This window comes from Strongylocentrotus purpuratus, unplaced genomic scaffold, assembly GCF_000002235.5.
Source record: "Strongylocentrotus purpuratus isolate Spur 01 unplaced genomic scaffold, Spur_5.0 spur5_contig_36, whole genome shotgun sequence".
NCBI classification, from domain to species: Eukaryota; Metazoa; Echinodermata; class Echinoidea; order Camarodonta; family Strongylocentrotidae; genus Strongylocentrotus; species Strongylocentrotus purpuratus.
The window spans coordinates 325,616-387,561 of NW_022145018.1; the positions used below are offsets into that span (position 1 = coordinate 325,616).

At 36.3% G+C, this 61,946-nt stretch overlaps 1 protein-coding gene and 1 long non-coding RNA gene across 2 annotated transcripts; one reads left to right on the forward strand and one right to left on the reverse strand.

Annotated features, from left to right (window-relative positions):
* Positions 1 to 28,029: 28,029 nt before the first annotated feature.
* Positions 28,030 to 29,612, forward strand: LOC115924070. The gene is made up of 2 exons (XR_004064167.1): positions 28,030 to 28,382; positions 28,843 to 29,612. It is a non-coding gene; the product is annotated as an uncharacterized LOC115924070 (long non-coding RNA).
* A 4,644-nt stretch (positions 29,613 to 34,256) lies between these two features.
* LOC115924081 (vesicle-associated membrane protein-associated protein A-like) lies at positions 34,257 to 60,475 on the reverse strand (the record flags this gene model as incomplete). The annotated part of the gene is made up of 7 exons (XM_030985832.1): positions 34,257 to 34,371; positions 35,950 to 36,101; positions 36,761 to 36,864; positions 37,254 to 37,406; positions 40,598 to 40,736; positions 59,837 to 59,940; positions 60,323 to 60,475. Coding segments are annotated over 7 exons (920 nt in total), but the record flags the coding sequence as incomplete, so codon positions are not given.
* Between the last annotated feature and the right edge of the window lie 1,471 nt (positions 60,476 to 61,946).

Sequence of the window (61,946 nt, forward strand, 5' to 3'; positions counted from 1 at the left end):
GAAACGCATTTGAAAGCACAGAATATCTGCTATATTGTGGAGTAGAAATCATTTCTGGGGAACTTGTAAAGCCCCAGTCCCATATGAAGCCGGACCAGCACGGACGAGCACGGACCACTCCGGACCATCCCGGACCATGGTCTGGGGTGATCCGGGATGGTCCGGGATGTTTTGTTCAAAAAAGTGTGATGCTTTAAAAGCTACCGTCCCATATACGTCCCGAACCGTCCCGGACCATCCCGGACCCCATCCGGGGTGATCCGGGATTCGGTCCGTGTTGACACCGTGTTGGCACCGGGGTGGTCCTGGATGGTCCTGGATGGTCCTGGATGGTCCTGGATGGTCCTGGATGGTCCTGGGCGGTCAATAACTCACTCCCGGACTGCCACGGATCAACACGGACCGCCCCGGCGCCACTACGGATAACCCCGGACCCAGCACGGTGGCTACACGGATCACCCCGGATCAAACTATTGTCCCGGACCGTCCCGGACCACCCCGGCAGTTTTTGACCGTCAAAAACATCCGGGGTCGACTCCCGGACCGCCCAGGACCATCCAGGACCATCCAGGACCACCCCGGTGCCAACACGGTGCTTTAAGCTACAGTCCCATATACGTCCCGGACCGTCCCGGACCATCCCGGACCCCATCCGGGGTGATCCGGGATTCGGTCCGTGTTGACACCGTGTTGGCACCGGGGTGGTCCTGGATGGTCCTGGATGGTCCTGGATGGTCCTGGGCGGTTCCGGAGTCGAATGTTGTTCTTGAATGTTGTTACGCATTCACTTTCTGAGAGAAAAGTCTATGGCAGATGCCATAATTTTGTGTTGATACATGTGCAGATAAACTAGAGAAAAGCCAAGGTGGTGTCATATTATGTTGACTCTTTTTTCAGTACATAAAAGTAATAATGACTGCTTTAATTTTTGAGACATAGTTGTTTGTATACGCTCTCAAGCCTCGGGCAATAGCTCGATTGTAATCTCCCCTTGAGCGTATAAAAACAACTATGTCTTTCAAAGCAGTCATTATTACTATATTAATGCCCAACAAAAGGGCATTAATTTAGCACATCGACACGGTTTTGATCCTGTGGCCTCAAAATGTCCTATGTGCCCATGCCTTGAGCCATAATGCATGGCCGTACAGAGGATTTGTTTATGTTGGGGACCGGGATAAAATGCAATGATTTATTAAAAATGTATTGCTTTTCTTTTCTTGTCTTTTTTTGGAACTGCCTCCTACCCTTGCCCTCGCTGCGTACAGCCATGGTTCAGTTGCAAAGCAATGAACTCGTAACTGTGAGGCCCCATGATCAAAACCGTGTCGATGTGCTATATTAGTGCCCTTTTGTGGGGCATTAATCCTCATTACTGTCATTTATGACTTAAAGATAAATGTGAGTTCTGGTAATGCGATTGCATTGTGACAGTTGGTCATTAAGCATGTAAGTATTGGTGTGCACTGCAAGGTTCTGTAGTCATCAAAACCATAATAAATTTGGTCGAGTCTTTGTAAAGTAACAAGCACTGTACAAAGAAAGATATATATGGGACAACACACATAGTGTCGGGGCAAGTACTACCTTCATTTCCTTGTCTTTCTATGGTCATTACTCAGCCAGTATACAATTTCTTCCAAAATTGTTTGGCTCATGTGATTTATTTGTAATCTTGAACATTCAGTGTAAGTTTCGTTTGATTCTGTCGGAGAATTAATTTCCTTATTTTTTACCAGAACTGGAGTTTATCTTTAAGGGCTTAGGTCCCCTAGATAATAAGTATAGTAGCATACACATGCTTTAGCAGTCATGCAAAACAAACACTGGCAAATTATTATTCAATACAATCTGAGAATGTATACTATTTTCTAGATCTATTAGGAATAAATCATTGTCAAAATAATTCCGTAAATTGGGGTAAACAAAAATATGTCAACGTTTTTAAGCGACAGTGTAAGAGGATCCAGAACTAACATTATTTTTTCAAGGTAATCGTCAATTTATTATGTTGATGGAGAAGAAAAAAAAGATTCTAAGAATCAGACCAAATTTGCGCTGAACTTTTATGACCACTAATGAATGAAATTTGATTTACAGATTTGTCAGAAAACAAAATAGTAAATTTGTTTCTTTTACATGTTATATGTCAATGAAACTTTGAAACTTTTTTAAATACATGTTTTTTAATAAACAAGAAACCGGCACACACTTTGCAAGTAAACATTACTTATTATGTACAACAAATCAGGAATCACTTATAAAGAGTCGTAATAACATTTGTTATAACCTCAATAAAAATGATTACATTTTAGGATCATGAATCAGAATGATTACATTTGCAAAAAAAACATCATAAAGAATGTATAAGCGAAAGCTATATGCATTTTTAACTTCAGAAGAACAAAAATCTTCTAACAAAAACTAGCATATATTTTCAGTTCTAGCTAAATTATTTGAGCTTCGCTTACTGTTACACTTCAACATTTCAATATATTTTTCACGTAATATCAATGAGGATGAGTAAGTACTTCTAAAATATATTTAAATCTTACTTCTTTGTTTTGTAGCCACCTCGTATGCACAAGTGTGCAATCAAGTATAGTATTAAAGATTCTTTGTGAGATAATGAAGCTTGCTTTTATGTAGGTCATATTTCTTTTTGTTAAATCATTAATCCATATAGACCACTTATCTTTGTTATTTATTATATATTATTGAAAAAACTATTTGTACTTTATTTAAAATGTATATGTTACATGATGAATATGAAAATAAATGAAGTGAAATGAAATATTTTCAGATTTCACATTGAAAGCAATAAACGTACAAAACCGACGTTCCCTATGGGAACTGTTTGTTCCTGCAATAACATATATATAATGCGTTTTCCCATATGTTTAATAGTAACTTAATTTAGTCTATAATGATGTGCTTGTGTTGGTATGTTTATTTTAAAGATACAATACTAGCTAGCTTAGATTGTCATACACAAAAAAGGAACGTGCAAAAAAAATACATTGTGAGAAGTATTGATTATGCATAAACTAAATAACGATTCTAAAACTAAGATTTGTAACGAAACATGGGAAAATCAATTAATTTCAACCTATTTACCCCCCAACAAATCGTTACAGTTGCTTTATCCATGTGCTACAATCTCTCCTCAGAGACTAAATCAAATTAAAACCTCACACATTTAACGATAAAGCGTATACATAACATTTTCATATCACAATGTGACAAATTTCTGCTGGAGGGCACCAGGCCCCATCGGGCAGAGCTGAGGATTCAAATGGGTTATAACAAAATATTGCAAAAAATATTGCAAAATTATTTACTTTACTTGTATCAAAGAGAACTGTTGCTGAGCTAGCGCCATGAGCGTCCCTGGACGGTGAGTGCGCTCTATTATTTTACACTATTATTATTATTACTAACAAAATATATTAAAACGGAAACAGTGAGACCGATATAAAATGAGAACTTTTTATGTATTATACATTCCTTTCAGGCACTTTTTTTAGCCTACAGATATCATTTGATATTCAATGCATTCATTCATAACATACTCGTATTACAATGTTAGATACAAGAAATATATACAATGGGAAACAGCAAGAATGATATAAAATGAGAACTTTTCATGTATTATGAGTTCATTTCAGGCAATATTTGTTAGTGTACATAGATTATTTGATATCCAATGCATTCATTCATAACATACGCGTATCACAATGTTATATACAATAAATATATACAATGAGAAACAGTATGACTAATCTAAAATGAGAACTTTTCATGTATTATGAGGTCCTTTCAGGCATTATTTTTAGCGAACAGAGATTATTTGATATTCAAAATATTCAAACTTATTTTTGAACAAAACTATAGTAGTTAACTTTGTACATGAATATACACATAGTGCATGACATATATTTTGAAAGAAAGCTCGTATTAGATATTGTTGCAAAATATGATAACCGATTTGTTATTCCACGTCTATAGTGTTACTCCAATGCGTCTATATTAATAGTATACATTCAATTGCACTTCTCTGTGTCCCTTAAGTTTCCATTGCTTTTCTTATGCTCGTGCCATGTGTGCTAATACTAGACAATGGACACAATGCCGCTACACAGTAATTATTCCAGGCATTCATATTCGCAGGTCTAACGCTGAATTAACATATACAAAATCAAGCCAGACAACATTAGGTAATGTAAAGAAAAGTACCATTAATTATGTGTTTTGTTTTTTTGTACGATCCTTTGATGAAATCCTTTGCATAACTTTATATCTAACACTTCGAACTACAGAGACGCTGTGATTGCGAGGGCTCAAGCGTATGAGCATGGATAACATGTCGACTTTATGTTCTATGTATTTCACAGATATAGCGTATTCCATTTTCTTATATTAAACAAAAACATGGCACCACGTTACTGATGTGTAAATTTAAATCTGATTAATCGGTCAAACTATATTACACTTTTCTTGAGACTATATAGAAAGCATAATGGTTCCATAGTCATGATTATGCAAGATCCAGAATATATATCGATATGATCAGAGTAATTGACCTGCCAATATACTTTCAAGTTTTCTCAAGGTTTACTTAAAGTAAATGTATTATCAAGTGTCATAGACGTAAAGTAATGTAGAAAAAATGAACACAGTCACAACAAAGGTTGTCTGATCGGGTTTATCAACCAAACGAACCAAACCAAACATCAACGAATACCTTCATGAAGAAAAGCATCAATAGTTTATCCGAAGATGTCTCGGTCAAGGCGAGATAAGAAAGGAAATCGCTAAAGTTAGTGGTGATATATTGTACACCCTTTGCATCTGATGTGTCAGGTCCCTCGTCAAACGGCTCCCTAGAAGACACACCTGCGAGTGTTTCTTGTTCATCATCTGAGAGATTGTTCACTGATGAATTTTTAGAATGTTGTTCCATGCATTCACTCGTCTCATCCTCGCGGTTCTTGGAGGACTGGTCGTGTAGACGAAGTTGGTCAGTGGCTGCCGTAGTATCAGGTGTCTTGGTTTGTCCTTCCGAGGATCCTGGCGCTGCTGGTGTGCTATCTATCCCGCTCGGCATTTGAGAATCTCCCATTTTCTGAAGGAGTTCTAATAATGTTCCTACTTCTGTTTCGAGGATATGGTAAATATAAAGACTGTATTAGTTCTCGTCAACACGATATGGTACATAATAAATGATAAATCTTATCATCCCAGTCCCCACCCCGTCTACTTTCAGCTGAAATTATTAAACAAATAAAAAATAGGCAAACAACATATAAACGAATTACAGACAAAGAAGTAAAATAATAAGAGTAACAAAACTACACCCTTAATCATGTGACATGTAAATATTTGACAACGAAATATCATTAATATCCCATTCTTTTTTTGAAATAACAAGGGGAAATAGAACATGTTATAAAATAGAAATACAAAAGCCTAATTGTGTCAAGAAATCTGCTTACATTGTATAATAGCAGTTTTAATTTTTGAAAAATTAATACAAATGTTACAATCCTAAAACCTGCAATTTGACACTTTTCCGATTACCTTCTGCACACAAAAATAAAAAGTGAATTTGTTCAAGTACAGTTCTTTATGATGTTATATGTCAGATTAGTGCGCACACATGCCCATTCGAGTAATTTTGATTAATATTTCAGGAAATTGTGCTCCATTTTTTCTCTCGCTTGCCTCCCGTATTAAGTCAAGCACTATGTGCTGCTCGTATTATCAGACGAGGGGTATCGAAAATTAATTAACATTACAAAAGCATATTTCGCTTTGAAAGTGGCCCGCTAGTCTATATTTCTATCAATTTTATCCTTGCGGCATCGAATATGGTACAAAGGGAATGAGCTAGATATGACTCCAGCTCTTAAAACTCCTTGATAAGACTTATGGTTAAATGTGTTCTTACTATATAGACTTTGTCAGAGGCAATATTTCCTTACTATTTCTCTCTCTCTCGTTATCTCTCTCTCTCTTTGACCCTCTCTCTATTTACCCCTCTCTAGCTCTCCCACTCCCTCTCTCAATCAATCTCTCTCTCCAGGCGCGCCGGAAGCAGTTTAGGATGGGGGGGGGGAATCATTCCCGGGGGCTCACCTTCCAGGGACAGTGACATAATGAGAAAAAAACGTTCGGAAGGGGGGGGGGGCAGACGAAAAATCTGCATCACCACCAGTCTTACACGTTACATGCAGGTCCCGCGGAACGTTTTTCAAAGTGGAATATTAACTATCAGGTAGAGCGTAAATTGGCGTGGGGTCTAGGGCATGAGCCTCGGCAGGGTCCAGGGGGCAGAGCCCCTGGAAGCTCGGGGGGTTTAGGTATTTAATTACGGTCAGATGAGCATCGAGGGGCCCGCCTTAGGGCCTTTGGTGGGGTCCAGGGGCATAACCCCCGGAAGCTCGGTTTTTTTTAGGTATTAAATTCCGATCAGATGAGCATCCAGGGGGCAGAGCCCCCGGAAGCTCTGGGGTTTTAGGCATTTAATAACAGTCAGATGAGCATTTGTTATACTTTATTTGTGACTTTGGCAGGTTAACTTATTTTTGTCTCCGTCTTTCTTTCTTTTTCTCTTTAACATACTTTTTCAAAAAATGAGGGGGGGGGGGGGGTCGAGCCCAGCCACTTTGCAGACAATGACATAAAGGCTTCTAAATAAACGTATTTTTCGCCAGACTGTAATTTGGGAATTTCTTTTTATCCAACAAACGCATAAAAAGGTATGACTGACAAAAAACGGAGAAAAAATACCGGAAAATCACTGGTATTTGATTTGATTTGATTTGATAAGGTTTTATTCGAATATTCAACAATACAGCTGGAGGCTGATACAAGTGAATTCACAAGGTAAAAATAATTCCATATACATAAAAATATAATTATATGCTTTAACACTTTTAAATGAATCCAGATATAAACAGTACATAGTAAATAAATCATAAATAATGAAAACAATAATAATATTGAGTTCGGTTTGCATACTTGGATATGAAATAAATAGAAAATCAAAGGGTGTAAGATCAGATATACAGTTTGAGAGTCGGTGCAGGACATTTTTATAATGTATTAAGAGAAAAATTATTATTGATCATTAAAAAATTGAAACTAAATGATTAAACTGTAACATTTACATGAAGTATATATACAAAATAAATCGATAAAATACAATTATTAAATATTGTTATGTATGATTTTTATGAATACGTGATGTAAAACCCGGCTTAAAAACATAAAATTACATTTATTAAATTACATTTATTGAAATAACATTAATAATTATTGCATTGATCAACTTGCATTTATCAAAGTTAAATTTAAAAAGTCAGATAATATACATTGTTCTTCTGAGTTGCATAGATTGGCAATGAGAATATCTTTTATAATAATTTATCGGATCAAAATTGCATTTAACTTAATTATATCTCTAAAAATTACATTTCTTTTCTCAAAATAAAATTCTTAAAAACTGCATTTTATCAAAGTTCTATTTATTAAAATCATATTTATCAAAACTATATTCATAAAACTACATACAAATTCAGATAGAGGTTTAGGATTAAATAGCTAGACCTATATGAGGAGGCCGGGATTCTTATTAAGTATACGAACAATTGATGGGATACTAGAATTGTAATATCTTGTGGTCCTGCACTTTGGTTCATGGAGAAGACGTGAGTTCCGTAACTGCCTTCCAGACAGTGATCGTCGGGACTTTGGAAGAAAGACACGATGGCGAGCTGACGTGAGAAGGTCACGTGCAAAAGAGAGGAGAAGACCTTCTCGTCGTGAGTGGAGAGAATCAAGACGGAGGTGATCCAAAGCACCGCGGTAGGAGTCATACCCACCAAGGATGACTCGACAGACCCTTTTCTGCACACGTTCAATGTCATTGGATTGAGCAGCGGTCAGTGACGAGGACCAGACAGGTGATGCGTATTCAATAAGAAATACAACCCCCCCCCCCCCCCCCCCCATCAGTACGCCAGTGTCCAGGGGCTCATGTCTTCTCACCCCCATAACAACAAAACGGACACGCTTTCCCATTCTTGCACAATATGTCCACGATATGCGCGTATCGCTATTATAAAGACCTCCATTGATAAATACCGTATACGTGGCATGCGCAATGTTTATGAAATTCTGTGATTTTTTTTTTTGAATGGAATTGTATATGTGATTTAATTCAGGTTTTTATTATTGTTATGTTCTTTTAGGTTAAAAATACAAACCATGTTTACTCCTTTACTGCTTTATTTATTTTTTATTTTTTTTTATTTTTTTTTGGGGGGGGGGGGGGGGAGGGGGGGGAAGGAGGGGGTCTTTTTGGGGGGGGGGGGGGGGGGGCAGAAATACGTTTTGACCCCCCCTGCCCCCCCCCCCCCCCCCCCCCCCCCCCCCCCCCCATTTCCGGCGCCTATGTCTCTCTCTATATCGTCCCTATTTTTACGAAGTGACGGTAGTGAATGAAAATCACATACACTTTGCGTGCAGATTTTCCTCACTTCGTGAAGACAGGAACGATATAACACATATAATGTATACATTTGCAATAGCTCTCTAGTACTTTTATAGACTATGTTGATAACAAGTCCATCTGAGGTGGCCTCTGCTTCAGGATGTGGAAAGAAAGATCACGAGAGTTCAAAATAACAGGAAATAACACCCACCCGCATTCGGCCTAGGCCTTCTTTGTGAAAATATTGGCAAAGTCCACAAATATGATAAGCAGATGTCCTGATAGCTTGCAGACACAAATCCTTGCCAGTCGATGTGCGTAACAGTGTCTGCACAGTGAGACAAGGACGGCATATAGTGTGGAACGGTATGTCACTGAAACAGCCCCCGTAGGTTTTTTGTGCCAAAATTGATTTTCTTTTTTGCATTTTGGGATTCATTGGAGTCCAAGCTATCATAAATTGATGGGGTTCAAACTTTCCTGAAGACTTCAAATTTCCCTATTGCGCGTTATACAGTGCGTCCCAGAAAAAAACGAAACCGAGAACTATCGATGTTTTATCATAACTTAATCACAATTGTAATTAATAAATGACACATATTTGGAAAGCTTAGATCCTCTTCTTTCATTTGATGCAACTCATATTATTCATATCTCACGCATGAGTAATAAAAAGCAATTTGAAGAGATGAAACCAAAAAGTCATTTGGCGGGCGGTATCTGAATTTCAAAGTGAAAGTCACATTTCTAGAAAGTTGAGTTTCTGCCCTTTCATATGACACCTCAATCAGTAAAAATAAGCTAGGAATAACAAAGTTCTGTTATATAAAGAAATGCTTGCATTTCCATAATTTGATCAAACGAGTTAGTTTTCACTGCCTGCCGACGTAGCAACAAACATAGTTGACAAAAGACTTAACTCCGTTTCGGTGACAATCAGCCATTGACAAAGAAGACAAAAAACCTGACTAATTAGACTAATATCTATCATCATTACAAGTTTCATGATAATACCTTTATTCATTCTTGAGATATCTTGCGAACAACTTCGAGGAAGAATAATAAAAATAAATAATAATAAAGAACAATCTTGACGAAATCAAAAGGTAATACGTATATTTCATACGTATCACCTAATAATGATTATTATGATACTGCTGCTATTACTACTACAACAACTACAACTACTATGAAGAGGTAAATGAAGAAGAAGGGGTAGGAGAAGAATCATTTCAGCGATATTAGTGAGTATATTCTCAATGATTGAGGCATACACGTGCATACACATTACATATTCCGTGGTAAAAATAAAGTAAGCGAGGAGAAATGAAGGCAATGACAAACGAGAGCGGGAGAGAGAGACATAATTATGGCCGGGTTCAAATTAAGTTTTCTTTGAATTATTAGACTCAGTACTGAGGATCTTTTTATCTGCCATGTTTTTGTTATTTGATGGCTTTTGACGCTACATAGAAATGCCGTCTTTTGTCACCAAATATTGTTCAAATAGCATTGTACAGACGATGAACAACTATTAACGCAAATTCGTAAGCCATGGGAATGTCAATTTCTATCTCATTCTGCTAAATAATCCGAACAATAGAATCAACCAAGTGGAATCAACTGTTAAACTAATTTATCATGAGTTCTGAAATTTAAATTAGTTACTGCACGTCATAATAGTATTAAAGAGCAGCAATGGCGTACGATTGTCGCTAAAATTCAGAAATTGTTGCTTAGATTGATTAAATTACCATGAGACATCAAGCTACATAGAACTATGATCGACAAACATGATATTCATACAGTAGGTTTGCGGTTGCACCATGTGTGTGAGAGAGAGAGAGGTTTGAGGAGTCCTGAAAAGGACTCTGACTCGGTAATCTTTCTTGGAGGAGTGTAGTCCTGAAAAGGACTGTTTGTTATCTTTCTTAGCATATAGTTCTCAGGAGAACTATAGCGCTTGAAGAGGATGAGTGGCTCGACGTTTCGAACAGGTTGACTATCCGTCGTCAGGAGTGGGGAATAGCTGGCGTGCGTGAGCTTAAGTCACCGGTGTGCGGACGTCAGGGAAAAAAAGGTGACCGTGTCGGCTTGAGTCATCGGGGCCCGGGCATGGATGGTCGGCTGGTAATTCGTCTGACTATCCGTCTAGGCTGGAGTCTCCGGGTTGCGGACTAAGGAGAGTTTCGAGTCGATGAGTGGGGTGTGTTGTCGGCGAGACGCTGTGTGTGTCCCCGACGTAGGCGGCGTTGTAGTCTGTTGTCGTCTGCTGTGCAATAGGGACTTTTAGATTTGCGTGGACTGATACGTGGTACTTCCATTCACGGCAGTGCTTTAACAGGACGTCGATCGTAGCATAGACCTATTGTCTTCGTGCGAATCTAAAAGTCCCTATTGTAGCTGTGAGCACTATGAACACGACTTGAAAATATCTTAAATTATGCTTGTCTTTTCCTTACCGCTGGAGACTTGTATATGCCTTGTTTATAACTTATTTTGATTCTCTTTAACGCTTCAAATTGTCAGATAAAAATAAGATATAATGACCTTTCAAAGGTATTTAACGACCATCAATACTCCAGACCTACAGGCAAACGATCTAGATGACATATTTTATGATCCCACGGGGAGTGGAAACCACTTGCACTTTTGGTCAGCTAAACGTGTATTCTTCGCTCAAGGCCCTAATTCAATTCCAAATTTCCAACGTTAAATTGCACAAGGGTTCGTATATATCTAATTTCTGCAAAATTCAGAATAAACAATAATATTATTTGCGGAAAATAACCTCGTGTCAAGTTTAGCTGAATGTATTATGTGATGCTCAAAAAGTTGTAAAACGACTTTGAATTAAAGAGAATGTTTTTTTCTTCTTCTCAAAGTATGTGTGTTGATATGCAGAGAACATTTTGCCCAGGCCTTTATGATTAATCGTACAACGGCATAATAATTATATGCACAATTTATCATTATGAATTATGAAAGCTGCTTCTAGCCATTTGACACCTTCTTCCCTATGTATTTCTGATACTCTCTATATTTGATTGTTTCGTAACATGCAAATAGTTGAAGGGATTATACGAAAATCATTTGCATTTTTCTTCCTCATACTTACCTTAGAAATATGGGTTTCCAAACGTTTGAGTAGTCACTAGTGGGTGATTCCCTTAGCAAATGATTGAGTTTATTAGTTTTTTCATGTTGTTGGCATATCAGACCCCCCCCCCCCCGTGCACCCCTTCAATAGAATGCTGCCATACGCCCGTGCTTCCCTATTGACTTTACACCCATGCCTATATTATTATTAATGCGTTTAGTGTGAATGATCGTTAAATGGCATTTTGTCGGTGTTTGCTTTTATGCAGAATTCTACCTATCTCAAGTCCTGGCCATTGGATGAATTCGCCTCAATATGCATGATAATAATTGTAGAAATAATATTAATGACAATGTTAAATTAGTAATAATAGTAATGATAATGATAATAATAACTACAATAATAACTAGACTTTAATTCGTCACTTAGACGAATTAGGTGATACGTATGATAATGGTTTACATAACGAATAATGCATTACACGATATATTGTTTTGTAAAATGCTTCTCCCATTCATATGCTTCTCCCATTATGATCTATTCATATGTCAAGATTAAATTGTGTCTCCTTGATCATCATGGATCTAGGGAAGATAGATTGAAACAATATATGACCTTTGACCCTGTGCAGTAACCAGTTACACATTTGACTCTAATTTACATCATGAAGAACACCTTTTGACGATTTTATCTTATTCAAAGAAATGAAAATGTAATTGATAAATGATTATCATCATTATGATAATGATGATCATGATGATCATGATCATGATCATGAGCGCGATCATGACATCTTATTGAAAAAATGAGGGTTGATTTAGATAGCATATAGTCTCAGCTACAACATACTCAAAAATCAACAAAATCCAAGCCGAAATAACGGCGATATTGCTCGCAAAAGACAGGAATGTAGACTCCAGATTTGAGAAAAAGTCATCTCCCATAGGGATTACACGCAAAAAGTAATGGATTAAGTGAAAATAGGGTAATAATAAAGTAAAAAGGGTTATTCATGACATTATTTGCGATTCTACGTGTTTAAATAATCAAAGGAGATGGTACAGTGAAGGTCAAAAGGAAAAAAAAAAGGAAAAAAAAGTGTTGGAGACACCCGGACTCGAACCAGGGATCTCGAGGTTGGAAGTCAAGTGCGTTAGCGATATACCAAAACATCTCCCATAGCGATTACACGTAAACGGGAAATGGAATTCAGAAATCCTACTTTGCAAGTGAAATATGAGCATGATCCCGGCATCTAATCGAAAAATAAAAGGCACACTTTTGATAGCTCATTATCTCAGGTACAACATATCCAAAGCTCAGCGAAAACGAAGCTAAAACAACCGAGATTTTGCTCACGAAAGACAGGAGTGTAGAATCCAGTTTTGAGAAAAAGTCATGTCCCATAGAGAATACACGCAAAATGCGAAAAATTGACATGCCTCCTTTAATCGCAAAAATGCACCATGATACTTTTGTCAAAAATAAAAATTGTGAATACTACATTTGTAGAAAATTATCTCAGCTAGAACATATCAAAATTTTAAACAAAATCAATCAATATATACAGAGATACAATCAATTTTCCGAAAATATGCGAACGTCAAAATATGCAAATTGAAATTTTGAGTTTGGAGGCCATTATGATGACGTCATTAGTTAATTGAGGGTCAAATGAGACATAAAATCATATCTCCAACTCATAATCTATCTCAATATGACAAAATATTGGGAGTTCATACCTATTCTGAAGAGTTACAAAGATTTGTGTATAGGCATGTTTTTGCTCATGTATTGTGGATAAAGATAACGCAGGTCCGTGCGCGCTGTCAACTTTGACGGACGCTCATTGCGTTATTAAAGGGTTAACAAGTTATCAAAATGCTTGGAAAAATGTGCCAAATATGATGATAGAGAAATTTCGGCGATTCTATGTTGAAAAACGATAGTACGCGCAAAAAACAGGCGCGCATGCGCGTGAGCATAATTTTTTCTCAATTGCTCCATATGGCCTGAAACGTATGCAAAAAAAATTTGGGATGATTTAGAGCATTGTAAATTATTGCGCGCGCGTAAACGCGCGGACGAACGCGCACGCGCACATTTGCGCACGTTTATTGACCTGAAATTGACCTGACGGATATTGATCTTACTTGTGATAATTATGAATGAGAAATACTTTTCCGTTATGAAGATATGATCATAAGTTGATTTTCACAAAATGGCGCCTGGATGACGTCACGATGAGTTTGAGTTTTTGAAAAGTCACGCAGTTCTAAGTTAGGCTAAGATCTATCATCATGGCAAGTTTCATGATAATGGCTTTAGCCATTCTTGAGATATCCTTCGAACAAAATTGAGGAAGAATAATAATAATTTCTTCTATACAGACACAAAATAAATACTAGACTTTAATTCGTCACTTAGACGAATTAGGTGATACGTATGATAATGGTTTACATAACGAATAATGCATTACACGATATATTATTTTGTAAAATGCTTCTCCCATTTATGTGCTTCTCCCATTATGATCTATTCATATGTCAAGATTAAATTGTGTCTCCTTGATCATCATGGATCTAGGGAAGATAGATTGAAACAATATATGACCTTTGACCCTGTGCAGTAACCAGTTACACATTTGACTCTAATTTACATCATGAAGAACACCTTTTGACGATTTTATCTTATTCAAAGAAATGAAAATGTAATTGATAAATGATTATCATCATTATGATAATGATGATCATGATGATAATGATCATGATTATGAGCGCGATCATGACATCTTATTGAAAAAATGAGGGTTGATTTAGATAGCATATAGTCTCAGCTACAACTTACTCAAAAGTCAACAAAATCCAAGCAGAAATAACGGCGATATTGCTCGCAAAAGACAGGAATGTAGACTCCAGATTTGAGAAAAAGTCATCTCCCATAGAGATTACACGCAAAAAGTAATGGATTAAGTGAAAATAGGGTAATAATAAAGTAAAAAGGGTTGTTTGTGACATTATTTGCGATTCTACGTGTTTTAATAATCAAAGGAGATGGTACAGTGAAGGTCAAAAGGAAAAAAAAGTGAAGAAAAAAATTGTTGGAGACACCCGGACTCGAACCAGGGATCTCGAGATTGGAAGTCAAGTGCGTTACCGATATACCAAAACATTTCCCATAGCGATTACACGTAAACGGGAAATGGAATTCTGAAATCCTACTTTGCAAGTGAAATATGAGCATGATCCCGGCATCTAATCGAAAAATAAAGGGCGCACTTGTGATAGCTCATTGTCTCAGCTACAACATATCCGAAGTTCAGCGAAAACGAAGCTAAAACAACAGAGATTTTGCTCGCGAAAGACAGGAGTGTAGAATCCAGTTTTGAGAAAAAGTCATGTCCCATAGAGAATACACGTAAAATGTGAAAAATTGACATGCCTTCTTTAATTGCAAAAATACGCCATGATGCCTTTGTCAAAATGGAAAATTGTGGATTATTTATTTGTAGAAAATTGTCTCAGGTAGAACATATCAAAATTTAAAAGAAAATCAATCAATATTTACAGAGATACAATCAATTTTCCAAAATTATGCTGACGTCATAATATGCAAATTGAAATTTTGAGTTTGGAGGCCATTATGATGACGTTATGAGTTAATTGAGGGTCAAATGAGACATGAAATCATATCTCCAACTTATAACCTATCTAAATATAAAAAAATATTGGGAGTTTCTATCTATTCTGAAGAGTTACAAAGAATTTTGTATAGACATGTTTTTGCTCATGTATTGTGGATAAAGATAACGCAGGTCCGCGCGCGCTGTCAACTTTGACGGACGCTCATTGCGTTATTAAAAGGTGAACAAGTTATCAAAATGCTTGGAAAGATGTACCAAATATGATGATAGAGAACATTCGGCGATTCTATGTTGCAAAATGCTAGTACGCGCAAAAAACGCGCGCGCATGCGCGTTTGCGTGATTTTTTGTCAAATGCTCCATATGGCCTGAAACGTATGCAAAAAAAATTTGGGATGATTTGGAGCATTTTAATTTTTTTCGCGCGCGTAAACGCGCGTACGAACGCGCACGCGCGCATTTGCGCACGTTTATTGATCTGAAATTGACCGGATGGATATTGATCTTCTTCCTGATAAATATGAATGAAAAATTCCTTTCCGTTATGAAGATATGATCATAAGTTTATTTTCACAAAATGGCGCCTGGATGACGTCACGATAATTTTGAGTCTTTGAAAAGTCACGCAGTTCTAAGTTAGACTAAGATCTATCATCATGGCAAGTTTCATGATAATGGCTTTATTCAGTCTTGAGATATCCTGCGAACAAATTCGAGGAAGAATAATAATAAATAAATAAATAAATAAATAAATAATAAAAATCTTGACGAAATCAAAAGGTGATACGTCTACGTACGTATCACCTAATGATGATGGTTAAATAATAATAATAATGATAATAATAATTATAATAATAAGAATGATAATATCATTACTAATGAAGGAAAAGTGTATACAACGCAAACACTTATAGTACGCCATCTATCTAGGAAACTATTCCGGGGCGCATTATGAGACAAGAAGCATAAGAATTCAAAAGGAGAATTACAGTAGGCTAGAGAGAATATTGCACAATTGTGTTGAACTAAATTTATGTACTGCATGCTTTTGAAAAGAGGCACGATGCAGGAAATGTGTCCTAGTAGGGTGGCGCCCTCTCGAGGATATTTGCGACTAGACAACCATCAAGTCATATTTTAGCAGCGGGTACCGCGTAATGAATCCGAAAGCAATCGAAATTACTGAAAAGCATCAGTCACAGTTGAAAAGCAAATTGATTTTCGGGGAAATGTTGATTAAGAACCACTTTAATATTTAAAAAAAAAGTTTACTCTGAAGAACAAAAAATAACCACACTAAAGCGATTTGTGTGTGTTTTATTTTGGGTCTACTTCCTTAAATTTCAAAAGCTAGTAATCAAGATCAAATTGAAAAATACTTTGCAATGACATTGCAACACAAAGTAAACAAATGCATTAATAGTTGTAAGTCACTTAAGGAGAAGGTTGAGTTCTGGGAAGAGGTGAAAATAATTTCTGAGCGTTATCATTGTATTATGCAAGTGGGGAAGAACATCAGATAAACAATGTTCAACTTTATCTTTAAGTCTACACATGAATAACACTTTTCAGGGAAACTGTAGGCAAAAGTGAGCGTTACAGATTTTGTTAAGGTTTGCCTTCATCGTGATATATCAACACCCACCAATAAGTGGATGGGGGGGGGGGATGTTTCAAATTGGAGAGAATATTACCACTCATTTTTGTATTCGTTATCAAGGGAAAAATTGTAGTTACAGTATTAATAAAGTTCAAAGCCATTTTCATATCTCATTTCGAAACGCGTTCCCTCAAAATATTCTTGGGGCAAGAAACCAGGAGGCATATCGTGCAGGACCTGGGGCTAAATACATCAATTTGCAAATCCCTTCGCAAAAGGACTGACTTTAATGCCACTTTGCTTAATTAAAATATGTAGAGTCTTATCAATTGCAATAATTATTATTAACTTTAAAGAAGCTTGATAAGTTTGCCAATTTTTTTAGTAGTTTATTTATAGAATTGAATATATTTCGTTCATTCCGACAAGCATTATGGGGCACGAAAAGACAAATTACAGCGAGCCCATCGCGTCGCCCGAATCATGAGGTGATGTGGTTGCCCCCCCCCCCAAAAAAAAAAAGATGTATTAAGGAGTTCTCAACCCCGAACTACCCCCTTCCTGTATTTTACCCCTACGGCTAGAATAGAGGGCGGTGTCCCATGTCCCATTCTGATAAGTTTTTCCATCAGTCATGACAAAAAAGTTATATGAGATAAACAAACAATATTTTAGATAACGGGTTTTGAGTTTAGTCCTGAAAATTGGGAAATGACAATTATTAAAACTCTTTCGCTGTAAATGATAATGATTACATCATCTGAAAATATCATTTTTATGTAGAGAAATACACGATAAATGAAAAGAACTTTCCCCCAACTCTCTAGATTACCAACCCCATGTACACTGTACATTCTTCATGCAACTTACAATTCATGCGTCCATTAATTGGACTCATATAATACCATTTTTTACCAATGATGTTGTGCTCAGCATTTTTCTTTCGACACGTTATATATTACTATACTTGTATAGACCAAAAAAAATTGTACATATCTCTTGAATGCGAGAAACATAGTTTCCATGTTTGAGAAGGTACTTGTGACAAATGACCCGAGGCATAATTATCGCAAGACATGACCACTCGATGGCAGCTCAAACGATTCCGTCTTCAAGAATATGAAATTGCTTTCATGATATAAAGTGACTCGGTAACATTGTTGAAGGTTGATAAAAAAAAATGGCATAAATGTTGTATGAAATGTTACTCATTATATTTCTTCTACTGCATGTACTAACCCTCTAAACATGCACAAAAATCCTGATTTTGTTTTCAAACCACAAATATACTTATAGTTTTCTTTAAAGGCATCACTGTGCATCACCCTCTAACAGTAAATTCTCCCAACCTCATACAGTATACAGTGATGTGCCGCTCTAATGGGTTACTTTTTTGCAAAAAAATCCCTAAACATGGAACATAACTTTGTGCTGCAAAATCCCTAAAAGTGCCCCAACTTTTCAGATCTTGGCCTTAAACATGGGGAAGTATTTTCTTCAGGAAAATATATCATTCATAATATCGCTAAAGTGAAAATTGCAGATGCAGAATCCCACAAAAATAATTGAAATAAATTCACTTGTTCATGCAAAGTCCTCGCCGATGGTCGCACAGATTTATCAATATCATTAATTTGGGCTTCATGCATTGACATGTACATCACAAAAAAACAATGAACATATTTTTGTAATTTTTCTCCAAAAAAGCAGCCCTGCGACTTGGCCTATTTTCGTTCCTAGAGATGTGAGATAATCAATATAATTAAAAGTGACAAAACAAGTAGACCTAGCAAGTTGGAAGAGAACCGCCTTGGAAAATATCCACCACTTTCAATAAAATCGTCACACCCGATCGTCCCAGTTTTATTATAGTAAATTCAAGAGTAAGTGAGCTCTTTCCAGATGTGCTGCTACTCGCCATGGGTGCTGCTCAATCAGGGACCGCTCGCTATTCATAAGGACCACATTCCTATAAGGACCGCTATTCATAATTTGAGAAAAGGGTTATTATTCCTAAAGACAGCTATACATAATATGAGAAGAGGGTCGATATTCATGATACAAAATGGGGTCGTTTATATTCATAGGGGTCTCTGTTCATAATACTAGAAGAGGGTCGCTATTTATTATATACGTATTATGAATAGCAAACCTAATTTCGTATTATGAATAGCGGTCTTTATGATGAGTACAGTAGTTACCCCCTCTAAAAATTATGAATAGTGCCCCTTCTTCATGTTTATGACTAGCGACCTCGATTTTGTATCATGAATAGCGTTCCTTATGAGAAATGACCCTCAATGTGCATTATGAAAAACGACCCTTATCTCACATTATGAATAGCGGTTCTCATGCCTTCGTGAATAGTGACCCCCTTTTCCTCGTTATAAATAGCGGTCCTTATGAATAGCCGTCCTTAAAATGACTAGCAAAGTTACCCTGTCCTCCCCCCCCCCCCCCTCACCCAGCGGGGAGGAACCCTGAGCCAGGTGCGGATCAAGCCGGCGGCGAGGGAGGGGCAAAATATTCAGCCGATTGGCCAAATGAGCGTGGGGGGGGGGGGGGGGGGGTAGCGAGCACAAATTTTGTTTCAGTGGCTCAACAGGGGGGGGGGAGGGGGTTTGAGCTCTACTTTTTTTTAAAACTTAACATCCCCCCCTCCCTTTGGGCAAACAAAAATTGCCTATTTTTTGGGCCAAGGGAAGGGCCCCCTCCCCTGGATCCTTCACTGTCCTGAGCTGCCCCGTGAGTTTCATGGACAACGCAACCTAGTCTATTTCTATCTGTACAATGTTCAAGCATATATACCTACATTCAATTTCACTGAAACATTTCAAAGTCATTCTGAAATGTTTTCGGCCCTCTTGTTGGCCCTATAAACTTGATTTCTAGAAGAACCCCGGAGTGGTCCTCCTGGAGTTTGGGAAAGAATGCAACCCAGGTTTCTGCTCGATTTTTGGTACTTTTAATGAAAGTCGAATTCGCTTTTTTTGCTCTCACTAATATTGTACAGTCCATTTATATAGAAAGCATATACATTAAATTTCACTCACAAATATCAAAGTCATTCTAAAAACATGTCTCAGGCCTTGTGTAGGCCCTAAGCTGGATTTCTAGGGGAATCTCTGAGTGCATGGAGTGGTCCCATGGAGTTTGGGGGAGAATGCAACCCAGTTTTCGTATCAAAATCTGTACTTTTACAAAGTCTAATTCGCTTTTTATTGCTCTCACTAATGTTGTACAGTCTATTTCTATCTGTAATATATATAGAAAGCATATTCATTAAATTTCACTCAAAAATTTCAAAGTCATTCTAAAAACATGTCTCAGGCCTTGTACAAGCCCTAAGCTGGATTTCTAGGGGGAATCTCTGAGTGCATGGAGTGGTCCCTAGCTGGAGTTTGGGGGAGAATGAAACCCACTTTTCGTATCAAAATCTGTACTTTTACAAAGTCTAATTCGCTTTTTATTGCTCTCACTAATATTGTACAGTCTATTTCTATCTATGATATATATATAAAGCATATACATTAAATTTCACTCAAAAATATCAAAGTCATTCTAAAATGTGTCAGGCCTTGTGTAGGCAAGCTGGAGTTCTAGGGGTACCTCTGAGTGCATGGAGTGGTCCCCCGCAGTTTGGGGGAGAATGAAACCACTTTTCGTATCAAAATCTGTACTTTTACAAAGTCTAATTCGCTTTTTATTGCTCTCACTAATATTGTACAGTCTATTTCTATCTATGATATATATAAAAAGCATATACATTAAATTTCACTCAAAAATATCAAAGTCATTCTAAAATGTGTCAGGCCTTGTGTAGGCAAGCTGGAGTTCTAGGGGGAATCTCTGAGTGCATGGAGTGGTCCCCTGGAGTTTGGGGGAGAATGAAGCCCACTTTTCGTATCGAAATTTGTACTTTTACAAAGTCAAATTCGCTTTTTATTGCTCTCACTAATATTGTACGGTCTATTTCTATCTATGATATATATATAAAGCATATACATTAAATTTCACTCAAAAATATCAAAGTCATTCTAAAATGTGTCAGGCCTTGTGTAGGCCCTAAGCTGGATTTCTAGGGGTACCTCTGAGTGCATGGAGTGGTCCCCCGGAGTTTGGGGGAGAATGCAATCCAGTTTTCGTATCGAAATTTGTACTTATACAAAGTCAAATTCGCTTTTTATTGCTCTCACTAATATTGTTCAGTCTATTTCTATCTGTGATATATATATAAAGCATATATATTAAATTTCACTCAAAAATATCAAAGTCATTCTAAAATGTGTCAGGCCTTGTGTAGGCCCAATGCTGGATCTCTTTAGGATCCTGTGAGCGGTCCCCAGGAGTTTGGGGGAGAACGCAACGCATGTTTGGTATTGACCCTGCTTGTAACATTAAGATTATAATTAAATGTTTTTCATTCCAAATTTGCTTTCCCATGATATAAAGAAATTTGTTATTTACATCATTCGGACATCAATTGAAAAGCCACTGTGGGAATACTTCAACAAATGCCGTATCAAAAAGTTTACCATCGCCTTGAAAATGAGTTTGTCTTGCAAACCTTTCTTGATAGAGAGTCTTTTGATGCGTTTATAACAAACTACTGTTAATTGATGAGCCCTATTCCTATCGTGCTGAAATTTAATGATCTGAATCCTAATAAGTATTATAACATTACTGTAACATTTTCATAAAATTAAACATTGTTTTTATATTTTTTTTAATTGATTCATTTAATTTTTTCTACGCCCTCTATCATCAATTTACTCATCTAACTATGTATTATTCTGTCAAAGGACCACATATTTTGTTTTAATTTAGTTTTTAAAGTCAACGTGTCTTATATGCTCCATCTTATATTCAATTTATTTGTTTAGGTAACTCAAGCGTGACAGAATGGACACCCAATCCTCACATATTTATGGATTTACTCTTTATTTTTTTATTTTTTTTATAGTTTATTTTGCGGAAAGTTTTCCCCTAAAGTGCAAAAATTAAAAATATATGTTTTGAAAACCTATGATATAATGTATTGGGGCAGGGCTCCCCGAAATGGAGTGCATTGTGATACTTTTGATTCACTCTCCTTAAGGGCTCATCTTTGATTTTTTCTTTTGTAACTATGCGGGTATTATTTGTCAGTGCTTTCATGGGCCCTGAACAAGCGCATAGCTAGGATTTTATTTTAGGGTTTCGAATCACTTACAGAGTGCGCGAAGCGCCCTAGCTCCTGTGCGAATGCTGAAGCTTTGAAGTTTCATTAAACTATAAACTGAAGACGATTCGTTGTACCGTCCTCTACTTTTAATCCTTTTCTGAATGTTCAAAAATAATGTTTGATTCATTGTTATGCAGTGGCGTAAAGAGTAAAAACTTTTTTTTTTTGGGGGGGGGCAGAACAAAAATTTGCATCACCATCCGACTCTTACATGTTGCATGCCTGTAGGCCCCGCGGAACGTTTTTTTCAAAGTGGGAGAGGAAGGGGCTAAAGTATTTACGACCAGGTAGAGTGAAGCGTAAATTGGCGTGGGGTCCAGGGCCCCTAATAGGGTCCAGGGGACAGAGCTCCAGGAAGCTAGGGGATTTAGGAATTTAACGGTCGGATGAGCATTCAGAGGCCCGCCTTAGGGCCCTTGGTGGGGTCCAGGGGGTGCAGCACGGGGGTGATACAAAATTTCGAATTTTTGTTTGCGCTGGGCTGGGCTGCTGGCTATAGAATTCAAAGCTCGTTTCACAATTACATTTTCTAATAAATGAGTATGATGCATATATAATGTTGTTTCTTTTATAATATTTTTAACACAGTCTTTATCATGTCTCTTTGTCGGGGTCCAGGGGGTGCAGCACGGGGGTGAAACAAAATTTCGAATTTTTGTTTGCGCTGGGCTGGGCTGGTGGCTATAGAATTCAAAGCTCGTTTCACAATTACATTTTCTAATAAATGATTATGATGCATATTTATTCGTCCTCTTACTTTTTTCTCTTCTCTCTCTCTCTCTCTCTCTCTCTGTGTTTTCTTTTTTTTTTTGGGGGGGGGCGACCCCCCCCCCCCCACCTAGCTATGCGCCTGGCACTAACACCGTCCATCTGGATAGGGGCGAAAAACTGAGCGTGACAGACGGGTACAAGCAAAGTGTGCAGGCATTGAAATAATGACATAATACATTAGTAAACAACAACATTTTAAAGCATCTTTCTCTGGTGTGCTTTAGCGGTGAAATGGTCACTTATCATGATAATTAAAGTTTTTTGCAAGAGAAGTTTAATCTTCGATCTTCGATCAAAGCTTTGGAAATATAAAACGATGTAATTTCAAATTCCAAAAAGTACATGCAGAACAAGACCTAAAAATTGTATTTTACGTCATTTTTATATATACAAATGAAAAAAACAAATACAAGTACCTACAACAGCGTAACGGAAGGGACACAAAATTGTTTTACCTTTGACCTGCTATAAACGTTACATTTTTGTGCATTTATATTATCTTGAAGATATTAAAACAAATTATTGACAAAACAGATAATATGAACTTCACATACTTTTTACCATAAATATGTAGTTCTTTATTAATTTATGGCTTTAAAAAGGGAATTTGGAGTAAAAATATCGCGAAATTAAAAATGTCAATATTGTTTAATGTACGTTCATCTGATACCGAAGACAACTACAATGTTATTTAGTTATAAATACAAATACACGCTTTATAGACTAAACAATTTCATGAAATTATTCACATTTATATAGTTTTTCATCAGATTTGAAGTTTGCGATTCTTAGCTTGATATAATGTCTGCGTCTTTCGTATCACAAAAAGAAGAAGAGCTTTTGTCAGCAATCTACCCATCTTTTTCTAAGCTTGTACTGATACACACCAAAAGAAATATAATTTGTAATTATTGCTTTGATGGGGAAATTATTTAAAACAAAATTTGACCAGAGAAAACAAAAGGAGGGGGGAGGGGAAATTTGTGTACTAGTGAAGGTTTATGGGTACTTTGATTTTGCCAGCGGGGTGAGGGGGACCCTCTCAGATCCTTAACCGAATGCACCACTGTAAATATCCCGCTTACATGTTATTTACCAAATGAATGATTAACAATTTCGATAAATTGGTCGTTGATGATTCGGACATGTATATTACAAGATTTGTGTTGTAGAAATGGATAAAATGTACTTGAACAAAGCAATATACAAAATTATTTATACTGCTGATAAGAAGAAGCAGCAGCTGTATTGACTTACTAGTTATAGTTATAGTTACTATAACTACTACACATACTACTACTGTAGTAGTATGTGTAGTAGTAGTAGTAGTATAGTAGTAGTAGTAGTAGTAGTAGTAGTAGTAGTAGTAGTAGTAGTAGTAGTAGTAACGTATCGGAAGTTGTAACACAAAACAGTAGTAGTAGTAGTAGCAGCATAAAAGGACACGTATCGCATCTCCGATTTATCTATGTATCTACCGGACCCCGTGCAAGGAAATGATTGATATGGCGACCATGCCTTTTTGCCTTGCCACATGTTCTTCAACGCTTTGTAATATACTTCGTTTCTACGTTTATAGAGAGCTTTGTACAATCACTAACAAACCTTCTTAGAACATATCATTTTAGCAATTGGAGGAACTTTAGGGATGTTCCATTTGCTTCCTCCCCCACCCCCTAGCTCCCCTCCCCCTCTTATAGTATACCTGCTTGATGTTATTTTGTGCGCTTAGAAACAGTATGTTATGTACTAATAGAGGACTATTTGAGACCAATGGTTATTAAAGTTAAAGTATACATGATGTAGCACATATCAAATGCACCCAAGGAAAACAAAAACAAAAACAAACAGAACATTTCACAGACAGTGATGAATGCATATGTCCGAGTAATATATGACAGTCACGTATATTATGTATCAGAGGCTCTGCGTGGCTGCACAGACTGGGATTGCAGGCTCGCAAACAAGAACATCTTTCACTAACGTGTAAAGGGTCATTTTGTGACTATACGTAATTATTTTGGTAATACATTGGTGAGGAACTACAAAATTCCTGGACTTTGTCAATTAGAGAGTATTACAAAAATGAATGGTCAAAGTGAAACTACAACTACACTACCTAAAATAACATACATAGTATTTGTAATAAAAGTAATAGTGTTACTAGAGTACCAGTAGGCACATTGACCTAATTATTTTTATTATTTATATTATAATTTTATTATCACTATTATTATTATCACTATTATTATTATCATTATTTTTTTAATTATTATTATTATGATTGATATTATCATCACTATTATTATTAGTTGTAGTAGTAGTAGTAGTAGCAGTAGTAGTATTATCATTCTTGTCATTATTTATCATCATAATAATTGTTTAATTGTTATTAGCACTACAATGGTAGAACAAGCACTGACACCCAGTAAACTAGTTCATGTAGCATTTTTACTACTACTAGTATTGGTTGTGAGGGAAGTAGAATGGTAAAAAATGGTTTGTACGTATCATTCGTGAAAACTGGAAAAATTCACCTCACTAAGATATTTTGATTTGGGGGGGGGGGGGTTCGATATTCAAGCTTATAAACATTGATCTTAATATTTACTCGATTCGTGAATGATTTGTGGAAGCATTCTAATAAAAAAAATTAAACTGTTTCTATCAAAACCAACTTTATATCAGGGTGGACTTCCCCCTTTAACTGAAAGTATCACCAGAGACGAATATTAATGACTCCCAAATATCAGAAGCATAACTTTAATTCCATTCTAGTTCGTTTATCAGAATAAATGCTATAATCTTAACATAAATACAGTAGGATATTGAAGTCCTGTTCAGTCTCCAAAAATAAGTCTGATTGAAACTAGCGTTGGGCACTTAAACTTTAGGAATGGAATGTAGAAGGACATTTGACCAATTTTATCGTTCACTTGGGATGTAATGGGATTTGTGGTGAGCTCCCTCTCCCTCTCTCTCTCTCTCTCTCTCTCAACTTATTTTACGATACTTCTTTTGATTTCATGCTCTTTCCGTCCATGCTCTTTCTTATCCAGCTCTGTTCTTTACATGAAGTTGTGCAGATATATAAATATGTACAGTGATGTGGAAGATCTAATCTATGTGTACGGTAAAAAAAAGAACAGGCGCAATCCTAGCCCAACTATGTTTTCTACACCTCCGGTGATTGCACTATATTTCAGTTAGAATTTAGTGGCATAATATGTTGCAGACATAATGGTATATTTATTCTAACCTCTGGTTTTACCCCCAAAATGGAATTCTTTGATGCCATTTCATTCGACAATGTATATCAAGACTAAATTTATTAATGAGTCATCATTCGTTTAATTTTTAAATGGATGTCATATTTAGACACGTGACGTAATCAAGTGGTATAATCACTCGATCGGGATGTAAGATGGTAAAATGTTAATTGTTATCTCTCTTTATCTCTCTTTTCAGAAAATGTATTTTGTTTATTGCGTTTTCTCTCTCTTTCATGTCTATCTTTTCATTGTTGTTGTTATCACTGGACGTGGAGGCCTGGCCACCCATGCTCTTAATTACCTACACCACTTGTGCCAGGAGACAATTGTGTTGTAATGGATGATTCTCTGCTTTGTTTTTGCAAAAATATATATACAGCAGGGTAACTACCTCGGTATCTATAATTATAAACGACACTGGACAGATGTTTGAACAACAGCGATACAGAATTACAATGATTTTATTCCAAATTCCATCACTTTCTATAATTTCCTTGTTCGTGCTAGTCTTCAACACTCATTTTTGGTGTGAAAACAATGCAGTAAATGGAAGCCAGTTGAATTCCAATTTCCATGCCGGTGTTGAATTAGCATTTTAGAGGTGTCTTTTCTAAGACTCCGAGTTGATGTTTGGTTGTGCAATGTTTGAAACATCAGGGGCCTTCTGTCAATTGACAATTGAACAACGATTTCATTTTAAGATCTCCAGTAGCTGATAATACTAATGAAATGAATATACAATGTAAGCATCTTCTCCATTTTATATATTAGCCCCATATCAAGCGATGCGATTATAGCCTTGCAATGAGAGTACACGCTCATACCATAGTAGGTTCATGTTTATACATTAGTGTACGGTGTACCTACTTAATGTACTCCTATGATACATAATATGCCATGTCCATTGGAAGACAAGGAATTGACCCCTAGCTGCCACATTCCTAAAGTGTGGTCAGAACAGGAATGTGGCAAGGGTCAAACCCTTGACCCCCGATGGACATGGCATGTGTCTGAACGTCTGAACATTGTATGTGCACTGCTTGGAAATGCCCACACACTCTGCAAATCATTCATTGAACAACTCAATATCAATTGTGAGCATATTGGAGGCAATACTGAAGTAATTGTTTCTTTGTTTATATTTTGTTCTGTGATATAATCATAAAATACAAAATACAGCATGAGTTGACTTTGTTCAGAGTACGATTATGCGAATTTAAATTTGGTTTCGAAGTAAAATTAATAAGGACATTCTGAGACATTTCTACCAAATCATTTTAATCCTTTAATTATGTACTTGCAATTCTGCATGTATTTCAGCGAAAGCAATGCCCTTATAAAAAAGTACCATGGTAACCATGGTAAAACCATGGTAAAACCATGGTACCACCGTGGTACCTGTGGTACTCGTCTCTAACCATGGTACTACCATCAAAGAACCATGGTATTACCATGGTTATATGACAAGTACCATCGTATACCATGGTACTTCCGAATTTGTACCATGGTACTCTATGGTACCTGTGGTACTAGTCTCTAACCATGGTACTACCATGCAAGAACCATGGTATTACCACGGTAATATGACAAGTACCATGGTATACCATGGTACTTCCGAATTTGTACATGGTACATTGTGGTACTTAATTGGCAGTTGTATGGTTCTAACCATGGTTCAGTACCATATGTTGTGTTTGTTTTGTTTGTCTGATTGATTTAATTATACAATTAATGTGCAAGTATGAGTCGTTCGGTAGGAATCGTTTGCAATTTTTTTAAAACAAAAACAACAACAAATTACCGAACGCATGAAATCATTTTACCGGACGCATGAAATCAAATAACAAAACATATAAGAACCATTAAAAAAAATTTTTAGAATCATTAAGAACAAGATAGAAAAAATTATGATTACAAAAAATATATATTTTCATTTGGCCATTTATCAATAGTGTGTAAATGTAGAAATTGTGCAACAGCTTGAAATATCATAAAGAAGGACTGCACAAGTCAAGACTATTACCTACAAGCCCCAACCCCACACAACCAGCGCATGCAGCTACAGCTACACAACCAAGGAGCAGCCATTGTGTGTGCCAAGGATCGCTGTACAAGCAGTGCTAGTGCAGTGTACGTGTATGCTGTGTACATGCAGCAATATAGTACGTGCACTGTTGTTCACAGTCCAGCTTCATTCCTCGTGTTCATCTTGGTGTTTTAGATCTGCAAAATCATGCTGAATTCTGTTTTTCCCGGCTAATCTACAACAGCATGGGTAAGTTTAAGAATCATCTACTTTATTTACAATATGTACATAGATCTAGTCGATGTCTAGATAGTTATTTATGATGTCAACTGGGACTTAAAATACATTCGACAGGATAACAGTTAAGACTGAACATGTATGATCCCATGTACGTTATTTGTTGTAGTATCTTGATGGGTTTATGGGGCTTATCATTCAAACTTTCAAAGCAAAGTTTGTCCATTTACATACACATTGTCATTAACTCTACTGTTAGTATATAGTGTCACTGTTCGAAGGATTGAATGTTTTATTCTTTTTAGAAAATAAATAGAATACTGCATAAAAATCCAGCAAATTAACGAATTAAGCTAATCGATGTCATGTCTGCCTCTGCTCTGTGACTGCATGTGTGATTTCATGTTGACAGTTGTTGATATTCATATTTGTTTTTTTTATTTAATTCAAAATTGTCTTTTTTAAATTACAGATATATACGCAACATGACAAATGAGTAGTTTCCATATCGACGTCGCTCTTTATTATCATCTTGACCAAAACATCAACACCACCATCACCATTTCTTCGTCGTTGACCTCCGTTTTGGCGTTTAAACTTGAAGTTTGTTGCGAACTCTAATAATGAATTGGACATTGGCATTATCAACTTTTGTTCTGTCTTTGAACACCATCGACGTCAAACTTTGATTGAAGGTAAGAACGTCCTTTTTACCTTCTTCGTCTTCGATTTGCTTTTCGTCGTTTCCAAGTCTGATCCTGACTCCGGCTAATGATGAATTTATCGACTTTCGATCTGTCTTCGATCACCGTCGACGTCGAACTCTATACCAAGTTTCACCATCGCCAAACATGGACTTCGCATCCGATCGACATTGCAGACTCTTGGCTGATGATTACCCAACGTCATCGATGATCTACCATAGGAAGTAGGCCTAGCTACCAATTGTTTCTTCAAACCAAATTCGAGTACGACATCGTCAACAAATCTCGCATCTCCGCTGGAAGGACAGTTTGTAAATTGTACTATTGAATATGAGCGGCAGTCTTTCGCTATAGAAATAGACTAACCACTTTACTTATAATATTGCTGTGTGCTGAAAGTGTTAGTGTCATATGCAATGTAACAAGCGGCAGTCTTTCGCTATAGAAATAGACTTCAGTTTTCGACTGTAAATCGTTTTATATATTTTACGCGAGATAGATTTTAGCTCGTTTGAATAAACGCCTTTAAAAAAGTAAACATATTGTTTCCAGTGTTTGATGTTTGATACGTCATATGATCATTTGACAATAATGATCAACATTATTGTGATGTCTTTTGTTAACAGATGAAAGAGTAGTGGCCGAACCTTGAGAATATGGATAATTGTGCTAAAAAGTGGACTTCATGCCAGCTCCTGTCATTTTGTGTCTACTTTGCAGACCAGCATGTTCTTTCAAAGTTAAATGATCAAGGGCTGGCAGATATTATGAGGAATACTGTGTTGAAAGTGCTTAATTTAGGTAGTAGATTTGTAAATGATAACAAAAAATCAATCATGCAATGTAATCAATGCTTTCTTTTTTATTAAGCTTCATGCAGAATGGAAAGGCGACTGGGTACGTGCAGTAACATTATAGTACAAGTACCATGGCAACCTACGTACAGGAGAACAATGGTAACGAAAGGTGTGGGAGAACCATGGTACCGAAAACCATGGTCATAGTACCAAGAACCATGGTACCGAAAACCATGGTCATAGTACCAAGAACCATGGTACCGAAAACCATGGTCATAGTACCAAGAACCATGGTACCGAAAACCATGGTCATAGTACCAAGAACCATGGTAACCATAGTACCGAGAACCATGGTACCGAAAACCATGGTACCGAGAACCATGGTAACCATGGTACCGAGAACCATGGTAACCATGGTACCGAACACCATGTTAACACTGAACCATGGTTATCATACTTCGGTGTTACCATGGTTTTCAGTACCATGGTTACCATGGTTCTTTGTCCAAATTACCATCCACCATGAGAACCATGGTAACCATGGTACTGAAACCATGGTTTTTACATGGTACATTTTTGTAAGGGTGTTTATGTAAAAATTATGATTTATGTTTCTCAACATAACTGTTTGTAATAGGTCAATTTGATTCAAATCCGTTAATTCGGCTGACAGACACGGGTTCAGTTACTAAATCACATCTTTTATTTTATAATTTTTAAACTTTGGTAATCATTTCCCTTTTGTGGCAGAAATCTATGTTATTCCCATTAGTCTAGAGTTCATCAGAAGGAAACAAAAGTATGATATTGATAACATTGTTGGTGATAGTATTTTTATTTTTCATGATCGAAAACGACATAGGTGTGCATAAGGTAGCTGCTCAGGCACTTTAATAGACGCTTGTTCCAAACATAATACATGTACATGTATATCTGTTAACAGTTTCAGATCAGAGACTGTGCCTCACAGACTAGTTATTTCAAGGCGTGTTTCATTCCCTTGCCCATGTTACCGGAAGGACTCTGTTTCAAACGTTTCGCGGGGTTTTATCAGACTTGGCGCGCCGTATCTTCCCAACATTGTGCTTTAATTTAGCCCATAATATTGCCAAAAGGAAATAATCATGTGGAATATGACTACCGATTTCAATGACTGGCTTATTAGTCCTTTATGTTGGATGCATATTTGGTGCTACAGTATTCCTGGTATCCATTCCTGAAATGATATTAAATGGTGGATTGATGCTGAGAAACATGAGATGAACCACGTACATCATCACTCGAGTGTCATCAGCTGTGCAGGTAAAAAAGTTCTCCCTTTCCATAGACACAGAATATATTGCGATAGTCTCAAGCAAAGTATTTATCGCCAATGCTGTTTTGTATATATACACCCCTGCATCAACCAGACTAGGAGACAATATGTATTTGTGTATATGTCATTAGATATATGTCTCTTTCACCAGATCACTGTACTCATAATAATACCATTCGTGTTATTATCTCTTTGAAGTGACGTTGTTGCGTTATGTTACTCTAACTGTAATAGTATATTTTGAGTGGTTGCCAACTGGCCGTCTAGCCAATTCTATTTTGCAATATAATCAGATTATCCTTTGGTGAGCCTTTTTCATGGCAATCACTGCAAAAATAAATTTCTCGAGCATGGTCTGCAATAATGGAATTACAAACATGTTTATGCTGTGAATTGTGGAACACACGAGGGTTACATTTTCACTCATTCGTATATATTGCAGTTGGAAGGGCGATCGACTATTATCATAAGTCAAAACTTAGTATTCCCGAAATGCTTCAAGTTTAAAGGTACTATGTCCCTTTTGCAGCCAACCTCAAATGCTGCATGTGGAACTTTGCGGGAATTATGAATATGTCATGTATGTCCTATCTGTGAAATTTGAACGTTAGCAGTGTCCTCATATTCAAATTATGCAAGGAAATCCGTTTACTTGCTAGACTTCACTGTCAGACACTATTGAGTGACTGACTGGCTTTTTGTCTTCTTTGGTAATAACATGAAAAGTTAAGTGAATTCCGCTTTATATTGTTGAATTTATTTCAATCACAAACTGTACCTTTATTCCAGAATTTGATAAAAAAATAACAAATTTGATTTAACTTAGAATAACTGGTATTACGAAAATGCCAAAAATAGTAAATAGGAGATGGGAGAACCAGGTTTTTATTTTGAGTGATTAATTTGTTTCTTCAATTGTTTTGTTGTTGTTGAAAGTACCGTTATAAGGAAATTTAACCAACGTAACTTGTTGTTCTTCGATGGATTTTTTGGCACCATATTTAATAAGACCATTCCCACTTATACAAAGTATAGGGGATGGGAAAAGGAGGAATCATGTCTTTATTTAACTTGAATACTGGATTTATTTTCCATTTTTTCCATTCTATTTTTTAGTAAATATTTAACGAAATTGTATCGGTGCGATCGTTCTTCTTTCTTGGAATGTCTGAAACATTATTTCATAGGAAGGTTCATTTCAATTGTGGTAAACAAACTTATTGCTTTGTATTCATTTCAGTGTCAGTTTAGTAGATGTATCATCGGGCCGAGAAGGCAGGTATTATATATTCTATTCTATATAATTATTATATCTAGATCTCCAAAATAAACATACACAATCAATTAACAACTATACCGGTGTAATTTTTTTTGGAATGACAGAAAATTTACTGGAAAATAACCGAGGGATAAGAAATGAGATGTGTCAGTCACAGACCATAAACGTACCACCAACGTTGGTGGTACGTCTATGGTCAGACACGGATAGAAAAGTTCAAATTTACAACCACACGCACTGCATAATCACATTTTACACATACACATTAGCGACGTACTTCAGCAAACAATACTCGACAAAATGTTTTCCCGTTATTTCACTTTTTGTGTGACCATTAATGGATTTCTTTCTTTTTACTGCCTTCATCTTCTATTTCTCCATATGTATATATTTGCTTTTCTGTTTCTTTCTTTCCTTATATATTTTCAATGTTTTTCTTATTTCTCTACCTCTCTTTCCATAATTGTATTATTTCTTTGTTTCGTCCGTTCTTTCTCTATATGTCTTTTCTGATGTATTTCTGAGTTTTCTCTTCTTTCATCTACTCTCTTTCCTAATATATTTCTTTCTTTCTCTTTCTATTCTTTCTGTTGTATTGCCTTGTCATTTGATTCATCTTCTTTTTCTATATTTCCTTATGCATTTATTACATTTTCTTTTCTTTTGAGCTTCTCGTTTATTATTTTCGGTTTGTAAATAATGAGCATGCGATATACGCTGTTGTTCATAAAGTCTTTGATAACACTTATTATTTTCTCAACACTTTGATGATCAATTTCCTCATAATGACAATCAAACCACAATAATCTTTACAAACTTGTTTTTCTTCTTCAATTTCTTCAACCTTGGTCAGTGTAACGAAATTATTCCAACGTTATGGTATTAGTGTATGACTGAAAATACTTTATAACATTTGAAATGAATGCATTCGTATAATTACTGTAAGGTGGTTGGCTTGTTTTATTCTGTACAACCAGGGCAAAGTCTCACCTCCCTGGTACAACGCAAGTAAATGACAATGTTTGGTAAGGTTGTACTCATTTTCCTTAGGTCATAGTAATCGACGTCTTGACATGAGACTATCTTCCCCATGCAGAAAACTGACTTGACGTTGGTCGATTCCTTTCGTTCGAAGTTTGTTTTCACCTTAAATTTTCCATTTTAATCATATTTCAAGCAAGATTAGCAATTTCTTTTACAGAAGTCATACAAACAATCATAATTTGGTAATATTCACCTCTCAGCCAGCGCGTGACCTTGTCTGTCCATTAGAAGGAATTCGTGGTTTCGAGGCATAGTTGTTTGCCCAGACCCTTAATAGAAACATCACATAGATGCATGCACTACAATATTTATAAACAACCTTAATATGGAAGCAAGCTTAATTAATATCTTTTATTAGTACTTAGTACATTTGATATTGATGATTTCGAGTTTTTGGTATAACTATTCGTTAGAAAGAGAGAAAGGAAAATCAATATATAGTGCAACGGGTATGAAAACATAATCTAGTCAGTGGTCGGGTCTTCTAAACCACTGCATTCCACCGAGAGTAAAAATTAAGATAGTTTCTCGTCGTGTTGCCTCGAATTATGACCGTAATAAAACTGTCAGACTAAAATAAGACACACGACCTTCGTCATAGGCCCATGTAGTGTACGAACAGTCGAACATTACTCTTAAAATTATCTTCTGTAAAAAATGCCATAAGATAAGAATAAGTCAGTTTGTCCGCGACAAAATGTAGACTGTTTCAAGAAAATTTCGCTGGAATTGAAGACATTGGCAAGATCATTTTAAGTCATTTTGGCCGGCCAGTTCATAGTGGAGGCTGGCGGCTGCTTTGAGGGTTCGGCGGGTGGCGGTGGTTGATGTACGGGTGTCTGTCGGGGTGGTGAGGGCGGTGCTGGAGAAAGAAAGATAACAAACAGTCCTTTTCAGGACTACACTCCTCCAAGAAAGATTACCGAGTCAGAGTCCTTTTTCAGGACTCCTCAAACCTCTCTCTCTCTCTCACACACATGGTGCAACCGCAAACCTACTGTATATCTACATCAACATGCAAGCCACTTACAAGCAGCACCAAACATGATATTGTTTTGAAAACAGTCTGAAAACATTGGAGGTAGAATGAATAAGAGAAAATGTGGTCATGTAAACAAGTGCATTATGTCCATGTTAATCCCCTAGTTCCAAAATCATGATTGTATTCTCTATTTATTTCTCCTATATAATTTATTTCAATTTAAAATAGAAATTCTAATGTTCCTTCGTTTGGCTTGATAATATTTCAGCTACGAATTGACAGTTTTGGTAGACATCTTGTATGTATTATAGCAATACATTATTGGCAAATGACGTATTGTTTATACGATAATAATGATAAGAAGAAGAAGCATCCAAATAACTAGAATAATAACAATAACACATAATTACTATAATAATGATTATAATTACGATAATTACTATAATAATAAATATAACAATGATAATAATAATGATTATTATGATACTGCTGCTATTACTACTACTACAACTACAACTACTATGAAGAAGTAAATGAAGAAGAAGGGGTAGGAGAAGAATCATTTCAACGATATTAGTGAGTATATTCTCAATGATGAGGCATACACGTGCATACACATTACATATTCCGTGGTAAGAATGAAGTAAGCGAGGGAAAATTAAGGCAATGACAAACGAGAGCGAGAGAGAGAGAGAGAGACAGAATATGGCCGGGTTCAAATTAAGTTTTCTTTAAATTAGACCCAATACTGAGGATCTTTTTATGTGCCATGTTTTTGTTATTTGACGGCTTTTGACGCTACATACAAGAGCCGTCTTTTGTCACCAAATAAAATACAATTTGGCGATGCTATGTTGCAAAATGCCTGTACGCGCGGGTACGCGCGGAAATGCGCACACATTAGTGCTCCCGCGCAAATTTTGGAAATCCTTAAAATGGCCTGAAACGTGTGGATTGTATTGACAATTTTGTTGACCTTTGACCTGACATTAATGTATACTAAATATAGTTGATTTTTGATAACTCCTTATTGAGATATGATAATGACCTGATTTTTACAAAATGGCGCCTGGATGACGTCACAATGACCCCATGACCTTAAAAAAGGTTTCGAGAACTTAAAATTATAGGGCCTGATAACTGACAGAAATTTGAAGGAAATCGACCAAGTCGATTTCGAGTAAACGTGTACACACAAAACTGTACGGAAGAAATAAAAATAAAGAAATAATAAATAAATAAAGAATAAAAAAATTCTGAGGAAATCAATAGGTGATCTGTCGTTGACATACCACCTATTAAGACAAATCTTAAATAAATAAATAGGTCATACGTTGATTTCGTACGTTTCACCTAATTATAGGGCCTAAGGTAAATTGTAAGATAGAAAGAAGGGTATAAAAGAGAAACAGTTCCGAGTCTAAAAGAATGGGCAAGAGGGGGGGGGGGTGTAGATACCTTTTTTGTTTACCTCGGAAACGGAGTTCTGTTGGTGGTTTGATTGCAAGGAGTTGATCTTGTGAGGCAGGTGCAGGAGTTTGGTTGGATGGCCATTCAAAAACACACTTTAGTTTGGTGTCCATTATAGCAGCAATATCTGATGCTTTCCACTACAAATGAAATTTTTCACGAACAATTAAACAAAAATAATTTTTTAAATTTCAGTGGAAAAACATGAGAGTAGCTTGGAAAACAATGAGAGTAGCTTGCAAATAAATCTTATATTTGCCAATTTTGAGACTGCAAAAATATTTATGTGACTTTCTTATTCATCAGAATTATAATGTATCATAATTTGTTTCATACTTTTACTGTATGCTTTCCTTCTTTTTTTCTGCTGGTTAGGGGGAGAACTTCCCATAATAAAAAAAAAATGCTTGAGTACAGCATAATGTTATTAATGAACACGTACATTAATAGATTGAAATGAAATCAAAATAACTTAGGATTAAGACATTTGCCGGAAAAAAAAACTTCATAGTTTACTGGACAAATATATGATAATCCACTTTATTTGACAGAAATACTGACAGAACACTGGGGGCAGCATCACAACAAACAAAAAAGGTGTGTAGATAATACCAAGATCTACCTCCATACAAAATTTGAATGAAATCCGTCAAGGAATGTGACAGTTATGAGGACACAAGAATATGACGCGGCGGACGCTGCTGAATCCAAAGTATCGTCCAGCATACTGCCAGGGGATACATTGCACATTAGCAACCCTTGAATGATCCCTAAAGTGAAAAGATGAGCTAATACATACCACTGCTTCCAAGTCAATATCTGCCTTTGGTATGACGATTGATTGTACCATAAATTTGTGATTGTACTTCTCATTTGGATCAAAGTCAAAGGGTTGTAGCATTACTACAGCAGAAAAAGAAGAGAAGGAAAAGGGAAGAAAGAACATTAATAGTAAGTTCTGTATGCATGTTCTTTAGTATACTTTTCATCTCTTCTTCACGAATACTAATTTGGTATGTTTACCTGTATAACTTATTCAGCTTGCTTACAATGAATTGAATATGCAAATTATGCAATCAATACAATCTTCTTTTCATTTTGGGGAATGGAAGGGAGATCTTGAGGTTTGAAATCCCAATCTACAAAACTTATCACATCATAAATTCTTACTCTGGATACAAATTCTGTTACAAGTCTGTCCGTCTCTCTCTCTCTCTCTCTCTGTCTCTATGTCGTTTTCATTAATCTCCCTCCCCTTCTTATACAAATTCCTTCCATACCATAGTACCTACCTGAAACAGTGACGTTCTGATTGGGAATCATGATTCCACTGTTCGGTCTCACACAATACCTTCTTGGTGTTGTTGTTTTGATGTTAAAGGAGATAATTTTGTCCGATGGATTTGAAAGTGTCAGCTCAGATGTGACAACATCTGTAAATGGACCTGAAATGAAAAAAAAAAATAAAACAAAAAACAGATGAATACTAAAAATAAACTTGACTTGACTAAGAAGTTATCTTGGAGTCAGACTAAACGTAAACTTAAGATAATGATGGCCTCATGGTCTAACAACATGAACAAAGTCCAAACTGGTCAGAGCCAGAGGTCAACTAGTAGAGGCACTATGATGGGAGACTCTTTTCTATTTGAGAGTTGATACACTGTTGTCAGAGACTTTTGTCAAAATATTTGGTAGCATATTTGGGAGCCCCGGAGCCTTATTTGGGATACCAGCATCACTACCAGTTTCCTTTCTTTACATTTATTACAAAGAGATTACCTTGGCTTAAATTGAAAATGTGATAAGTAGATTCCTCATGACAAATTACCCCTTTTTATCTTCTATTTTAAAAACTCATTGTCTACATTTGTTTTCATAACACTTTTCTCTTTCGTTTGAAGATCCATACATAAAAACCCCGGGGCTCCTGACCTCAGTGCAGAGAGGACAAGGTCTGGCTTGAAAAAATGGAACATATTTGTGAATGTTCTTTCTTGTTTCCTTTTGTAATCTTAATCTCAAATATGGATCATGATGTCAGTCTCTCAGTCTCAAGTAGGGAAACAGTCTCCCAATGCGGTCATTGAAAGTATCGCTAAATGTTAGATGCTAAAATCACCAACACTTCCAGCCAGGCCTTTCCAGCACTTCAGGGTTTGTTCATTCTTTTTGCAATTCAGCATTACATTGACAATGATAAATCAGTGTTATTTTTGTATACCAATTTTTTTATACACAAAATTCTGGCCTGGATCAACATTACAAACTCCTGTCTGAGGTCAACATTTTTGTGATGTGAACCGCATGTCAGTTCATGCCAACAGGATTCATGTACTGCCAAGTCTGTTTCATGTCCATGACCATGATATTGGTATAGGTAGGCGCATGCTAAGTAAGGCTTGGCCTAGACCAAAAGCTTCAGTCTCTCAATATCGTTGGTTGTTTTACTGAGACTACGTCTGGCTCCACTAGACCTCCGATTATAGAGACTGAAGTTCGTCCTATGGGGACTGTACGGAACAAATGGTTCGGTTCGGTCGAACCGCGATTAATGAGATATGAAACAAGATTTTCACTCTTTACATCATCATAAATGTTGCAATATTACAATAATTAGAATCTATATTAGAAAAAATAAAAAATAACGTATATATAGCTTATTTGACGTACGATAGCTTGCTCATTTAGATCCTAAATTAATGATTAATCCGAGAAAGTCTCCTAGTCAAAATGATTCGTTGTCAGCCATCTTGGTTTTAGTTGATGAATATTCATTTTTTCTTTGCAAACGTTCAATAGCTACCGTAGCTACGTACAAGTTAGCCAGGCTTGACCCACGAAACGAGTGCTCTGATTGGCCATTGGCTATGTTTTGGTAGGTTGACCCGGAAATAAATCGGCCGCCGGGTCATATAGCTCAATGTTCGAGTGCTTGAACGTACTGTTTCATGATTCTGAGATACAAATTGGATAATTCATATAAGTAAGTTCGTAAATTTCGCATTTAATAATAAGTTATCAAATTTTGATAACTGTAATTAGGAGATAGGCAAACCAACCTAAATTACATCTGATTTTGAAATTAGAAAATTAGATCTAAATAAAGAAAATCGAGGAGAAAATGTCGTGAACGAAAATATGTTCATCGCTGGCTCTAGATAACCCCCAGGGTGCGAAATCTCTGCAGTACCGTCTGTATTGGGGAATGTCAACAAATGTCAGTTTTTTTTAAAGAAATGACCCAAATCAGACGTTTATTTTTGTATAGGCTTGGCCTTGCCCTTGGTGATAATTATTTTGATTAAACATATGAATTACTAAGTAAAAGACAAAGCCTGTAACCGTGAGGCTAGTTGAGTCTTAGACCGAACAATTTATGTCGCTTGCGTTCGTTAGCCTCTGTTTTGGGTAGGGTCAGCTCCTTTCTTTAATTCGAGTCTGTCCTGTTACATTAGTCAGGAAAGGGTAAAGAACTAAGAAGTCTATCTTTGATTGTCTGCATAAACGAGGATAGCCTTCGTAAATGCGGACAGACCTGTCCGTAAAAATAAAGATCGTCTTCATTTTCGCAGACGTTTCACATTTCCAATCTGTGCGTTGGCGATGCGAAAAAAGGATTCCACAATGATTTTCTTGATGCATTTTATTTTTACATTAACTTTGTCCAGAGACTGTCACGTTATGAGTGATAAATCCTTGGGAAGACGGACAACCCATCAAAGTAGACGGTGGACTGTTTTTTTTTTTCTCATGTGGATTCCGTTTTTGGGCAGTTCGGGAACCCGAAACCGGGAGAGCGCCTATGAAGAAAAACGTGCGGACGATCCCTATTTTTGAGGACGCAATGTGACCGTGTTTACGAAGATATCCTCGTTTATGCGGATGATCCTCATTCCCGGACAAAGCGCCCTTAGAACTCTACCGATCACAATCATATTCATTCCAATCGCTGAATCATCAAAGCCATGTCATTGTCATTGACGAAATAGTCTAGTGCTCTGCACTCCAGCAAAGCATAGAGAGTCAATGCTAACGCGCATTGACCTCTAGCACTGCATACATGCTGTGAGCCAGGTATTATTAGACCCATACACAAATATACACTACACAATATTACATAGACTGTACACAATCATGCCGATGCAGCTGTAAGCAAAGTTTGACACTAGACTAACAATTTGATTTTATTTTTATTTATTTTTTTGTTTACATCAGTAAGTTGAAAAAATGTATTTTACTGCTATTTAGGTGTCATCAATTGTCACTAAAGTACCGATTTTGAGTGAAATCAGTTGAGTTTTGTACAGTGGTGTTTGAAAAAGTTGAGAATCAAAACCACAGGTTTTACTACACAGCCAGCTAGGATAGTGATGCTCCTTTGTGTGGTGCTCTGCTGGTCAGAGAATGAGCAGATGAGCGGTTTCCTAGACTATTTCATGATAATGCCAAACATCTGAATATTTCTAACATAGAAACTAAAACCCAAGATAAATATCAAAGTCAGCTGCCACATCTTGAATGTAACGTTGATAATAACACACATGTCACATGATGATGATTAGATCAATGCAAATCAAATGAGAAAACAAATTGAAACGAGTAAAAAAAAAATCAAAACCAAATAAATTTTTACCTCGGAAACGGAGTTCCGTTGGTGGTTTGATTGCAAGGAGTTGATCTTGTGAGGCAGGTGCAGGAGCTAGGTTGGCTGGCCATTCAAAAACACAGTTTAGTTTGGTGTCCATTATAGCAGCAATATCTGATGCTTTCCACTACAAAGAAAAAAAATGGTCACAACAAATTGGATATCTTGATCTCTCAAATGAAATTATTCACAAACAATTAAAAAAAACAGATTTTTAAAAGTTCAGTGGAAAAAAATGAGAGAAGCTTGGAAAACAATGAGAGTAGCTTGAAAAGAAATCTTATATTTGCCAATTTTGAGACTGCAAAAATATTTATGTGATTTTCTTATTCATCATAATTCTAATGTATCATAATTTTTTCATACTTTTACTGAATGCTTTCCTTCATTTTGTTTTGCTGGTTGGGGGAGAACTTCCCATAATAAAAAAATGGCTTGAGTAAAGGATAATTTAACTTAATTGAATTGAATTTATTTATTCACCACCATTGAAAACATTGAAACAAAAGATAAATGTACAATGACAATGTCAATATAACATAAATGCATGACATGAATTATGAAAAATACATGTACATTATGACAAATATAAAGTAAACTTTGCTTCAAGAGTAAAACGGACTATTTACAATGAGTTTGTGATCGATGGTAAAATAGAGACAAAAATAGCACATGTGCTAGTCGAGTCTGACTCTCGTTATCTAAAGCCTAAAATAAAGTTAATTCAAAAATACATGATGGGTTTCCAAATCTTATAAATACGATTTGTGTATATTAAAATGAAACTAGTATATATACAACTATATAGTTACGAGGTTATGATTCGTGGTTTTCAATTAAAAGTAATTTTGTAAGTTTTTTTACGAAAAGAGGTTCTTGATCTCTCAATTCTTAGATCAGTAGGAAGCATATTCCAAAAATTACTTCCAACAAACGAAACAGAAAACTTTCCTTGTTCTGTTTTGAATAAAGGAAGACGTAATTTTCGACCCGTTTTTTGTCTTGTGGAATATTCATGTTGTATCATACTGCAATAATTTTTTAAGGAATGAGGTAATCGTTCATTTATCAAATCAAAAACAAAAGTACATATAGATAATTTATGCAATTTAAAAACATTCAACAATTTGAGATCATGAAACAGTGCATTAGTATGAGAACGATGTGGCTTGAAAGTTATAGCAAGTACAGCCATCTTTTGAGTATAAAACATACAATTCAAGTGTGATTTATAAGTACTACCCCAAACCTCGATGCCATATGTAATATGTGGCTGTATCAGAGCTTTATACAACAGTATCAATATACGTTTAGGGACAAAGTGCCGTAATTTAAAGAGGATACCGACCTTTCTCCGTATACAGTCATTAACAGATTTTATATGTGAATTCCATGTTAAATGTCTGTCAATGGTAATGCCAACAAATGTCGCTTCCTCCACTTCTCTTAATTCCGCCCCATATATTTTTAATCTCCCTTTAAGCACAGCCTTTCTTCTACAACTACTGAAGAACATGAAATTGGTTTTTGACGCATTGATAGTAAGCTTATTTGCAGTGCACCAATTCTGTATTAATTTTAAATTTTCATTTACTTCACACTCATCTATTTGATCTAAACCTTTGGGAATAGTATGAAAAATATTAGAATCATCTGCAAATAGTCTGAAATTGAAATGATTTGTCACAGTTGGCAAACCGTTTATATAGATTAAAAACAGAGTTGGTCATAAGGAAGAACCTTGTGGTACACCGCATTTGATATATCTACTTTCTGATGATGACTCTTTGTATTTCACAAACTGCATTATGTCACTAAGATAGCTTTCGAGCCATTTCAGTGCATGTCCTCGGATGCCATAATGGGATAGCTTTTTAAATAATATGTTGTGGTTTATTGTGTCAAAAGCCTTTTGAAAGTGAAGAAACACACCAAGCGTACACATCCTTCGTCTATACTTTTCAATACCGTATTCATACGATGAATTAATGATAATTTAGTACTATACTTTTTCCTAAATCCCTACTGATGGTAATATAAAATGTCATGCGTTTCTAGAAAACTGGTCAATCGATTTTTGTCTAGTACTTTACCCAAAATTGGTAAGACATAAATGGGTCTATAATTCCCTATTTCATGTTTATTGCCTTTCTTAAACAGTGGACTGACTTTAGCAATTTTCATTTGATCAGGGAAATTTCCTGTTTCCAATGAAAGATTGAAGATATGTCTTAATGGTTCAGCCAAAATAGATGCACCATCCTTAATCAGGCGTACTGGAATGTTGTCGTAACCACAAGCTTTCTTCTCGTCTAGAGCCAACATGTGGTCATGAACTTTCTTCATTGTGACCGGTTTCCAAAAAAAGGGATTGCTCAACACTATTATTCAAATAATCTTCAAATAATGTGGGTACATTTGGTATTGCTGATGCTAGATTTGGACCAATGTTTACAAAGAAATCATTAAATTAATTGGCAATTTCAGATTCAGTTGTTAGAACTTTATCATATCCATTAATACGCCTTATAAGTTTGTCTACCTTAGTACCTTTGTTACCTTTATTTCTCCCAGATAGTAATTCATTGATAATGTTCTACGTTTTACTAGTGTTATTGCTGTTCTCAACTAGCAAAACCACTGTAATAATTTTTCTTGGCATTGCAAAGAACAGTCGTTAATACATTTCTGTAGTTCCGAAATAATTTGTACATCACTTACATCAAAATTAGATTTACTTACTTTTAAAAACAATTTATATTTTTTTCGAACAGACTTCATTATTGATTTGGTTATCCAAGGTTTTTTTTTATAAGCGCGTCCTTTGCAGCTTCTTTTCTCTTTGATTGGTGCGTGTTTTATTACAAACATTATTAAACAAATATTAGGACAAATGGAATATGCCATCCCTCGTTCAGAGGCGACCTTGCGATCTACATCATTGTTGACCACAAATGGGCGCTGTGGTGATGGGGTTTTTGCCTGGCCCTGAGCGGATCCTCGGAGAAACATTCCAGGCATATTATCCTTCTTCGCCTTTCCCTTACTTCCACCTGCTTCCACGACCAGGCATGTTGATAACAGCAAAAGGTGGATTTTCACTTCAGGAAAATAAAGGGATGGGACTGAAATATGTCCACCGCTACATAAGTCCAGATTTGGATGTGAATTCTAGCTTCAAATTTTCAGTTTCCAGTCATCTGTTGATCTGTTAACTCTCTCTAAGTAGTGCCTTAACACTAGACAAAGGCCTCACATATCCATACATGGATCAAACAGTGACAGTTAGTGTTAAATCCAGTATTTTACAGGACACAAAATAACACATCTTCTCCAGTTAAGCATCTAGTGTGATAGATGAACACGATAATAATATCAATAATAATAATAATAATAATAATAATAATAATAAGAATAATAATGATAACTAGATTTGTAATACTTGTTTGGAACAAGTATAGGTGGGCTGGTCCAACTAAAATTTGAGACAAAATGAAGCGCACATTTGAGATAGCTAATTGTCTCAGCTACATCATACCCAAAGTTCAGCGTAAACGAAGCTAAAACGACGGAGATATTGCTCGCGAAAGACGGGAATGTAGAATCCAGTTTTGAGAAAAAGTCATGTTCCATAGAGAATACACGCAATAAGTGAAAAATTGGCATGCCTCCTTTAATCGCAAAAATACACCATGATTCCTTTGTCAAAAAGAAAAATTTTGTGTTCTGCATTTGTATTGAATTGTCTCAGCTAGAACATATCGAAATTTGAAAGGAACTTGATCAATATTTACAGAGATACAATCAATTTTCCATAAATATGCTGACGTCATAATATGCAAATTGGAATTTTGAGTTCGGAGGCCATTTTGATGACGTCATGAGTTAATTGAGGGTCAAATGAGACATGAAATCATATCTCCGATTCATACTCTATCAAAATATGAAAAAAATTGGGGTCACCTTGCATCCTAAAGAGCTACAATGGATTTTGCATAGGCATGTTTTTGCCCATATATGCTATGTATTACAAGAGCTCGCGCGCACGGAAATTGTTGTTAAATGGTCGATCAATCCGTTATTAATAGTCATAAAGAGACAAACATGGTATCAATTTGTTTATAAATATATGTGAAATATTATGAAAGAAAAAAAAAGGCAATTCTATTTTGTGTTATAGTTTTACGCGCAAAAAACGCGCACGCATGCGTGTGTGCGCGATTTTTTATAAAATGCTTAGAATGGCCTAAAACGTATGCAAAAATGATTTTGAGGAGATTTTGAGCATTTAAACATTTTGCGCGCGCATTGACGCGCGGACGTACGCGGACGCGCGCGTTATTTGACCTGTAATTGACCAGACGGATATTGACCTTAATCATGATAAATATGAATGAGAAACAACCTTTGGTTATGAAGATATGATCATGTGTTGATTTTCGCAAAATTTTACAAAATGGCGCCTAGATGACGTCATCGGTGAAGGTCAATGTTGAAAACGTTATTGTGCTTTGTACATATGCCAATACTTATGTGTGCCAAATTTCAAGGCATTTGATTGAGCCATTTCCAAGTTATCTAGCCAGCAAAAAAGTGGTTAGAAATAAGAAAAAATATATAATAAATAAATAAAGGCAATTCTAACGAAATTATAAGGTGGTCTGTACGATATACAGCCCACCTGATAATAAATAAATACATAAAGGCAATTCTAACGAAATTATAAGGTGGTCTGGACGTTATACAGCCCACCTGACTAGATAGCGGTCATATGTGGGTTCGTTGTGATTTAAAATCCCGTTTCCCCCTATTTCCTCAGAATATTCCAGAGTTACAACGCACAGGGCTTATAAAGATCATGGCCTTCTAATTGTTTTATGAGGTCATGGGTGTGTGCGGAAGTGTGCGAATCAGTAATAATATATTTCATATCACCAAAATCGTCTGCTTTTCAACTTTGCTGCTCCCCCTTGGGGATGTTTTTATTTAAGACACACTCTTACAGAGCACACCATCCAAACAAAACCCAAGAGAGGGAAACTGCTCCTTTGTCAATGACCGAAAATGCTTTAACGCAGTCGTTATTGTTAAAACAGCTGAATATTCTCATTAAGATGCACATAATCAGAAGGCGGTGACTATCATTGGATCAAAGACAGAATCACGTTAAATTTCCATCCGTAATAGGTCCATTGTTTAACAATCAGTGCTAATTTACCTGCGTTTTAAAAGCCCCACTGTACTACTTGTAGCTACTTGCTACCTTTATATAGAAAACAATGCCTAATCGGTGACCATTCGTCCCCCGTGAACCTCTTTTTCTTATGTTGATTGAGAGTTTAGTTGATAAGATAACCACCTGTCAGTGACCACCCTGGTTGGTCTAATCCCTCCTAGCCACACTAGTACAGATGGCCTTTAAGTGTTTGAATTCTAACCCTTACCCTAACCCTTACCCTATCACCTAAACATATATGTTTTTTGCTTTTGGGAACAAAAACATGTTAGTAAAAAAAACGCTAAAAATGTTGCAGTGTACTTGAAACATTTTCAAGGAGGGGAATGGTTTTACCCAAAGATGGAAGAACAGTCCACGTTTCACATGTTTTATGACACAACTCGCCCATACTAATGTTTCTTACTACAAAATATTAAAAATACTAACTATGCGTGGATGATTCCTATCCTTTAATAGTAGAATTACTCGTGAGAAAAAGCAAATATTTACTCTTATTATGGCACTAAGTATGGCAATGATAATGCGGTGAAGGTGAGGACAACAATCCGACTGAAGATAATCTTAATTGTGATATCAACGACGACGACGACGACGACGATGTGTCCAGTATTTTAAAGATTATGGCGATCAAGACAATGGAGGTGAAGATAATGACAGTGAACTATTTTCATTTAACATTATTTATCCGTTGAACTGCAGTCCATGGAGAGTGCATGTCTTCGCAAAATCGAAGTCTTCGGTTGAAAAGAAGTCAACGACTTTGCCTTCACATTTTAAAGTAAATGGACAAAATATGAACGGTCCACATGACATTGCAAATTCTTTTAATGACTTTTGTATTAATATTGTTTTGAATACATGCAAAACTATTCTGTTAATAATATGGCAAATTATAGAGATTTGTTGCCTCAACCATGTGCTGCATCTTTATTTTTAAAACCTGTTAATGCAAATGAAATAACTACAATTGTACAATCATTGAAAAGTACTCAAAGTTGTGGAGTAGATGATTTCAATCCAAGTGTAATTAAGAAAGTTGATTAAGAAATGTCTTTTTGTACAGGAAATATGCCGTCAGAAATGAAATAAGCCAGAGTCACTCCAATATACAAAAAAGATGATGTTCATAATTTAAGTAATTATAGACCAATCTCAGTTTCACCATTTTTTTTTTACACAAAATATTTTTTTGTGAGATAATGAAAAACTGAGTGTCAAATTTGAAAGAACATAATATCTAAATGACAAAATCATCTTTGTTTGATCAAAATCGGTTCAGAGACGGCTGAAATATAACGATTTCTTATACTTGTGTACCACCACAAATATTAGATATTTTGAAAAAATTGAAAAAGCCGTTGAAAAAAACGCAATAACGCCTTTTACGTCTTATTTCAACCAATGCCGATGTTTGTTTTTTTGTTGGCGTTTTCGTGCTGATTATATTACTCACAATTAGCTGACTCATGTATTGTTATTTTTAATTAAATAATTAATTAACGGTCACAGTGTTTTTTTGAAAGTGGAGCTGAATTGGTATGATCGTATTTGCTAAATTTCACACATTTGGGGGTCTAAAATTACCTTCATAGCAATTTTAGGTTATAAAAGGGCACTATCAATGTCATAGATAAGAATAAGAGCAATAACCATGCACTTTGAAGGCATTTGCGGTCTGAAAACAGAACTCAACTATCCCTTTAAATAATGCAATATTACATTCTTGCCAATATGGATTTACCAAAATAATAAGAATATGTCTTATGTCTGATTTAAATACCTATCAATACCGTTATTTCAACAACTACAGTTTTTAAATATTTATCAATTGAACCAATATTGTATATCACTCATGGTTTTTAAACATAAAACTGATAAACTACCGATTAATCTTGCCACTATGATGAAATGTAAACAATCTTTTCATAATTATGATACTAAAAATCCTGGTAATAATTGTATTAAAAAATGTCTATCAACAAGTTCTTTATTTACTTTGAGACACTTTGGCCCCAAAATATGGAATTCTCTCCCCAGAGATATCCGTGATAATACATTCTTTAACTCTTTAACATCTATAATTGAAAATACTTCATCTGTTTTTAAATCAATAATAATATTTGTATGTTAATATGTCTCCTATGTTTTGTACACTGTTTTGTTATAGTTATATATTTTATAGGCAATTGTTGGAACTTATATGTATTTTTTAATAACACGGACTGCCTCGACAGACCTTTTTTTGGATAGGTTCTCCAATTCTATTGCTGATTAACTTTGTAATATTCCAATATGTTTGTAGACATGTTTCCATTTTGTGTGTATTCTCTGTTTGCTATATTGTATATAATCTGAATATTGTGTGTTTTTTTAAATTTGAATTGAAATAAAACTTGAAACTGAAACTTGAACGTGGTGTAGCCTAGTTCCTTTGGGTTATACACTAATGTCCTTTGGCAGGGCATTACTCTTCATTTGCCACACTCCACCCAGGTGAGGTAAATGGGTACCTGGCAGGAATGAATTCCTTGAAATGCTGGAGCGCTGTAATGGCACCTAGGCTAAAGCCGGGGTAAAAATAAATGCGCCTCAGAATAGAATTTCTAGATAGACGGCGCTATAGAAATGCCTATTATTATTATTATTATCATCACAACCTAGGTCGCCTGGAAGACTTTTCTGAGTATGTTAACCTGCTTCGTTGAATTGAGGTTCACATGAATGTGTTAATTTGCATTAATATTTGCCACGATGCATAGTTAAACATCGAATGGAGGAAGCAACGAAAGATACATAATTACATCGTATAGTCTTATCAACCCAAGAAGGGATCAAAGCGCCCCCAAACGGAAAGGAACAAATGTTTGGGACTTTGTATTTAGTGGGAAAATTCCAAGCTACAGCAAAATCCATAAACGCCTTTCTTGTTTATACATGGGTTATGGAAAAGCTGCTGATTTGGATGTAAAGATGCAACCAAATTCACTTTTTCAAGCTAATATTTTTAGTTTTCATTATATCGAAAATATTTATTTCAAAATCAAGAAGTAAAAAGAAGTAAAACCAAAAATGATGCAATAGCCTAGGATTGTGTTGACTTGCTATTTGTTGAAAATCCGAGAAATATGAGTTGAGTTGCGTTGAGCAAAAAAATAAAAAATAATAAGTGCTTTAACCTGGATAGAATGATAAACGTATTTTCCCTTAGCAAAATATCGATATATTCAGCTTCATCGTTGTAGCCTTGAATATTTCCCGCTTACATTGTGTTTGTTGCATCTCTGTAAAGGGTTACCGAACGTTGTTATCTATGATTCCATCATGAAAGGCAAATATGTACATCGTTCGGAAAGAGTGCAAAACACCTTTCAAGTCGAATGTAGATCAATAGAGTATTTTCGCATGATTGGAGGTGATTTCACACACAATTTCGCAATGTTAACCCACAATGTGCCATTAAAGCAGTTTTATACAGACCCTGCACGTAAATCCCGTACATTATTCTGCCTGGTATTCTTAGAGTTAATTTTTTGGGGGAGTCCTCTTGTTGATAATGCGGCGCCTGTTTTTGGCACCGCTTCCAACTTTAAAGTGGATACCATTGTGCATGGGGGGTTAATCGTGATATTGAATGTAACACACCGAATTTTGTATTGACCCTTTATGCTTTGAGATTGGATGATAAATTTCTAACGTGAATATCTATAATGATAATAATCTCCTACTACCCTCAAAGCCGCTGGATAGAGACAATAGGCCCGTTCACACAAAACAATTAGTGCGATTTGGATCGCGAAGCAAAGATCGATTTCTTTTTTTGCTACTGTTTACACATGTCAATTAAGTGCGAATTGGATCGTTCGAACACAGGGAGAATTCTCTCTCGACGGCAAGAACGTCCAAACTGCGAATGCGTGAGTCTCGACCGAGTTAGCGCGCATGGAATCCTGGAAAAATATTCTCAATTTATTCACACATACACACGGGCCGGCAAACTATCGTGATTATGCTGAAAATTCGCAAGACTTACTGCGAATTTGATCGCGAAAATTAGTGAAATTATTCTGTCCACACACGCAAAAAAACAACGGATTTTCTCTTTTTGTGTAGGTGTAAACTTCCCTATTATGAAGGATAATAATATGGAAAGGGTGTGGCGTTGACAAAGACATTTGAGAAAAGAATCCTCGATTAAAAATGTTAAAATGCAAACATTACTTACAATAAAAAAAAAGTCAAGGTCGTAAATTCACAGACACTTTTTACCCACATTAAAGATACTATGTCCCTTTTGCAGCCAACATCAAATTCTGTAGAACTGTGCAGGAATTACGAATATTTCATGTAATAATAATAGTGTAAACTTATTTATAAAATGGCTCTAGTATTTTAAGCATCGTGATTGGTCAATACGCGTCACATGACATTGAAAAAATTTGATGCAAGCACGATTTTGCAGAAATGAGTGCAGAAAAAGCGCAGTAAAAAGTTATATTGCACGGTGCGTACGCGTGACCATGGAGATCCAGTGCGCGCGCGTACGTGTAGTACGCGCTCCCTCGAGTTGCATTGCAATTATTGTAGGCTACGCGTAGCTAATATTGTACGCTCCACCAGGATCCCCAGCGCAACGTACGCGTAGCTAGCTCTAGCTAGCTAGCTAGAGCGGCCAGCGGGGTATTATTAAAAAGCAAATTTTTATTTTACTTTTGCCTTGGATTTAGGCCTGTTTTGACTTTTGGATTTTATAATGAAGCCAGGAATTTCAGCTGTCTGATGTAGACTCGTCTCTAGACCCACTGTATGGATTTTATTTTTAATCAAGGCAATGAATCCCATTGACTTTTTGGTAAGCCTGCAATTGTGCAAGGTCTTAGTCTAATTAGAAGTAGAACCAACATAACTCTAGATCTAGATCTAGATCGAACTCTCGTAGACTCTAACTTATTAGATCTAAAGTTTTGTTTTTGCTATTTGTGTCGCTATTTTATAAAACAAATAACGCACTTGACCCTGTTGTGCAAAACGTAAATGCAGTAAACGCTCGGTTTCTTCAGATGGTTCGCACTGTCAACTCGCCGCAAGCGGCTCGTTGCACAGAGCGGCACCAATCTAAAGAAACCTCGCGCGTACTGCATTCACCGCTATTGCACTCTGGGACGTGCGTTATTTGTATAAGAGCGCACACACCGTCCAGGGACGCTCATGGCGCTAGCTCAGCAACAGTTCTCTTTGATACAAGTAAAGTAAATAATTTTGCAATATTTTTTGCGATATTTTGTTATAACCCATTTCAATCCTCAGCTCTGCCTGATGGGGCCTGGTGCCTATCTGCGAAATTTGAACATTATCAGTGTCCTAAAATGCAAATTATGCAAGAAAACCCGTTTACTTGTTAGACTTCACTGTCAGACACTATTGAGTGACTGACTGGCTTTATTTTCTTCTTTGGTAATAACATACATAAAATGAGCTGTAAAGGTTACATGAGCATTTGTCTACGTCACTCTTTGTAATATCCAAAATTGAATTGAATGAATCTTTGCGCAGCATAAAACGTACGACCATTCGGTACAATGGTCTGAAAATGAGACTGTTACTTACTGGCTCTATAGCTCTTAAGTCGATTCGACAACTAAAAGTCATTTGTCCCACTTAAAGGCATGTTCAAGCCCCCTTTTTTAAAGGAAGTTCTAAATTAGTATTATCTTTCAAACGCCGTTGGAATTTAACCTTTTCATTTTGTTTTGGTCTGCAAATGGGATATAGTACCTTAAAATCTATTCCATTGGTAAGCTTCACCTTTCAAGTCTATTGTACATCAATTGGGTATTTTTGCATGATTGGTATTTGATTTCACGCACAATTTCGTACTGTTAACCCATACTGTGCCATTAAATCTCTTCTATACAGACCCTGCACGTAAACCCTATACATTATCTTGCCTGGTATTCTTAGAGTTAATTTAAGAGGGGATTCCCCTTTTTGATTCCCTGTTCTTGGCACCGCTTCAATTCTAAGGTAGATACCATTGTGTATGTGTACACTCCAGGAATTTCAACCTCTTTGTTATTCAGTTTATGACAAAATAGAGTTCACAAAGTAAAAGAGACTCCATGGCTTATCTCTGTACAACTAGCCGAACGAAGAATTGAACTCTATCGTTTCGAGAGATAAACGAAATGTCGTTATATTAAAGTGGACTAAAATGAAGAGAGGGATGAATCAAACACTGGAAGATTTTAAATTCTATATGCTCAACCGAGGGCATACATACCATTATGAATAAGAAAAATTGAGCGATAAAAAGCAGCTCTTGTAAAAGAGATTTTACAATGGCTGGCTATGCTACGGTCCCGGCCCCCCACTCAGGTTTCAAAATGACCGCATGCGTGTTGCCAAAATGTCCTTTTCGTAACAAAAGAAAAAGGTCGAGCCGTATTGACTTTACACACCGGACTTTTGCTGAAAAGGGGGGGGGATGCTGAAAAAGGCTCGTATACAAAAGAAAAGGTCGAGCCGTATTGACTTTACAAACCGGACTTTTGGTGAAAAGGGGGGGGGGGGGGGTCGGTTGGAACACGCATATGCGTACCCTAAATAACACTGAGTGGGGGGGGGGCGGGGCTACGGTAAAGATACAATGTTGGGCTCGTTACCGAGCGTGAACCCGCTCAACAACTTGGTTAATGGAACAGGTTAGAGCTAGTATAATTGTGAATATACATAAACGTGGTTTGACAGTGACCAATGTAAAGGTGGTCAGATTATAGGTCTGTGTTCTCAATTAATTTTCAACATCAATGAAAGGCTACCCATACATGTGCGTGTGTGTGTGTGTGTGTGTGTGTGTGTCTATCTGACTGTATTGTTCGATGCACTGTTTTATTCCTCACCCAGTAACTTGGCGCAAGTGAGATCTGGCAGTCTTGAAAAGATTGTCTGATGTTCAGTCATGCATGCAGGGATTCAAATGAAAATGGTACCTAAATGTACGGGGAGGATAACTCTATCAACACATGTCATGCAACCCATGATTAAATATTCATACTTCAAACAATACAACTTTTAGAAAGTGGGACATTTTTTTGACTCACTCTGTACTGTTAGATTGGACGATAAATTTCTAAAATGAACTTTTATAATGATAATAATCTCCTAATACCCTCAAAACCGCTGGATAGAAATATTATGTAGGCTAATATGGAAAGAATGTGGCGTTGACGAAGACATTCGAGGAAAGTATAAAACCTTGATTAAAAATGTTAAAGTCATACAACACTTACATGAAATATACCATTTCCTAAATTCATGCACAATTTTTACCCACGTCAACAACTATTGCATAAGTCAGCTTCTTCTGCTTGACGGTCAGAACGGTTACATATATTCATTTTGGGAAAGCATTGTCCTGAACACTGCTAGGTTTTGTAGTAATTAAGGACTTTTGCTAGTACTTCTTTACCCGTTCAGAATTACGCACGCCTTTTCCTTTTGTCAAATACCGAAGATAATATAACTGGATTATTTCCCGCTTACCTGACGTATGTTTCATCTCAGTAAAGGGTTATCGTACTTTGTTATCTAAGATTCCATCATGAAAGGCAAATATTTACATTGTTTGGAAAAAGAGCAAAACACCTTTCAAGTCTAGTGCAGATCAATTTTCGCTTGATTGGATGTGATTTCACGCACAATTTCGTAATGTTAACCCACAATGTGCCATTAAAGCTCTTCTATACAGACCCAGCACGTAAATCCCGTACATTATTCTGCCTGGTATTCTTAGAGTTAATTTTTTGGGGAGTCCTCTTTTTGATAAAGCGGCGCCTGTTTTTGGCACCGCTTCCAATTCTAAAGTGGATACCACTGTGTATGTGTACACTCCAGGAATTTTAACCTCTTTGTCATTCAGTTTTGTGACAAAATAGAATTTACAAAGTAAAAGAGGCTTCCTGGCTTATCTCCTTACAACTAGCCAAAGTATTGAACTCTATCATTTCGAGAAGAAAATGCGGAATGAAATGTAGAGAGGGATGAGTCAAGCACCGGATGATTTTACATTCGATATGCTCAATCAAGGGCTTAAAAATGATTAGAAATAAGAATATTTGAGAGATAAAAAGCCGAACTTGTAAAATAGATGGTAGAATGTCTGGCTGTGGCACGATGAGGATAACATTTTGGGCTTTTTATCCAACGTGACTTCGTTCAAGAATTAGAAAAATGGAACAGAGTTTAACAAGTATGATTATAAAATGACATTACGCTTGACAGTAACCGAGGTATAGGTGATCAGATTATAGGTCTGTGGTATCAATCAATTTTTAAGAACGATGAGAGGCTACCCATACGTTTGTGAGTGCGTATGTGTGTATGTTTGGAGAAGGGGAGGGGAGGCGGTATTATTTATCATGATCTTGAATGTAAACACACCGACTTTTAGTTTTAAAGCGATTTTTAATGACCCTTGATTATTTGAGATTGGACGTTACATTATTAAATAGAAATTTGTAATGATGATAATTCCCTAATACCCTCAATACCGCTGGAAAGAGATATCTACGGTGTATATCGAAAGGGTGTGTAGCTGAAGAAGACATTCGAGGAAAGTCAGATACACCCCCCCCCCCCCCCTCAACATTGGTTGTGTCGAAAGGACGCGGTGAGCGCTCTATCACCCCTTACGAGACACCTAGGAAAGGTGGTGGAGTATCTCTATTTGTTCTTGCATAATTCCCATTTTGATTAATAAGATAATACAAATTAATAAACAGATGACAAAATAATATGTCCAAGAAACTTATGATTAACGCATTTTGATTTCGCATTCATGTACTCTACAAGTTCTCCTAGGATGAACACAGGATAGGGCAGACATTTAAGTATAAGTTGGGGCATATTCATTCTATCAAAAAAAATTCAGGTAGGGAAAAGAACCTTGACGAAATCGGGAGTGTGCGCCCATTATACTTAGACAAAGAAAACCATGCGAGCCTACAAAAGCCGCTCCAAGCTTCACTGCATTCTCCACTGCATTCCATTGTATGGGTGCCTGGCATGCCAAACTTTTTTTCTTTCTTTCCGGCGGGGGCGGACTTACTTTGTGATGTTTCAAGGGGTGCTTGACTGAATATGTGATTTCTATCTATAAAACGTGTTGTCTGCACCCAAGCTTCTTGCAGCCATGGATCAGCATAATTCAATTTGGTTACCTTAATTTCATATGATATGACACTAAGGTTATCGCGACATTGCATTAATTACAATTTGAATGCATACAATACATACAATATAATTGACAAGTTCGTTAATGTATGGACATTCTTTACACATAACAAATATATTGCATTAGATAGCTTATTATACTTATATGGTCAGAATGGTTACATACATTCATTTGGGAAAGATTTATGCCCATAACTGCTACGCTTTGTAGTAAATAAGGATTTTCGCTTGTACTTTTTGACCTGGTCAAAATGACTCCCGTCTTTTACCTTTTGTCAAATACCGATCATAGCAGCTCATGGCATTGTGGAATTGATAAGTTCCCGCTTACATGACGTCTGTTGCATCTCAGGAAAGGCATATCATACTTTATTATCTATGATTTGACGATCAAAGGAAAATATGTACATTGTTTGGAAAACCTTTAAAGTCCATTAAAGATGAATAGAGTATACAAACTAGATTTGCAATACTTGTTTGGAACAAGTATAGGTGGGCTGATCCAACAAAAAATCGAGACAAAATAAAGGGCACATTTCAGATATCTTATTGTCTCAGCTACAACATACTCGAAGTTCAGCGTAAACGAAGCTAAAAAGACGGAGATATTGTTCGCGAAAGTCTGAAATGTAGAACCCAGTTTTTGAGAAAAAGTAATGTTCCATAGAGAATACACGCAAAATGTGAAAAATTGACATGCCTCTTTTAATCGCAAAAATACGACATGATGCTTTTGTCAAAAAGAAAAATCGTGACCACTACATTTGTAGAAAATTGTCTCAGCTAGAACATATCAAAATTAGGAAGAAAATTGATCAATATTTACAGAGATACAATCAATTTTCCATAAATATGCTGACGTCATAATATGCAAATTAAAATTTTGAGTTCGGAGGCCATTATGATGACGTCATGAATTAATTGAGGGTCAAATGAGACATGAAACAATATCTCCGAATCATATTCTATTAAAATATGAAAACAAATTGGGGTCACCTTGCATCTTAAAGAGCTACAATGGATTTTGAATAGGCATGTTTTTGCATACATATGCTATGTATTACAAGAGCTCGCGCGCACGGAAATTTATGTAAACGGTCAATCATTCCGGTATCAATAGTTATAAAGAGACAAACATGGTATCAATTTGTTTGTAAAAATATGTGGAATATCAAGAAAGAAAAAAAATGCGCGAAAACGCGCGCGCACGCGCGCGCATGCGCGTGTGAGCGATTTTTTATAAAATGCTTAAAATGGCCTAAAACGTATGCAAAATGATTTTGAGACTATGTTGAGCATTTCAAAATTTTGCGCGCGCACCACGCGCGGACGTACCCGTACGCGCGCGTTTTTTTACATGAAATTGACCGGACGGGTATTGACCTTAATCATGATAAATATGAATGAGAAATGCCTTTCTATTATGAAGATATGATCATGAATTGATTTTCCGAAAATTTTACAAAATGGCGCCTAGATGACGTCATCAGTGAAGGTCAATGTTGAAAACGTTATTGTGCTTCGTACATATGCCTATACATATGTGTGTCAAATTTGAAGGCATTTGATTAAGCCATTTCCAAGTAATCGTGCTTACAAAAAAGTGGTTAGAAATAAGAAAAAGATACTAGATTTGTAATACTTGTTTGGAACAAGTATAGGTGGGCTGGTCCAACTAAAATCTGAGACAAAATAAAGGGCACATTTGAGATAGCTTATTGTCTCAGCTACAACATACTCGAAGCTCAGCGTAAACGAAGCTAAAACGACGGAGATATTGCTCGCAAAAGACGGGAATGTAGAATCCAGTTTTAAGAAAAAATCATGTCCTATTGAGAATACACGCAAAATGTGAAAAATTGACATGCCTCCTTTAATCGCCAAAAATACGCCATGATGCCTTTGTCAAAATAAAAAATTGTGGCAATTTTTTTGTAGAAATTTGTTTTAGCTAGTACATATCAAAATCTGTAGGAAAAAAAAATCAATATTTACAGAGATACAATCAATTTTCCAAAAATATGCTGACGTCATAATATGCAAATGGAAATTTTGAGTTCACAGGCAATTATGATGACGTCATGACATAATTGAGGGTCAAATGAGACATACAAATCATGTCTCTGACTCATACTCTATCAAAATATGAAGAAAAAAATTGGGGTTCCCAGTTGCATCCCAAAGAGCTACAATGGATTTTGTATAGGCATGTTTTTGCCCATATATCCTATGTATTACAAGAGCTCGCGCGCACGGACATTTATGTTAAACGGTCGATCATTCCGTTATCAATGGTCATAAAGAGACAAACATGGTATCAATTTGTTTGTAAAAATATGTGAAAACTATGAAAGGAAAAAAAATGGCGATTCTATGTTGTGTAATAGTTTTACGTTCGAAAACGCGCACGCATGCGCGTGTGTGCGATTTTTTATAAAATGCTTAGAATGGCCAAAAACGTATGCAAAATAATTTTGATACGATTTTGAGCATTTTGAAATTTTGCGCGCACATTGACGCGCGTACGTACGCGCACGCGCTCGTTATTTGACCTGCAATTGACCGGACGGATATTGACCTTTATCATAATAAATATGAATGAGAAATGCCTTTCCGTTATGAAGATATCATCATGAATTGATTTTCCGAAAATTTTACAAAATGGCGCCTAGATGACGTCATCAGTGAGGGTCAATGTTGAAAACATTATTGTGCTTTGTACATATGCCTATACATGTGTGTGCCAAATTTAAAGGTATTTGATTGAGCCATTTTTAAGTAATCGTGCTTACAAAAAAGTGGTTAGATGTAAGAAAAATAAATAATAAATAAAAAATAAGGCAACTTTAACGAAATTATAAGGTGGTCTGTACGTTATACAGCCCACCTGATAAATAAATAATAAAGGCAATTCTAACGAAATTATAAGGTGGTCTGTACGTTATACAGCCCACCTGATAAATAAAGGTAATTCTAACGAAATTATAAGGTGGTCTGTACGTTATACAGCCCACCTGATAAATAAAGGCAATTCTAACGAAATTATAAGGTGGTCTGTACGTTATACAGCCACCTCATAATAGTTAATACTATTAATAAAATCAATGAACACGTACATTAATAGATTTAAATAAAATCAAGATAACTTAAGGATTAAGATATTCGCTGGAAAAAACAGACTTCATAATTACTGTTTTTACACTGGCAATATTTTGCTTAACCCCGTACTATAAGTGGGGTTAAGGGGGGGGGGGGGGTCTTAGCCCCACCTATAGTACGGGGTTAACGCCACCTATCAATAGTACGGGGTTAAGCAAAATATTGCCAGTGTAAAAACAGTAATTATGAAGTAAAAATAGCAGGGCTAACTCCGCAATTGTGGTGCTAACTCTTGCTAACCCCGCAATTGACGTGCCAAGCAAATGAATGAGAACAGAAACGAAAAAAAGTCCGGAACTACGCAATGGAGCGTATCGCAGCTGGTCAGATGCGAAGTATGTCAAATCATAACATTCACGATACCCGGGGTTAACGAATTGCAGTGAGAACAGGGTGAATTTTCTTATTCCGGAAGAGGCGCTAGTACGGGACTAAAAACAGCGTGTGTGAAAAGCCCCAACAAATAGTCTGGGGTTAAGGATAGTACGGGGCTAAGCAAAGTACGGGGTTAAGCAAAACCAGTGTGAAAAGAGTAATAGTTCACTGGACAAATATATGATAATCCACTTTATTTGACAGAAATACTGACAGAACACTGGGAGCAGCATCACCAAAAATGATAGGTGTGTATATTATACCAAGATCCACCTCCATACAAAATTTGAATGAAATCCGTCAAGGAATGTGACAGTTAGTGCGCACACAAGAATATGACGCGGCGGACGCTGCGTAATCCAAAGTATCGTCCAGCATACTGCCAGGGGATACATTGTACATTATATACCTCACTTAAGTAATCCAGCAATCTGATTGGTCGAAATTGCATTCATAAACTTCAGCTGTTCCTGTAAAATTCCCGGTAACCATGGTTAAAACAGTTCAAAATCCCAATAATCATGGTTATTAAGAAAATAGGTCAGTCTCCATGGTTACCCCATAGGTTTACATGTTAAACAATGGTTTGAGCGATCGAGGATACCGTATGTGTGCGAAGGATTGGTCGGTAATTTCAATACAATTTAATCTCGATCGATCTTACCGACAATTTTATCTTGCATTGTTGACATGAAGACGAAAATAAACTTTCAAAAACAAAAAAACAACATCTGCCGATAGATCTTGATCTAAGTTCGTGCCAATATGCATTGCAAAAGTAAAAGAAGGGTGCTTTTGCGAAGCATTCATCACGCCGAAGCCGGTTTCAATCCATTTTAATGTATATATTGTACAGAACTGCCAAGCATGTTAACAGCGCGCGATGGCCGAGTGGTGTAAGGCGTTGGTTTAAGATGCATCACTCAATGTACGCAAGAGTTCGAATCTCACCTTCGACAAATAAAAAAAGTATTTTTTATTTTTTAGTCTATTTTTTTCGGCATATAAAAGTATTAATGACTGCTTTAATATTCGAGAAATAGTTGTTTTATACGCTCTCGGGAAGGTTACAATTGGGCTATTCCCCTCGGCACGCCTCGGGTAATAGCACAGTTCTAACCTTCCCTTGAGCGTATAAAAACAACTATTTTTCTCAAAGCAGTCATTAATACTATATTAGCAACCCTTGAATGATCCCTAAAGTGAAAAGATGAGCTAATACATACCACTGCTTCCAAGTCAATATCTGCCTTTGGTATGACGATTGATTGTACCATGAATTTGTGATTGTACTTCTCATTTGGATCAAAGTGAAAGGGTTGTAGCATTACTACACAGCAGAAAAAGAATAGAAGGAAAAGGGAAGAAAGAACATTAATAGTAAGTTCTGTATGCATGCTCTTTAGTATACTTTTCATCTCTTCTTCACGAATATTATTTTGTATGTTTACCTGTAAGTCTTATTCAGCATGCTTACAATGAATTAAATATTCAAATAATGCAATCAATACAATCTTCTTTTCATTTTGGGGAATGGAAGGGAGATCTTGAGGTTTGAAATCCCAATCTACACAATTTATCACATCATAAATTCTTACTCTGGATACAAATTATGTTACAGGTCTGTCCGTCTCTCTCTCTCTGTCTCTCTGTCTTTTTCATTAATCTCCTTCCCCTTCTTATTCAAATTCCTTCCATACCATAGTACCTACCTGAAACAGTGACGTTCTGATTGGGAATCATGATTCCACTTTTCGGTCTCACACAGTACCTACTTTGTGTTGTTGTTTGGATCTTAAAGCAGATAATTTTGTCCGATGGATTTGAAAGTGTCAGCTCAGATGTGACAACATCTGTAAATGGACCTGAAATGAAAAAAAAAAATAAAACAAAAAACAGATGAATACTAAAAATAGAGTTGACTTGACTTAGAAGTTATCTTGGAGTCAGACTAAACGTAAACTTAAGAAAATGATGGCCTCATGGTCTAACAACATGAACAAAGTCCAAACTGGTCAGAGCCAGAGGTCAACTAGTAGAGGCACTATGGGAGACTCTTTTCTATTTGAGAGTTGAGACACTGTCTGTATTGTCAGAGACTTTTGTCAAAATATTTGGTAGCATATTTGGGAGCCCCAGAGCTTTATTTGGGATACCAGCATCACTACCAGTTTCCTTTCTTTACATTTGTTACAAAGAGATCACCTTGGCTTAAATTGAAAATGTGATAAGTAGATTCCTCATGACAAATTACCCCTTTTTATCGTCTATTTTAAAAACTCATTGTCTACATTTGTTTTCATAACCCTTTTCTCTTTTGTTTAAAGATCCATAAACAAAAACTACTGGGCTCCCGACCTCAGTGCAGAGAGGAAAAGGTCTGGCTGGAAAAAAGGAACATATCTGTGGATGTTGTTTCTTTTGTCCTTTTGTAATCTTAATTTCAAATACGAATCATGATGGCAGTCTCTCAGTCTCAAGTTGGGAAACAGTCTCCCAATACGGTCATTGAAAGTATCGCTAAATGTTAGATGCTGAATCACCAATACTTCCAGCACTTCAGGGTTGTTCATTCTTTTTGCAATTCAGCATTACATTGACAATGAGAAATCAGTGTTATTTTTTTGTATACCGATTTTTTTATACACAAGATTCTGGCCAGGATCAACATTACAAACTCCTGTCAGAGGTCAACATTTTTGTGATGTAAATCGCATGACAGTTAATGCCAACAGGATTCATGTACTGCCAAGTCTGTTTCATGTCCATGACCATGATAGTGATATAGGTAGGCGCATGCTTAGTAAGGCTTGGCCTTGACATAAAGCTTCAGTCTCTCTATATCGTCGGTTGTTCCGCTGAGACTACGTCTGGCTCCACTAGACCTCCGATTATAGAGACTGAAGTTCGTCCTATGGGGACTCTACGGAACAAATGGTTCGGTTCGGTCGAACCGCGATTAATGAGATATGAAACAAGATTTTCACTCTTTACATCCTCATAAATGTTGCAATATTACAATAATTAGAATCTATATTAGAAAAATAAAAAATAACGTATATATAGCTTATTTGACTTACGATAGCTTGCTCATCTAGATCCTAAATTAATGATTAATCCGAGAAAGTCTCCTAGTCAAAATGATTCGTTGTCAGCCATCTTGGTTTAAGTTGATGAATATTCATTTTTTCTTTGCGAACGTCCAATAGCTACTGTAGCTACGTACAAGTCAGCCCGGTTTGACCCACGAAACGAGCGCTCTGATTGGCTATTGGCTATGTTTTAGTAGGTTGACCCGGAAATATATCGGCCCGCCGGGTCATAAAGCTAAATGTT